This window comes from Cherax quadricarinatus, unplaced genomic scaffold (genome assembly GCF_038502225.1).
Source record: "Cherax quadricarinatus isolate ZL_2023a unplaced genomic scaffold, ASM3850222v1 Contig2228, whole genome shotgun sequence".
Taxonomy (NCBI): domain Eukaryota; kingdom Metazoa; phylum Arthropoda; class Malacostraca; order Decapoda; family Parastacidae; genus Cherax; species Cherax quadricarinatus.
Genome location: NW_027197254.1, coordinates 1 through 65,378, shown reverse-complemented (window position 1 = coordinate 65,378; position 65,378 = coordinate 1). Strand labels below are relative to the sequence as shown.

The 65,378-nt window shown below is 39.5% G+C and overlaps 1 protein-coding gene across 1 annotated transcript; it reads right to left on the bottom strand.

Annotated features, from left to right (window-relative positions):
- Positions 1 to 6,636: 6,636 nt before the first annotated feature.
- Positions 6,637 to 63,087, bottom strand: LOC128696498 (proto-oncogene vav; the record flags this gene model as incomplete). The annotated part of the gene is given in 7 exon segments (XM_070081291.1): positions 6,637 to 6,840; positions 10,930 to 11,100; positions 15,602 to 15,679; positions 39,795 to 39,915; positions 56,970 to 57,044; positions 62,570 to 62,628; positions 62,971 to 63,087. Coding segments are annotated over 7 exon segments (825 nt in total), but the record flags the coding sequence as incomplete, so codon positions are not given.
- Positions 63,088 to 65,378: the final 2,291 nt, after the last annotated feature.

Here is a 65,378-nt window from a genome sequence, read left to right as displayed (position 1 = left end):
ACATTACATCAGTGAATCCTTGGAGTTTGCTGCACTGTTTGCTCTAGCTGGTGCTTAATTTAACTGGTGCTCCCGCAAGGTACTAAGTGGTCCCAGATTTTTTTAATACTGCACACACCTAGTGTTAAGATCAATTCTATGCTGACCAGGCATCTCAGGCCAATCATGCCAAATTTGGAGGCAGGAAAAATAAAACGTATATAGAGTATATGTTTGGGCGCAAGTGAACGTATATATACGTTTGGACCGTTTATCTGGACCCAGTGATTTATTTTGTTTCAGTTGGTTTACTTGTTTCACAACCATTTCACTAGTGACTGTGATATTACATAATTTAACTTCTTCAGGCCCATTATAAAAGTTAATTACTGGGATATTGCTAGTGTCTTCCTGTGTGAAAACCGAGAGAAAATAATTATTGAAAATCAAGCACATTTCATTCTCCTTGGCAGTAAGATGCCCCGAGTTATTTTTAAGGGGACCTATTTTATCTCGAACTTGTTCTATAAACCTGGAAAAAACTTTTTGGGTTAGTTTTCGAATCCCTAGCGACTTTAATTTCGTAGTCCCGTTTAGCTTTTATTCCTTTTTAAAATCCCTCTTAATGTCAATATATTGATTCATAAGATGACCCTCACATCTTTTGATGCACCTATAAATTCCTTTCTTCTGCCCTAGAAGATATTTGAGCCTATTACTCAACCATTCTGGGTCATTTCCATTCAATCTAATTTCTTTATACGGGATAAACGTTCTTTGGGCAGTTTGTGTAGTGTTTAGAAAGCTGTCATATTGATAGATCTCTTCGTTACCCCAGTCAACAGATAAGTGTTCTCTAAGCCCATTGTAATCTGATAAGCAAAAATCTGGGACCGTTACTATGTTGTTCCTACTATCATAATTCCATTCAATGCTGAAGGTAATCAATTTGCGGTCGCTTGTGCCAAGTTCCTCTGTAATTTCTAAATTATTAACAAGGGTTTTCTTGTTTGCCAGAACCAAGTCAAGCAGGTTATTTCCCCTTGTAGATTCTGTCACAAACCGCTTCAAAAAACAATCCTGAACTACTTCTAGAAAGTTGTTAAGATTCTAAATTCCCAGTCGAAAAATTCCAATCAATCTGACTAAAGTTAAAGTCCCTTAGAATTACTACATTATCGTGCCTTGTGGCCTTAACAATTTCCTCCCATGATCCCTATCTAAGTTTGGGGGGACGGTATATCACACCTAAAGTCAATTTTTCATGGCCCTATGAAATTTCTATCCAGACTGTGTTATTTCAGACTTCATACCAGTTTTTATGCAACAATTTAAAAGATCTCAGATATAGAGTGCCACCCCACCTCCATTACCGATACTTCTATCTACCTGAAACAGTTTAAAACCCTGAATGTGACATTTAGCAGGCATGTCCTGATTCTTCATATTAAACCATGTCTCAGTTATGGCAAAAACATCAATGTTACCTGCATTTGCAACTGATCTCAATTTGTCCATCTTATTTCTCACACTACATGTATTAGATAAAATATGTTTAAAAAACCTCCCTTCTCTTTTCTCTTCCTGATTTCTGTTCCTCCACTATACCTGTTACTGTCCTTGTCACCTAGTGTCACTATCTCATTCTGCCTATTTCTGGTTTTCCTAAAACTCACACTATCGCTATACTGATAATTCACTGATTTTCCGCAAAAACTCATACTACTATCTATTTCTAGTTTAAAGACCTAAGAGCTCCCTCCACTGCCTTGGCCAGTGCTCCCACCCCAAACCTAGATAAGTGAACCCCACCCCTGGCATACATGTCATTTCTACCATAGAAGAGGTCCCAGTTATCAATGAATGTTACTGAATTTTCCTTACAGTGTCTGTCCAGCCAGCAATTGACACCAATTGCCCTGGACAACCATTCATTTCCAACTCCTCTCCTGGTCAAAATGCCACATATCACAGGGTTCCCACCCTTCTTCCTAATTATCTCTATTGCTGTCCTATACCTGCTAATCAGGTCTTCACTCATATGTCTGCCAACATCATTGCCTCCTGCACTGAGGCAGATAATAGGGTTGCTCCAGTTACCTTTCATGATATCATCTAGACGGCTAACAGTATCCCCCATGCCAGCCCCAGGAAAACATACCCTCTGCCTCCTCTTCCTGTCCCTAAGACAAAAAGCCCTATCCATAAACTTAACCTGATTGTCCCCAACTAAAACAATGTTCTTACCTTCACTGGCAGAGTTCGTGACATTCTCGATGGTCTTCATTGGGGTTTCAAGGGATGTCGACTCACTCTCGTCTGTCAAAGCCTCCTTGGTGCTCGTTGTGACATTCCCAGTACACAACCCACATTCATCGGGTAGCAGTGAAAATGGGTTGGAAGTTTCTACAACAGTCTTCTGGTTCTTCATTGTTTCTGCCACTCCAACAGTCTTCTTGATCTTCAGCTTCGTTCCATGTTGCTCGGGCACTGACCAGGTTCCCCTCTTGACCTGAGGACTCACAACAGGAGGATTACTACGAATCCTCTTGTTTTCCTCCGTCAAACATCGTATCTCGAGCTTAGCAACCCTAAGTTTTCTTTTAGCTGCTGGTAGAGTTGTTCAAGAGAGGACATCTTGGTTCAGATTCACAGAGAGCACACAGACTAGTCTTCAGGATATAGAATATAGGAAAGTAGTGGTTCAGTAATAGGGTAGTTGATGAGTGGAGTGGTCTACCTAGTAGGGTTATTGAAGCTAAAACCTTGGGTAGTTTCAAATTTAGGTTGGATAAATACATGGGTGTGAAGGGTTGGATTTGAGTGGGACTTGCACATGGGTAGCATTAAAAATTCTATTGGGCAAATATTTTGTTACTGAGATGGATTGTGAAAGACCTGCCTAGTATGGGCCAACAGGCCTGCTGCAGTGTTCTGCCTTTCTTATGCTGAGAAAATGGTATGGTGATACCAATTAGGACTGAAGAGGCCACTCATGACGAAACGTTTCTTTTAATGTCCTGAACTGTACATAAGTGTCTTTTTTCCACAACTTTCTTATGTTCTTATGTACATAAGAAAGGAGAAACACTGCAGTAGGCCTGTTGGCCCATACTGGGCAGGTCCTTCACAAATCCAACCCACTAACAAAATATTTGCCCAACCCACTTTAGTTCTACCCTAACAATAAGCTCATTGCTTCAGAATCAGCAGCAGTGAGTTCCTTGAGGAAGAATGCTCTCTTATTAAACAAGTATTTTTTGAACTTTACTATCCTCGTCACTTCATTAGAGACTGCAGACAATGGGCATTAAACATCTTTAACACACCCAGAGAAGACACTGCCAAGAAGAGATACATAGTCCTCCTCACCAACTCCATTGCCAAACACGATTCCAACATCTTTTCCAATACCTCATTCCAAGCATCTACCTCCACAGCCACCACCATCAAGGATATCACCAGTAATAGACAGGACAAGCTTCAATCCTCTGCAGGGGTATACACAATCCCTTGTAATGACTGCAGCAAATTATACGTTGGCGAAACATAAAGACCTCCAAACACGTATTTCAGAACACCAGTACGCAGGCAGATGTGACAATCCAAGGAATACCTGTGTTCAACACCGAAATTTAAACAACCATTTAATCAACTACAGAAACCCAAGACTTATCGCCAGAGAAGACAACACTCAATACCAAAGAATCCTGGAATCATCACTTATCTGTATATCCAACAACTTCAACCAAAACAATGCCTTCTATAACATAGCTGAACCCCTTGCCAAGAAACTTCTTCATTGCTATCCTACATAAGAATGGAGGAACACTGCATATACCACCTATCCAATCTCTTTTTAAAGCTATCCAAGGTTCTAGACTATCACCCTACTTGGAACATTGACACATGCAGCATTCTCCACCTGACTCCACCCTATAAATACTCATGTACCTTTAACCCAGGTAAAACTGTTTGCGACTTGATAAAGCCCACTGCGTGGATGAAACGTTGTCAATAAAGGATCACATTATACTGCTTAAGTGTCTATATTTCCATTGTGTCAGTATTTTATACCATTTATTTCCAGTACTGTGGCTTCTTCAGTATTAGTACAAGTGACTTCTTCAGTATTAGGACTAAAGAAGCCACTTGTAGCAAAACATTTCCTTTAATAAATGTCCTGAACTGTACATAAGTTTCTTTTTCCACATCACATAACTGCTACTACATAAAGGTTACAGGAAAGTGGGTGCGGGAGGGAAGAGGAGCGATTGATGGAATGATGATGTAAAGAGAGTAGTAAGGGAGAAAAAGTTAGCATATGAGAAGTTTTTACAAAGTAGAAGTGATGCAAGGAGGGAAGAGTATATGGAGAAAAAGAGAAAGGTTAAGAGAGTGGTGAAGCAATGTAAAAAGAGAGCAAATGAGAGAGTGGGTGAGATGTTATCATCAATTTTGTTGAAAATAAGAAAAAGTTTTGGAGTGAGATTAACAAGTTAAGGAAGCCTAGAGAACAAATGAATTTGTCAGTTAAAAATAGGAGAGGAGAGTTATTAAATGGAGAGTTAGAGGTATTGGGAAGATGGAGGGAACATTTTGAGGAATTGTTAAATGTTGATGAAGATAGGAAAGCTGTGATTTCGTGTATAGGGCAAGGAGGAATAACATCTTGTAGGAGTGAGGAAGAGCCAGTTGTGAGTGAAGGGGAAGTTCGTGAGGCAGCAGTTAAAATGAAAGGGGGTAAGGCAGCCGGGATTGATGGGATACAGAAAGAAATGTTAAAAGCAGGTGGGGATATAGTTTTGGAGTGGTTGGTGCAATTATTTAATAAATGTATGGAAGAGGGTAAGGTACCTAGGGATTGGCAGAGAGCATGCATAGTTCCTTTGTATAAAGGCAAAGGGGACAAAAGAGAGTGCAAAAATTATAGGGGGATAAGTCTGTTGAGTATACCTGGTAAAGTGTATGGTAGAGTTATTATTGAAAGAATTAAGAGTAAGACAGAGAATAGGATAGCAGATGAACAAGGAGGCTTTAGGAAAGGTAGGGAGTGTGTGGACCAGGTGTTTACAGTGAAACATAAGTGAACAGTATTTAGATAAGGCTAAAGAGGTTTTTGTGGTATTTATGGATTTGGAAAAGGCATATGACAGGGTGGATAGGGGTAGGGCAATGTGGCAGATGTTGCAGGTGTATGGTGTAGGAGGTAGGTTACTGAAAGCAAAGAGTTTTTACGAGGATAGTGAGGCTCAAGTTAGAGTATGTAGGAAAGAGGGAGATTATTTCCCAGTAAAAGTAGGCCTTAGACAAGGATGTGTTATGTCACCGTGGTTGTTTAATATATTTATAGATGGGGTTGTAAGAGAAGTAAATGCGAGGGTCTTGGCAAGAGGCATGGAGTTAAAAGATAAAGAATCACACAAAGTGGGAGTTGTCACAGTTGCTCTTTGCTGATGACACTGTGCTCTTGGTAGATTCTGAAGAGAAGTTGCAGAGGTTGGTGGATGAATTTGGTAGGGTATGCAAAAGAAGAAAATTAAAAGTGAATACAGGAAAGAGTAAGGTTATGAGGATAACAAAAAGATTAGGTGATGAAAGATTGGATATCAGATTGGAGGGAGAGAGTATGGAGGAGGTGAATGTATTCAGATATTTGGGAGTGGACGTGTCAGCGGATGGGTCTATGAAAGATGAGGTGAATCATAGAATTGATGAGGGGAAAAGGGTGAGCGGTGCACTTAGGAGTCTGTGGAGACAAAGAACTTTGTCCTTGGAGGCAAAGAGGGGAATGTATGAGAGTATAGTTTTACCAACGCTCTTATATGGGTGTGAAACATGGGTGATGAATGTTGCAGCAAGAAGGCTGGAGGCAGTGGAGATGTCATGTCTGAGGGCAATGTGTGGTGTGAATATAATGCAGAGAATTCGTAGTTTGGAAGTTAGGAGGAGGTGCGGGATTACCAAAACTGTTGTCCAGAAGGCTCAGGAAGGGTTGTTGAGGTGGTTCGGACATGTAGAGAGAATGGAGCGAAACAGAATGACTTCAAGAGTGTATCAGTCTGTAGTGGAAGGAAGGCGGGGTAGGGGTCGGCCTAGGAAAGGGAGGGAGGGAGTAAAGGAGGTTTTGTGTGCGAGGGGCTTGGACTTCCAGCGGGCATGCGTGAGCGTGTTTGACAGGAGTGAATGGAGACAAATGGTTTTTAATACTTGACGTGCTGTTGGAGTGTGAGCAAAGTAACATTTATGAAGGGATTCAGGGAAACCGGCAGGCCGGACTTGAGTCCTGGAGATGGGAAGTACAGTGCCTGCACTCTGAAGGAGGGGTGTTAATGTTGCAGTTTAAAAACTGTAGTGTAAAGCATCCTTCTGGCAAGACAGTGATGGTGTGAATGATGGTGAAAGTTTTTCTTTTTCGGGCCACCCTGCCTTGGTGGGAATCGGCCAGTGTGTTAATAAAAAATATTTTTACCACCACAGCAGGGTATCCCAAAGAAGGAAATACAGTACCAGTCTTACCAGAAATGCAAAGTCAATATGAATGACCTTTCTAAAGTGCACCATAATAGATAACAATACAATATTACAAAATGCCTCAGTACTATGAACCAGGGGCTCCAACCACATGCACACAAACAAAGAAAAAATATAACTTACATGAATTACACTTCTAATTCTTTCATTGTTATTCATGATATCTTCCAGTTCTTGTTGAGCAGTAGTGAGGTTAGCACAATATTCCCCATAAACGAGTAGCCTTTCCTGGTTGTCAATGAATACTTTAGAAACAGTTTTTGTATGGCTGTTGTTCTGTGCCTCTGTAAGCCCCTCATGTATCATACTGTGTATTCGGGCCATTTCCTGAAATGACAATGAAATATTAATCTACCCTTTATGATTAGGTTAACCATAAGAAAAATTAATCAAAGACAGTACTGTAAACCAAAATGTAAAATACAGTGGACCCTGACATTCAATGGCATCGACATTCGATAAATCCGACATTTGATGCATTTTAACGCAAAAATTTTGCCTCGACATTCGATCGAAAACCCACTATTCGATACGATTCATACGAGACGTGGCCACGTGTGGCCTGAAGTGCCCCGTGTGTGCCAGTGTTTACAAGCCAGCCAGTGTGCGCGCATCTAAGGATACATTCGGTACATTCCATATTATCCATATTATCACTGTTTTTAGTGCCTGCTTCTGCAAAATAAGTAACCATGGGCCCCAAGAAAGCTTCTAGTGCCAACCCTTCGAGAAAAAAGGTGCTAATGACTATTGAAATGAAGAAAGAGATAATTGCAAAGTACGAAAGTGGAGTGCATGTGTCGGAGCTGGCCAGGTTGTATAGTAAACCCCAATCAACCATCTCTACTATAGTGAGCAGGAAAACGGCAATCAAGGAAGCTGTTGTTGCAAAAGGTGCAACTTTGTTTTCGAAACAGATCGCTAGTGTTAGAAGATGTTGAGACTGTTATTGGTGTGGATAAATGAAAAACAGATAGCAGGAGATAGCATCTTTCAAGCGATCATTTGTGAAAAGGCTAGGCAGTTGCATGATGATTTGGTAAAGAAATTGCCTGCAACTAGTGGTGATGCGAGTGAATTTAAGGCTAGCAAAAGTTGGTTTGAAAGATTTAAGAATCGTAGTGGCATACACAGTGTGGTAAGGCATGGTGAGGCTGCCAGTTCAGACCACAAAAAGGCTGAAAAATATGTGCATGAATTCAAGGAGTAAATAGAGGCTGAAGGATTAAAACCTGAACAAGTGTCTAATTGTGACAAAGCAGACCTGTTTTGGAAGAAATTGCCAAGCAGGACTTACATTACTCAGGAGGAAAAGGCACTCCCAGGGCATAAGCCTATGAAAGACAGGCTTACTCTTCTGATGTGTGCCAATGCTAGTGGTGATTGCAAAGTGAAGCCTTTATTGGTGTATCACTCAGAAACTCCCAGAGCGTTCAGGCAAAAGAATATCCTCAAGGTTAATTTGTGTGCGCTGTGGAGGGTAAACACTAAGGCATGGGTCACTAGGGACTTTTTCTATGACTGGTTACACCATGCATTTCCCCCACTGTGAAAAATTACCTAATTGAAAAGAAATTAGACCTTAAGTGCCTCCTGGTATTAGACAATGCTCCTGGTCATCCTTCAGACATGGCAGAGCAACTTTCTGCGGACATGAGCTTCATTAAGGTCAAGTTTTTGCCTCCTAATACCACTCCTCTCCTGCAGCCCATGGACCAGCAGGTCATTTCCAACTTCAAGAAACTGTACACAAAAGCTATGTTTCAAAAGTGCTTTGTAGTGACCACAGAAACTCAACTGACTCTAAAAGAGTTTTGGAAGGATCACTTTAATATCCTCAATTGTATAAACCTTATAGGTAAGGCTTGGGAGGAAGTGACTAAGAGGACCTTGAACTCTGCTTGGAAAAAACTGTGGCCAGAATGTGTACACAAAAGGGATTTTGAAGGGTTTGAGGCTAACCCTGAGAATCCTATGCCAGTTGAGGAATCCATTGTTGCATTGGGGAAGTCCTTGGGGTTGGAGGTTAGTGGGGAGGATGTGGAAGAGTTGGTGGAGGAGGACAATGACGAACTAACCACTGATGAGCTGCTAGATCATCTTCAACAGCAAGAGGCCAGACCTGAGGAAACTGCTTCGGAAAAAGGGAGAGAGAAATTGAAGAAGTTGCCTACTTCAAAGATTAAGGAAATGTATGCAAAGTGGCTTGAAGTGTAAACCTTTTTTGATGAAAATCACCCTGACACAGCTACTGCAAGCCGTACTGGTGACTATTACACTGACAATGTTGTGAACCACTTTAGGAAAGTCATAAAGGAACGAGAGGTACAGGCCTCTATGGACATATATATTGTGCGACAGAAGTCCAGTGACTCTCAAGCTGGTCCTAGTGGCATTAACCCGTAAACGGTCCAAACGCATATATATGTTTTTTCAACATTTGAATGTAAAAAAAGTAGATCTTCTTTTTGTTTTTTTACATTTGAAAATGTGTAAAAAAAACTTTGATCTACTTTTTTTTGTTATATTTGAAAATATGTAAAAAAAAAACGTAGATCTACTTTTGTAGCACTACACATGTGAATGTAGATCTTCTTGGACCGTTTACGGGTTAAAAGAAGAAGGGAAGTAACCCCGGAAAAAGACTTGATACCTCAAGTCCTAATGGAAGGGGATTCCCCTTCTAAACACTAACACCATCCACACACTCCCCTCCTCCCATCCCATCAATCATCACCAGATCTTCATTACAGGTAAGTGTCAATTATTCTATTGTTATTAATCTATTGTTATTGTAATTATTCTATTGCAATAAACTTAATATTTCACGTGGTAACATTTTTTTTTTCATACTTTCGAGTGATTTGCACGGATTAATTTGATTTCCATTATTTCTTATGGGGAAAATTAATTCGACTTTCGATACTTTCAACATTCAATGAGCTCTCAGGAACGGATTAATATTGAATGTCGGGGGTCCACTGTATATATACATTGAAGAAAATAAATGGTACAAAATACCGACACAATGGAAACAAACACACATGCAGTTTAATGTGATCCTTTATTGACAACGTTTCACCCACACAGTGGGCTTTTTCAAGTCACAAACAGATCTACCTGGGGTGGAAGTTACATGAGTATTTATAGTCAGGTTCAGAATGTTGAGGTCAGGTGGAGAATGCTGCATCTGATGATCTACCAGGTGGGGCTATAGAGTCTAAAATCTTGGGTAGCTTGGAAGGGGTATTGGATAAGTTGTGAGCAGACCTTCTGCAGTGTTCTATGTTCTTATGTGGGATAACTTCTTCATCGCTATCCCACATAAGAACATAGAACACTGCAGAAGGTCTGCTCACAACTTATCCAATACCCGTTCCAAGCTACCCAAGATTTTAGACTCTATAACCCCACACGGTAGATCATCAGATGCAGCGTTCTCCACCTGACCTCAACATTCTGAACCTGACTAAATACTCACGTACCTTCCACCCCAGGTAGATCTGTTTGTGACTTGAAAAAGCCCACTGTGTGGGCGAAACATTGTCAATAAAGGATCACATTAAACTGCATATGTGTTTATGTTTCTATCCTTATATATATATATATTAATGGCATTATATACAGGCACGTATGTTAATAAGATACACTGTGGTTTATGATATGTTAGTGAGAAGTTTTGTCCACCAGGGATGAAATGTCTTCTCACTAAAGTGCCATACACTGCATGTTGTGTTTTATTAAGCATGTAAATTAATGCAGTAGACCCTCACTTAACAACCTCATCGGATAGTGATAAAATCAGATACCGATACGTTTTTGCGTCAAAATATTGGTTTGGCTAACGATAAAAAACTCAATTAGGGACATTTGTCCAGAACGTGTCCATGCGGCCTGAGCCGCCCAGGCCACCCGGCCACTCCAGTGTGCCATTGTTTACAAGCCAATGTGGACGATTCCACACATACGTATGATACATTTTGTATTATTCCATTGTTTTTAGTGCTTGTAACTGCTAAATAAGCCACCATGGTCACAAAGAAAGCTTCTAGTGCCAACCCTGTGGTAAAAAGGGTGAGAAATACTACTGAATTCAAGAAAGAGATAATTGCAAAGTACGAAAGTGGAGTGCGTGCCTCCGAGCTGGCCAGGTTGTTAATGTTGCAGTTTTATAACTGTAGTGTAAGTGCACCTTTGGCAAGACAATAATGGAGTTAATAATGATGAAAGTTTTTCTTTTTCGGGCCACCCTACCTTGGTGGGAAATGGCTGATGCATTAATAAAAATAAAAAAAATTGTAGTCTATGCAATGAACTTTCTACAGACATATTATAGGCATGAACTGGCAAAAAAAAAAAAATTCCTGAAAAAAAATTATATACAGTACTATCACATGATAAAACAACTTTAATTACCGGAATTTTACAAAATATTTTCTTCAGTTGTTCTTCGCTTATTAATTTTCCTAAAGGCTTGTAAAACTTGTTGCAAAGCATGTGAAGTGCATCAACATAGTTGCTCTCCGTTTCTACCAGTTCTTGAAGACAAAGATCACGCTTTTCCTTTGGCCAAGTTTTGGGTGCCTCCTGAAAACAAAGGGCGAGATAAAAAAATGTGACTGTGTAAACATGAAAAATAAAATGCATTTTTGTTAACTGTTTAAACATATAAATGACAAAAATTGACAGCAATTCATTGTTACAGGCTAATGATAAAAGTAACTGCAACTGAATAACTAACATTTACTGTAGATGAAAGATATACTAATGTTGGTTTCTAAATGTGAACAGAGGTTAATTAATAATTTAATTCTATATAATCTGGCAATAACATGTCAAATTCCAATTTAAAGAGTTAGAGAATATTTATAAAAGTTAACTAGCATTAAAAACAGTAAAAATTGTGCTGCTTATGTAAAGTAATAAGGAAAAAAAAGTTTACTAAAAGTGGAAGAAAATTTTGAGAAAATCATCTGCAATGAAGAGATATGATATATATACTAGAAATGCAAGTTCAATAGTCATAGAACTTTCATGAGAAATATTAAAAAAACTTACAATAGGAAGAATAATGGTTATGCACTTCAAAAAAAGGGGGGGGGATAAACTATGAAATGTAGGTGGAAGGACGGGCAAGACAGTGAGGAATGGATGAGCAACTCGGGTAAATTCAACTGGTGTGTGAGTGCAACACTACACAACCTGTGTGTGTGTGTGTGCGCGCGCGCAACACAACAAAACCTGTGTGTGTGCACGCACAACACTACACAATCTGTGTGTGTGTGTGCACAACACTACACAACCTGTGTGTGTGTGTGTGTGTGTGTGTGTGTGTGTGTGTGTGCGCGCGCGCGTGCGCACAACACTACACAACCTGTGTGTGCGCACAACACTACACAACCTGTGTGCGCGCACAACACTACACAACCTGTGTGTGTGTGCGCGCGCGCACGCACACGCGCAACATTAAACAACCTATACTCGCCTAGTTACCTAGCTGAGGTTGCAGGGGTCGAGTCCAAGCTCCTGGCCCCGGCTCTTCACTGGTCGCTACTAGGTCACTCTCCCTGAACTGTGAGCTTTATCATACCTCTGCTTAAAGCTATGTATGGATCCTGCCTCCACTACATCGCTTCCTAAACTATTCCACTTCCTGACTACTCTGTGGCTGAAGAAATACTTCCTAACATCCCTGTGATTCATCTGTGTCTTCAACTTCCAACTGTGTCCCCTTGTTGCTGTGTCCCATCTCTGGAATATCCTGTCTTTATCCACCTTGTCAATTCCTCTCAGTATTTTGTATGTCGTTACCATGTCCCCCCATCTCTCCTGTCCTCCAGTGTCGTCAGGTTGATTTCCCTTAACCTCTCCTCGTAGGACATACCTCTTAGCTCTGGGACTAGTCTTGTTGCAAACCTTTGCACTTTCTCTAGTTTCTTTACGTGCCTGGCTAGGTATGGGTTCCAGACTGGTGTTGCATACTCCAATATGGGCCTAACGTACACGGTGTACAGGGTCCTGAACGATTCCTTATTAGGTTGTCGGAATGCTGTTCTGAGGTTTGCTAGGCACCCATATGCTGCAGCAGTTATTTGGTTGATGTGAGCTTCAGGAGATGTGCCTGGTGTTATACTCACCCCAAGATCTTTTTCCTGGAGTGAGGGTTGTAGTCTCTGGTCCCCTAGACTGTATTCCATCTGCAGTCTTCTTTGCCCTTCCCCAATCTTTATGACTTTGCACTTGGTGGGGTTGAACTCCAGAAGCCAATTGCTGGACCAGGTCTGCAGCCTGTCCAGATCCCTTTGTTGTTCTGCCTGGTCTTCGATCGAATGAATTCTTCTCATCAACTTCACATCATCTGCAAACAGGGACACTTCGGAGTCTATTCCTTCAGTCATGTTGTTCACAAATACCAGAAACAGCACTGGTCCTAGGACTGATCCCTGTGGGGCCCCACTGGTCACAGGTGCCCACTCTGACACCTCGCCACGTACCATGACTCGCTGCTGTCTTCCTGACGAGTATTCCTTGATCCATTGTAGTGCCTTCCCTGTTATTCCTGCTTGGTCCTCCAGCTTTTGCACTAATCTCTTGTGCAGAACTGTGTCAAATGTGAGTGTGTGTGTGTGTGTGTGCAATGCTACACAACCTGTGTGTGTATGCACAACACTACACAACCTGTGTGTGTGTGTGTGTGTGCGCGCAACACTACACAACCTGTGTGTGTGTGTGTGTGCAACACTACACAACCTGTGTGTGTGTGTGTGTGTGCACAACACTGCACAACCTGTGTGTGTGTATGTGCGTGCGCAACACTGCACAACCTGTGTGTGTGCGCGCGCACGCAACACTGCACAACCTGTGTGTGTGTGTGCGCGCGCACGCACAACACTGCACAACCTGTGTGTGTGTGCGCGCACGCACAACACTACACAACCTGTGTGTGTGTGTGTGTGCGCGCACGCACAACACTACACAACCTGTGTGTGTGTGTGTGTGCGCACGCACAACACTACACAACCTGTGTGTGTGCGCGCACGCACAACACTACACAACCTGTGTGTGTGTGCGCACGCACAACACTACACAACCTGTGTGTGTGTGCGCACGCACAACACTACACAACCTGTGTGTGTGTGTGTGTGTGTGTGTGTGCGCAACACTACACAACCTGTGTGTGTGCGCGCGCAACACTACACAACCTCTGTGTGTGTGTGCGCAACACTACACAACCTCTGTGTGTGTGTGCGCACAACACTACACAACCTCTGTGTGTGTGCGCACAACACTACACAACCTCTGTGTATGTGCAACACTGAGATTAAGACACATGTGCAACATCTGGGTATCTTTATTGTAGACATTTCGCCACCGAGTGGCTTTATCAATACAAATTCTACAAGTTGTGTAGGAATGGTATATAATACCGACAAGATGAGATTAAGACACATGTGCAACATCTGGGTATCTTTATTGTAGACGTTTCGCCACCCAGTGGCTTTATCAATACAAATTCTAGGACATAACTTGAAGATAGTAGAACTATGTACAGAAGATGAGGTAATCAGTCCCTCAACCTAGGAGTAGGTGCGAAGAGCACCACAACCTGTGTGTGTGCAACACTACACAACCTGTGTGTGTGTGTGTGCATGCACAACACTACACATCCTGTGTGTGCGTGTGCAACACTACACAACCTGTGAGAGTGTGCGCACAACACTACACAACCTGTGTGTGCACACAACACTACACCATAAAGTGGTATATAACTGGTGGATGATGTAAAATTATCCATTTTCTCTACAAAACAAAATTTATGTATTTCTGCTGGTAGAGAGCCTTCTTAAGTATAACTTGCAACATATGCTTTCTTAATGATTTTTATAGAAAAAAAATTTGGCCAATGAAACACTAAGGACTACTCTTCCACTTCCTGGGGCTATTTTTTACCCAATACCCACTGATACATTTTCAGTACTCTTAGCCTACACGAAAAGGAGTTATGCTATTCGCGGATTTTATTCAATAGCGAGAGACTAACTATATAAAAAAAAGCAATCTAAGATACGCTTATGTATTTCCCAAGATAGATACCTAAAGTTACCCATCCAGTACATACAAAAAAATTAGAAAACTTTACTGACTATAAAGTTGGAAGTTTGAAAATAGGATTTTACTTAAATAGCTACAAAAGCCTCAAGAGAGAGGCACAGAGATAAACATGAGGGAGAGCAAATAAGTGTGGCTTTAGGAAGGAGTAATACACTGAGGAATTAATTTAGTAATACTGCAGTTGCTAATGGAATTCAGTCATAATAAAATATGACATTACAATAAGAAGAATGTTAAAATTTACTATGGACAATATAGCTGATAAGATGATGAATGATGTATGGAAAGATTTTATAAATGCCAAAGATGTACATAGAGAATTTAGAAAAAAAAAATAGTAAGTAGGTAAGAGCAACATTTAATAGAGTAGAACAAGCTATTTTTCTCAGAGTAACTAATTCAGCTCAAAGAAATAATTCAGTAATGTGTATCAGTGCTCAAATGCTGTGAAATAAAAGCAAAAAATGCATATAAATTATGCCATTATAAAAGATCTGAGCATATATTTCTGAAATGGTGTAACAAGAGACTTCACTAAAGGTTGAAAATGATCCTTGAAGTGAATTTAATAAACATGAGCTTGAATATTAATCTCTATTTAGCTTCAAGTTATTTATCTTAATTTATTTAAAACAATGCACAAATGTTAATACAAGCAATTACTAACAGCAAATTAAGTAATTTCACTACATTCAATAACAAGTTGCCAAGAATAACAAAGCACTTACCAAAGATGATGGCATATATGGCAGCAATATAAGTTTACCTTTCAGAGAAGGCACTAGCTGAAAGTGTTATGCTTAAAATTAAAATTTGTCAGGAGGGAGGAGGCATGAAGTAGAAGCATTGGCTATATTTCACAAAGAGACAAGTCTGCTCTTGAAAAGGCATTAATTACAATTTCTATTACATAAAAGTATTCAACTTCAGCATTTAACACAAAGCAGGAGCTTAAGTTTGGAGTCCATGGCAATACCTTATTATCTTCCAAAGAACTATATGGTAATTCGAAGTCAAAAGGCTCTTCGTATATGTTTTCTTCATAATACTCCCACTAAAAAGACATGCATTGGGGTTATTAAAGCAACTATCCATTGCATACAAAAAAATAAAAAATATGGTAAACCAGGTTTATTTAACGAAAATGGTTATTCAGCCTACTTTTTCGTATAGCACAAATTCAGTCAAATTTTTCTTACTAATTTTGAAGATTATTCCTATTTACACTGCTATAATAAACAATGTTCATCTTTTAAGAAGCCACTAAAGAATTCATAAGCTGAGCAAATAACATTAGTCAATGAAAATTTAAACTTGCAAAAAAAATAAAACTAATAATATTTGGATAATTTCACATGAAACTGACTGCTTCAGTGCAAGGTGAAGAATTCAATAACAAAACCATTATGTCATGAGATACTGTAATGTAAAAAACAAAATCCACACTCACATTAAGTTGATCATGATCACATTGCCCTACAAAACTGATAATTATTATGAATGGCTTCTTAATGATTAACTCTTACCTAGTTACATGCATTATTAAGAAGCAGAGTGAGCATGACTTACCCTACATAAAAATCCTTCTCATAAGATAAACTTAATTTTTAATTAAAAATCTAAATTTTAATTATTTAATTAATTTATTTAATTAATTAATGAAAATGTAAATCTAATTATGCAAGAGATGAGCTTTTGTAGCTTGGAAAACTTTTTTATTTTAACCAGCCTTCTTCCACCAAGGTATGAAGACCCAAAAAAGAAGAAACGCTTTCACCATCACTCGCTATATCACTGTCATACTGGAGGCACACCAACATCACAGCTCAGATGCCTCTCCAAAGTGCAATATCCCCACACCACCTTCAGAGTGCAGGCATTGTACTTCCCACATCCAGGACTCAAGTCTGGCTAGCCAGTTTTCCTGACTCCCTTCATAAATGTTACCTTGTTCACAAAATCTACTTGCCTCCATTCACTCCTACCTAACACTCACACATGCCTGTTGTATGTCCAACCCCCTCGCATAAACCTCTTTTACCCCCTCTTTTCAACCTATCCTAGGATGACCCCTACCCCATCTTCCCTCCATTACAGACTGATGCACCCTCCAAGTCATCCTATTCTGCTCCATCCTCTCTAAATGTCCAAGCCACCTCAATAGTTCCCTCCTCAACTCTCTGAATAATACTTTTAGAAACTTTTCACCTCCATCTCATCTCCAACTTACAAATTCTCTGCATAATATTCACACCACACACACTGCCTTCAGATGGAACATCTCTACTGGCTCCAGCCTCCTCCTCACTGCAACATTCACAACCTATGCTTCACACCCATATAAGTGATGGTACAACGATACTTTCATACATTCTCTTTTTTTTGTTTTCATGGATAACATTCTGTATCTCCACAGATGCCTCAATGCCCCACTCACTTTTTTCCCCCCTCATCAATTCTACTGTGTACCTCAGTTTCATAGACCCATCTGCCAACAAGTCCACTTCCAAATATCTGAACTCTCCACGCACTCTCTTTCCAATTTAATATTCAATCTCTCATTACCTAATTTTTAGCTACTTTCATCAACTTTGTTCTTTCCTTTGTTCACTTTTAATTTCCTTCTATCGCCCACCCTCCCAAATTCGTCCATGAACCCTTGCAACTTCTCCTCAGAATCTCCCAAAAACACCATGTGATAGGCAAAAAGCAACTGTGACAACTCCCACTCTATCAGATTCTTTATTTTTCAATCACACACCTTTCCCCAACACCCTAGCATTCACTTCTTTCACAATCTCATTTATAAATATGCTAGACCACCAAAGTAACATCACGCATCCCTGTCTAAGGCCTACTTTTATTTGAAAATATAATTTCAATCTCTCCTACATACCCTAACCTGAGCTTCACTACCCACATAAAAACTCTTAACTGCTTTAAGTAGCCTGCCACCTATTCCAGACACTTACAACTTCTGCCACACTGCTTCCCTATCCACCCTATCATATGCAGTTTCTAAATCCATAAATGCAGAGAAAACAGCCTTACCTTATCTAAATATTGTTCACTTATATACTTCAATGTAAACACTTGGTCTACACATCCCCTGCCCTTCCTCAAACATCCTTGCTCGTCTGCAATCTTGCTCTGTCTTACCCTTAACCCCTTGACTGTCGCAACCCCCAATCCTGAAGTGTCTCCTGGTGTCGCAAAATTTAAAAAAAAAATTATTCTTTCCTATGAAATGATAGAGAATCTTTTCCCGATTGTAATGACACCAAAAACACGAAATTTGATGGAAAACTGACAGGATTACGCTCTCGCAAAGTTAGCGACCTCGGCGTTATTTACAAATCGGCGATTTTGCGCACTTTGAGCCCTATTTTTGGCTAATACCATTGCTCCAGTCGATCAAACTCATAGCTATTTCTTTAGAACTCCATTTTTTCTATCGACTGAGTACAAGAAACTGCCCATTTACCAATTTCAACTACCCAATAACGTGGTCAGAAATTTGCAATTTGGCCAATTTCACAAAAATTAAAAAATATGACAATTTCAAAATAAGGTCCAGAATGAACAATGCAGACATTCCTGGCTCTAAAACAACATCAGTCACGTCTCCAAGCCACTCTGATATTACTCTTGCTTTCTATTTTGAATTTTTATTCAAACAAAAATTAGAAGATTTACTGCTATGCAGACTACTGCAATACTGTAATAATTGTATAAATAACATCAACCCATTCATGACTGCATATCAGAATGGCTAGTTGGGCATTTATTGGACAATGACATCATTTGTTTACTTCTGAACATCGGCAAAAATCAAACATTTTCCCTACTTTGAGGTCCATTTCCAGGTTCTTTTTTAGTAAAATCAATCAAAATCACCTCTTATTCTATAATATGTTTACCATTCTATCAAATGAGACCAAGAAAACGAGAATACAACCATAAATACTATACGAAAATAGACCACAAAGTCGGCATTTTAATTAAAAAAAAAAAAAAAAAAAAGAAAAAAGGTTGGAGTTTTTTTCCCTCATTATGCACTGCATGCTCCAGGATTTTTTTTATATGGTGCACACTGACCACACAGACCCATTCTCTCACATGTGGGCCTACCAGCTTTCTCCTGCTTGATTTGAAGCCGCTAGAATTTATAAGAACATAAGAACGAAGGAACACTGCAGCAGGCCTACTGGCCCATGCGAGGCAGGTCCAAGTCTCCTACCAGCTTAAGCCAATGCACCCAACCTAGTCAGGTCAGGTCACACTGACTTAAGGGAGGAACGCGGCAACCGACCTGGTAGCACAAGCTAATCAGGTCCAACTCACACCCACCCACACCCACTCATGTATTTATCCAACCTATTTTTAAAGCTACACAACATTCTGGCCTCTATAACTGTACTTGGGAGTTTGTTCCACTCATCCACAACTCTATTACCAAACCAGTACTTTCCTATATCCTTCCTGAATCTGAATTTTTCCATCTTAAAACCATTGCTGAGATTCCTGTCTAGGCTAGATATTTTCAGCACACTATTTACATTCCCTTTATTTATTCCTGTCTTCCATTTATACACCTCAATCATATCCCCCCCTAATTCTACGTCTTTCTAGCGAGTGAAGACTCAGGGCCCTTAGTCTATCCTCATAGGGGAGGTTTCTGATACATGGGATCAACTTTGTCATCCTCCTTTGTACATTTTCCAGAGCATTTATATCCATTCTGTAATACAGTGACCAAAACTGTGCAGCATAAACTAAATGAGGCCTAACCAAGGATGTATAGAGTTGAAGAACAACCTGAGGACTCCTATTATTTATGCTTCTTGATATGAAGCCAAGGATTCTATTAGCTTTATTGCGAACACTTATTATGAGTATATATACGTCAAACACGGTACCTCGTAAGACGTATATATACGACCTCGATAGTCAAAGGGTTAAGACTTTCAATAATAGCTCTACCACATACTTTTTCCCTGGTATACTCAACTGACTTATTCCCCTATAATTCTTACATTTTATTTTATCCCCTTTTCCTTTATACAAAGGAACTATGCACGCGCTCTACTCATCCCTATGTATCTTCCTCCTTTCATAGATTTATCGAGAAAATACACCCACCATACCAAAATTTAATCCCATCTGCTTTTAACATTTGTCTTAATCTTATCAATCCCAGCTGTCACTATCTACTGCCTCACGGACCTCCCCATGCTCACATCTGGCTCTTCCTCAATCCTAAAAGATGTTATACCTCCCTGCCCAATGTATGAAATCACAGCTTCCCTCTCATCAACATTTAACAGTCAAAATATTCCTTCCATCTTTCCAATAATTTCACCTTCCCATCAAATAATTCCCCTCTTTTGTTTTTAACTTTTAAATCCATTCATTCCCTAGGTTTTCTCAATTTATTAATCCCACTTCAAAACTATTTATTTTTAGCAAAATTTGTTTACAAAAACCTCACCCCCAACTCTCCTTTGCTCTCATTTTACACTTCCTCACTACTCTTAACCTCTCTTTTACTCTCCATATACTCCACCCTCCTTATATCACTTCTGTTTTGTAAAAATACCTTTCATATTCTAGCTTTTTCTCCCTTACCACTCTCTCTACCTTATCATTCTATCCATCATTCCTCTTCCCTCTTGCACACACTTTCTTATATCCACAAACATCTGTTGCACACTAACACTGCATTCTTAGATCTACCCCATACCTTTCTGACATTACCTTTACAGCCTCTCCTTACTTAATGACAGGGTTCCATTCCTAAGAGTAGGTCTAAGTGAATTGATCATTAAGAGAGCAGCATACTATACTGGTAGTGGGTTTGTGTCAACCATCTTTAGATATTTTTAACGTCACCTTTGCACTATTTATAACATTTTTAGTGTATTTTTAAATGTTTATACAGTAGTGTACTGTATACTGTAATAAACAGAAAAAAGGAAATCAGCTCTAATATACATTACTTAGGTTTGCACACTGGTTGGAGAGCTGGTCATAAGTTCGAGTGGTCAGTAAACGAGCACATTGCTGAGGAGAGGCTGTACTCTCATTAGCCCATCTTTCTCACAAGACTTCCTTATATGTTACCCTAACTACCCCCTTTATAAACTTTCACTTCTCTTACTCATTAATAACCTTCTTATACCCCATCTACCTGTTATTCTGTAGCTACAATTAGATGATATACCAGTTGATCCTCTAAAAACATGTACATCCAGAAGTCTACCCATCAACTTTTTATCTACTAATACATAATCTAACCAACTGTTGCCATTACGCCCTATATCTTATAATTTTTTATTTTATTAGCACACTGGCCGATTCCCACCAAGGCAGGGTGGCCCAAAAAAGAAAAACTTTCACCATCATTCACTCCATCACTGTCTTGCCAGAAGGGTGCTTTAACTACAGTTTTTAAACTGCAACATTAACACCCCTCCTTCAGAGTTCAGGCACTGTATTTCCCCTCTCCAGGACTCAAGTCCGGCCTGCTGGTTTCCCTGAATCCCTTCATAAATGTTACTTTGCTCACACTCCAGCAGCACGTCAAGTATTAAAAACCATTTGTCTCCATTCACTCCTATCAAACACACTCACGCATGCCTGCTGGAAGTCCAAGCCCCTCGCACACAAAACCTCCTTTACCCCGTCCCTCCAAGCTTTCCTAGGCCGACCCCCTACCCCGCCTTCCTTCCACTACAGACTGATAAACTCTTGAAGTCATTCTGTTTCGCTCCATTCTCTCTACATGTCCGAACCACCTCAACAACCCTTCCTCAGCCCTCTGGACAACAGTTTTGGTAATCCCGCACCTCCTCCTAACTTCCAAACTACGAATTTTCTGCATTATATTCACACCACACATTGCCCTCAGACATGACATCTCCACTGCCTCCAGCCTTCTCCTCGCTGCAACATTCATCACCCATGCTTCACACCCATGAACATTAAAATGGTATAAAATACCGACAGGTTGTTAGGTAAGACACATGTGCAACAGTTAGGTATCTTTATTTTGAAACGTTTCGCCTACACAGTAGGCTTCTTCAGTCGAGTACAGAAAAGTTAATAGAAGCAGAAGAGACTTGAAGGCGATGTAATCAGTCCATCACCCTTGAAGTTTTGAGGTAGTCAGTCCCTCAGTCTGGAGAAGAGTATTGTTCCAAAGTCTGAAACAATATGGAGTTGAAGTGATAGGATGGAGCCTTATATAGCGCCAGGAGGTGAGACGTAGGTCACTAGTAGAGGTAAGAACATAGACGTTGGGAGGTCAGGTCCCTCTCAAATCCAGCCATTCTCACTAGTAGAGGTTGTCAAAGTTGATTTCAGGTCTGTACCAAGATACCCTTGTGTTACAGTGTCTGACAGAGTGAACATTAAAATGGTACAAAATACCGACAGGTTGTTAGGTATCTTTATTTTGAAACGTTTTGCCTACACAGTAGGTTTCTTCAGACGAGTACAGAAAAGTTGATAGAAGCAGAAGAGACTTGAAGGCGATGTAATTAGTCCATCACCCTTGAAGTTTTGAGGTGGTCAGTCCCTCAGTCTGGAGAAGAGTATTGTTCCATAGTCTGAAACTGTTGCATATGTGTCTTACCTAACAACCTGTCGGTATTTTATACCATTTTAATGTTCACTCTGTCAGACACTGCAACACACGGGTATCTTGGTACAGACCTGAAATCGACTTCGACAACCTCTACTAGTGAGAATGGCTGGATTTGAGAGGGACCTGACCTCCCAAAGTCTACGTTCTTACCTCTACTAGTGACCTATGTCTCACCACCTGGTGCTATATAAGGCTCCATCCTATCACTTCAACTCCATATTGTTTCAGACTATGGAACAATACTCTTCTCCAGACTGAGGGATTGACCACCTCAAAACTTCAAGGGTGGACTGATTACATCGCCTTCAAGTCTCTTCTGCTTCTATCAACTTTTCTGTACTCGACTGAAGAAGCCTACTGTGTAGGCGAAACGTTTTGAAATAAAGATACCTAACTGTTGCATAAGTGTCTTACCTAACAACTTCACACCCATATAAGAGCGTTGGTAAAACTATACTCTCATACATTCCCCTCTTTGCCTCCAAGGACAAAGTTCTTTGTCTCCACAGACTCCTAAGTTCACTCCTAAGTCCCCCTATAATTTTTACACTCTCTTTTGTCCCCTTTGCCTTTATACAAAGGAACTATGCATGCTCTCTGCCAATCCCTAGGTACCTTACCCTCTTCCATACATTTATTAAATAATTGCACCAACCACTCCAAAACTATATCCCCACCTGCTTTTAACATTTCTATCTTTATCCCATCAATCCCGGCTGCCTTACCCCCTTTCATTTTACCTACTGCCTCACGAACTTCCCCCACACTCACAACTGGCTCTTCTTCACTCCTAAAAGATGTTATTCCTCCTTGCCCTACACATGAAATCACAGCTTCCCTATCTTCATCAACATTTAACAATTCCTCAAAATATTCCCTCCATCTTCCCAATACCTCTAACTCTCCATTTAATAACTCTCCTCTCCTAATTTTAACTGACAAATCCATTTGTTCTCTAGGCTTTCTTAACTTGTTAATCTCACTCCAAAACTTTTTCTTATTTTCAACAAAATTTGTTGATAACATCTCACCCACTCTCTCATTTGCTCTCTTTTTACATTGCTTCACCACTCTCTTAACCTCTCTCTTTTTCTCCATATACTCTTCCCTCCTTGCATCACTTCTACTTTGTAAAAACTTCTCATATGCTAACTTTTTCTCCCTTAGTACTCTCTTCACATCATCATTCCACCAATCGCTCCTCTTCCCTCCCTCATCCACTTTCCTGTAAACACAAACTTCTGCTGAACACTCTAACACTACATTTTTAAACTTACCCCATACCTCTTCGACCCCATTGCCTATGCTCTTGTTAGCCCATCTATCCTCCAATAACTGTTTATCTTACCCTAACTGCCTCCTCTTTTAGTTTATAAACCTTCACCTCTCTCTTCCCTGATGCTTCTATTCTCCTTGTATCCCATCTACCTTTTACTCTCAGTGTAGCTACAACTAAAAAGTGATCTGATATATCTGTGGCCCCTCTATATACATGTACATCCTTAAGTCTACTCAACAGTCTTTTATCTACCAATACGTAATCCAACAAACTACTGTCATTTCGCCCAACATCATATCTTGTATACTTATTTATCCTCTTTTTCTTAAAATATGTATTACCTATAACTAAACCCCTTTCTATACAAAGTTCAATCAAAGGGCTCCCATTATCATTTACACCTGGCACCCCAAACTTACCTACCACACCCTCTCTAAAAGTTTCTCCTACTTTAGCATTCAGGTCCCCTACCACAATTACTCTCTCACTTGGTTCAAAGGCTCCTATACATTCACTTAACATCTCCCAAAATCTCTCTCTCTCCTCTGCATTCCTCTCTTCTCCAGGTGCATACACGCTTATTATGACCCACTTCTCGCATCCAACCTTTACTTTAATCCACATAATTCTTGAATTTACACATTCATACTCTCTTTTCTCCTTCCATAACTGATCATTCAACATTATCATATGCCTTTTCTAAATCCATAAATGCAATAAAAACTTCCCTACCTTTATCTAAATACTGTTCACATATATGCTTCAATGTAAACACTTGATCTACACATCCCCAACCCACTCTGAAACCTCCTTGCTCATCCGCAATCCTACATTCTGTCTTACCTCTAATTCTTTCAATTATAACCCTACCGTACACTTTTCCTGGTATACTCAGTAAACTTATTCCTCTATAATTTTTACAGTCTCTTTTGTCCCCTTTCCCTTTATATAAAGGGACTATACATGCTCTCCGCCAATCCCTAGGTACCTTCCCCTCTTTCATACATTTATTAAACAAAAGTACCAACCACTCCAACACTATATCCCCCCTGCTTTTAACATTTCTGTCATGATCCCATCAGTTCCAGCTGCTTTACCCCCTTTCATTTTACGTAATGCCTCACGTACCTCCCCCACACTTACATTCTGCTCTTCATCACTCCTAAAAGATGGTATACCTCCCTGACCAGTGCATGAAATTACTGCCTATGTTTCTTCCTTAACATTTAAAAGTTGCAGATGTATACACGCTTATTATGACCCACTTGTCGCATCCAACCTTTACTTTAATCCACATAATCCTTAAATTTACACATTCATATTCTTTTCTCCTTCCATAACTGATCCTTCAACATTATTGCTACCCCTTCCTTAGCTCTAACTCTCTCAGATACTCCAGATTTAATCCCATTTATTTCCCCCCACCGAAACTCCCCTACCCCCTTCAGCTTTGTTTCACTTAGGGCCAGGAGATCCAACTCCTTTTCATTCATAACATCAGCAATCATCCGTTTCTTGTCATCTGCACTACATCCATGCACATTCAAGCATCCCAGTTTTATAAAGTTTTCCTTCTTCTCTTTTTTAGTAAATGTTTACAGGAAAAGGGGTTATTAGCCCATTGCTCCCGGCATTTTAGTCGCCTCATGCGACACGCATGGCTTACGGAGGAAAGATTCTTTTCCACTTCCCCATGGACAATAGAAGAAATAAAGAACAACAAGAGCTATTTAGAAAAAGGAGAAAAACCTAGATGTATGTATATATATATATATGCATGTGCGTGTCTGTGAAGTGTGACCAAAGTGCAAGTAGGAGTAGCAAGATATCCCTGTTATCTATCGTGTTTATGAGACAGAAAAAGACACCAGCAATCCTACCATCATGAATAACAGTTACACCTTTCTATACAAAGCTCAATTAAAGGGCCCCTATTATCACTAACCCTAGCACCCAAAACTTACTTACTATGCCTTCTACAACACTTTCTCCCACTTTTGCATTAAAGTCTCCCACAACAATTACTTTCTCACTTGGTTCATAACTCTCTAAACATTCTACACTCCTCTCTTCCCCAGGTGCATAAACACTTAACATAACAAACAAAACAAAAGTTTATTTCTTTGCAAAGGTTACAATGCATGTTCACATTTCATAATTTGATTGGTACAAAGAAAGGTAGTAGGTTGGTAGACAGCAACCGCCCAGGGAGGTACTACCGTCCTACCAAGTGAGTGTAAAACGAAAGCCTGTAATTGTTTTACATGATGGTAGGATTGCTGGTGTCCTTTTTTCTGTCTCATAAACATGCAAGATTTCAGGTACGTCTTGCTACTTCTACTTACACTTAGGTCACACTACACATACATGTACAAGCATATATATGTATATATACACATCCCTCTGGGTTTTCTTCTATTTTCTTTCTAGTTCTTGTTCTTGTTTATTTCCTCTTATCTCCATGGGGAAGTGGAACAGAATTTTCCTCCGTAAGCCATGCGTGTTGTAAGAGGCGACTAAAATGCCGGGAGCAAGGGGCTAGTAACCCCTTCTCCCATATAAATTACTAAATTTAAAAAGAGAAACTTTCGTTTTTCTTTTTGGGCCACCCTGCCTTGGTGGGATATGGCCGGTTTGTTGAAAAAAAAAACAAAAAAACAAAAAGCCACTATCATGCTGAGGCATTTCGGGCTGACTTACCCTAATAATTTTTGCATCCCATCCTTATTTAAATCCACATAATCCTTGAATTTATACATTACCATATTCAGCATTACCACTACTCCTTCCTTAGCTGTAATTCTCTCAGATACACCTGACCTAATCCCATTAATTTCTCATCAATGAGACACTCCTAACCCTTCAGCTTTGTTTTATTTTGAGCTAGGACATCCAGCTTCTTTCCATTCAAAACACTCACAATCAACTCTTATCATTTGTATTATATCCCTGGTAAGTTTCTATTATCTGTCTTATGACAGATAAATAGAACTTGCTGAATTTTGGCTCTCTTCCAGCTTTCACTTGGAACAAATTTTAAGCATTTAGTACCACCACATCTGAGATGAAAAAACAATTTCATGTAGTACCTGAAACTTGTTTACTGACAATCAACTGTTCCAATAAGCATGATGCATATCTGATTTTTCAACTAAACACAGTGTTTACATAACCAATAACTGCAGGTGGTTCTTCAATAGGTTCTGTATGTCTGTTCACCCTTCCAGTTTGTTTCATTTCATGCCTGTGTATAGCTGTCAATATTGTTATATCCCTCTTATCATGCTTTGTGGTGGAATTCCACTGCTATTATAAAATTGTAATTATTATTATAATCAAAACTAAGCACTAAATCCACCAGGGTCATACAGCATGAAATTTTAATAAATTTGGAGTGAATAAAGCATCTTTCTGCCAGTTCCATACCATGTTTGCTGGCAAACAAGCTGGTAGTGGAACAAGTCATTTTTTTTGTTTACCTGTGTTATTTAGTGCTAGTTAGGTGTACTAGTACATCAGTCATTACCTATGTAGTTAACCAAGATGCACTGTGTGGACCTGCTTGGCCTTAATTTTTTTTTCAAAGTCACGTAGAGGTTGTAGAAGACCCAAAGAGTTGTGCTGAAGTCAAAAATATTGACAGGTGACGTATTTGAAGGCTGGAAAAATTGTGTATCAGTACACCATACTCAGTTAGGTTAAGAGCTGATGCATCTTATTGCTAAGATAGTGTCCATTAAGTCTTGTTTGTATGCCAGCAAATTTGTTACCTCTGATATACCTTTAATGAGTTGCAAAAGTTTTTCTACTCCCAGAGTCCAGCCTTGTCTGGTGCTTGCCTGGTCAACTAGGCTGTTGCTGCTGATCTTATAATCAATGGAATCTGTGCCATAACAAGAGACTGACTCGTCTGATTGTCTTCAAATTTTCACTACCAGTGAGGTTTCATTAACACATGTCCCAAGCTGCTATTGGGTGGCATAAGTCTTTATTTATTTTACTGAATAGTGATAATCATTTCTGCTAGGGGCTAGGACATCCAACAGGCTTGTGTGAGCATCTTAGACATGAGTGAGTGAAGACAAGTGGATTTTATGATCTGCTGTTCGAGTGTGAGCAAGGTAACATTTTTGAAGGGAAACCGATTAGCTGCATTCAAGTCCTAGAGATAGGGAGTGCACAGTGCCTACACTCTGAAGGAGAGGTGGGGATGTCACAATTTTGAGGGCTATCTGAACTGTAATGTCAGTGCCATCCTGGCAGGACAGTGACAATGAATGAGAGTGAAATAATTTTCTTCTTTGTTAGATTATCCTGCCTCGGAAAGTGGTTAAAAATTATTTTTATTCATTAACTAAATAATGCTGCTTCTTGATTTATTTGTTCAGTAACTAAAGAATGCTTCTTTTCCTCAAGTTAAAAATATCTATGATGATGAATCATAAAAGGAAGATGATACCCCATAAGCTTAGTCTGAATAGGAGCAGACTTGAAATTTTACCAAAAATGTTAAAAAAAACTTGGAATTATTCGAATCGGATTAATTACAGTGGAACCTCAATTTTGGAACATAATCCGATCCAGAAGCCAGTACTAATTCGAAAAGTTTGAAAAGCGAAGCAATATTTCCCATAAGAAATAATGGAAATACAATTAATCCGTTCCAGAAACCCAAAAATATTCACAAAAAAATACATTTTATAGATTAATTATAGTTCTACATTCTTTTTTTTTTTACAAGTCGGCTGTCTCCCACCGAGGCAGGATGACCCACAAAGAAAGAAAATCCCCAAAAAGAAAAATACTTTCATCATTCAACACTTTCACCTCACTCACACATAATCACTGTTTTTGAATACAACAGTTTAGAAGCATATAAGTATAAAGATACATAACATATCCCTCCAAACTGCCAATATCCCAAACCCCTCCTTTAGAGTGCAGGCATTGTACTTCCCATTTCCAGGACTCAAGTCCGGCTATATAAAAATAACCGGTTTCCCTGAATCCCTTCACTAAATATTACCCTGCTCAAACTCCAACAGCTCGTCAGGTCCCAAATACCATTCGTCTCCCTTCACTCCTATCGAACACGCTCACGCACAACAAAGTGTACAATTATGTACTTCTAAATTTAAATAAACATTTAAAACGTTTAAATAAACCTTTATTGAAGATTGGTGATGGCATCTGGAAGATAGGGAGGAGGAGAGAGGGAGTTGGGGTTAGTGTTTGGAAGGGGAATCCCCCTCCATAAGGACTTTAGGTATCAAGCCCTCTCTGGGGTTACTTCCCTTCTCTGTCTTTTAATGCCACTAGGATCAGCTTGAGTCACTGGACCCCTGGCTCACAAAATAACTGTCCACAGTCATCTGTTTCTGGCACCTCTTTAATCCTTTGACTGTTTTGGTCATATATATATGTCTTATGCGCCACTGTTTTGGACGTATTTAAACGTGTAAATTCTAGCGGCTTCAAATCAAGCAGGAGAAAGCTGGTAGGTCCACATGTAAGAGAATGGGTCTGTGTGGTCAGTGTGCACCACATAAAAAAATCCTGCAGTACGCAGTGCATGAGGAAAAAAACTGACAGTTTTTTTGGATTAAAACGCCGACTTTGAGGTGTATTTTCGTATAGTATTTATCGTTGTATTCTTGCTTTCATGGTCTCGCCTGATAAAATGGAAAACATTTTACAGAAATAAAGATGATTTTGATTAGTTTCATGATGAAAACGACCTTGAAATTTAGCGGAAATGTTCGATTTTTACCAATGTTCAGGAGTAAGCAAATCACACCACACATCCAATACACGTCAACTGGGGACTAACATTCTTTCAGTAGTACATGGATATTATTTATACCATTTTTACAATAATGCAGTAGTCTGTGTAACAGTAAATTTTGTATTTTTTGTATGAATAAAAAATCAAAATAGAAAGCAATAGTAATATAAGAGGGGCCTTGAGACGTGACTAATGAACAGAGGATATGTTATTTTAGTGCCAAGAATGTCTACACTGTTTATTTTGGACACTATTTTGAAATTGGCATCTTCTTTAAGATGCAAAATTGGCCAAATTCCCAATTTCTGACCACTTTATTGGGTAGTTCAAATCGGTAAATGGGTGGTTTCTTGTACTCAACTGATAGAAAAAATGGAATTCTAAAGAAATAGCTATGAGTTGGGTCAATTGGAACAACGGAACTGGTCAAAAACAGGGCTCAAAGTCGGCGAAACCGCCGATGCATATGTCGCCGAGACCGCTAACTTCGCAGGAGCGTAATTCCGTGAGTTTTCGACCAAATTTCGTACTTTTGGTGTCATTACCATTGGGAAAAGAATCTCTATCATTTATTTTTTTTTTTTTTTTCAAAAAATTTTGCGACAGAATGACAGTTTCAAAAAGGGGCTTGTGACAGTCAAAGGGTTAAGATTTCCCTAAAATGGGACATAGTTCTCTCACTGAACTTGTTGCAAAGATGGCCTGTTTCAGCTTGCTCAGGGTGGTACTTCTCCACAAACATTTGGACATCATTCCACGTGGCACAAATCTCCTTAATCTTTGAATTGGCATGCAACTTCCTTGCTTTTACACAAATAATCGTCTCTGAAACACTATCACCTGCCATCTCTCTATCCTTGATCCACACCAGCAACAACTTCTGAACCTGATTGATTGTCTGTGGTCTTTTTTGGTTAACATATTAACACCTTTCGCAACATCAGCTTCCTTGATTTGTTCTTTCTTTGCCAGGATAGAAGCAATGGTCGACTTGTTTTTCCCCATACATCCTGGCAAGCTCAAGTTTCACATCACTCATACTTCTGTATTATTTCCTTCTTCACATCTAGGGTGTTTCTCACTTTCTTTACCACAGGCATACCACTAGCAAGTTTCTTTGGGCCCATGGTAATTTATTTCACAGTCCCACAAGCACTAAACACAATGAATTAATCATAAAATGTTTGAATGAGACTGCGAGACTGCAGGTTAGTGTTCACTCAACCATCAACAAAGTCAGACTGGCTCAAGGCACCTGCGCGGGGACGCAAACAGAGCTGGCAGACAGGTCTAGTACCCGGCGGTTCGAAAAAAGGGGAGAGTTGGATAATGGGGACAAAGTTGGTTCAAAAAAAGCGGTCGATTTTCGAAGAGTTCGATAAGCGATACGTTCGAAATTTGAGGTTCCACTGGACTGGAGAATGCCTTTTCTGATTGGTATTAAACTTTCACCACAGATGGTGGTTAAAATAAAGCTCATCACCAAGCTTTGTAAATATTAATAAGCAAATTTTATCAAGTAAATTGTTTTCCATGTAATAACTAGAGAATGCCTCTTCTGACGACTGTCTTCAAAGATTAAATGTTGGTGTCTCTTAATTGGGACTATTATTGCATTGAGCTGTGGGGATGCCAATTTGCCAATTTCCTCACAATTAATTTTTTTAAATTAAAATCAAATGTTTTTTCTTATAGGATAGTAGATAATTTTAATTACAGTGGACCCTCCCTTTTCATTGGGCTCTGTTTTTGTGAATTTCAATTATGTCCGACTTTTCTCATAAAAAATATTGGCTCAATTTTCGTTACTTTCCTCTGTTCTCGTCGATGGTACGGTACCTGTCTGAGTGCCACGCACATACAAAACCTCCCATTCTGAGGTAGTGTCCCTTTATTTCTCGGTGAGTAAACATTATCCTGCGAGGTCATAGGAACATTTCGTAATAATTCATTGTTTTTTGCACTTGTTTATTCGGTGTGACTGCTAAATAATCCACCAAGGGCCCAAAGAAAGCTGCTAGTGCCAGCCCTTTGGTAAAGGTAAGAAACACGATAGAATTAAAGAAAGAAATCATTGGAAAATATGAAAGTGGCTTGTGTGTGGCTGACATCGTGAGGATGTACTCCAAGCCTGCATCAACCATCAGCTCCATTGTGGCAAAAGAAAAACAAAATCAAGGAAGCTGATGTAGCAAAAGGGGTAAAAGTAATAACAATACAGAGGTCACGAACATTTGAAGATGTTGAGAAATTGTTGTTGATGTGGATCAACGAGAAACAATTCGCGGGAGATAGTCCTGTGCAGTCGATAATTTGTGAAAAGGCCAGGCAGTTGTCTGCCGATCTCAAAGAAAATGCCTGGAATGAGTGCTGATGTTAGTGAATTTAAGACCAGCAAAGGCCGATTCGAAAAATTCAAGAAGCGTAGTGGCATACACAGTGTTGTAAAGCATGGTGGGGCAGCAAGTTTAGATAAACATGCAGCTGAAAAATTCATGCATGAATTCAAGGAGTACATAGAGGCTGAAGGATTCGTCCCCCAACAAGTGTTCAATTGTGACGAAACAGGCCTCTTTTGGAAGAAAATGCCAAAGAGGACCTACATTACACAGGAGAAAAAGGCACTGCCAGGACACAAGCCTATGAAAGACAGGCCAATTCTCTTGTTCCGTGGAAATTATAGTGGGGATTTCAAAGTGAAGCCTTTACTGGTGTATCACTCAAAATCCGTGTTTTCAAGAAAAGCAGTGTCACCTGGGTAAATTGTGTGTGATGTGGAAGGCTAACAATAAGGCATGGGTCATGAGGAGAATTTTCCTTAATTGGTTCAATGAAGTGTTTCTCCAGAGTGTGAAGAAATACCTCCTGGAAAAAAAACTGCTCATCATCTGAATTTGGATGACCAATTGTGTGAGGACTTTAGTTTTGTCACAGTGAAGTTCTTGCCCCCTAATACCACTCCTCTCATCCAGCCCATGGATCAGCAGATCATTTCAAACTTCAAAAAACTCTACACCATAGCAATGTTTCAAAGGTGCTTTGATGTGACCTTGGACACTGAATTGACCCTAAGAGAGTTCTGGAAGGATCACTTCAATATCCTCAATTGCATAACTCTTATAGATAAGGCTTGGCAGGGAGTGACTTCCAGGACTTTGAACTCTGCTTGGAGAAAATTGTGGCCAGAATGTGTCCTCAACAAGAATTTTGAAGGTTTTAAGGCTGACCCCGTCGACCCTACACCTGTTGTGGAATCTATTGTGGCACTGGTCAATTCCATGGGGTTGGATGTGAGTGGCCAGGATGTGGAAGAGTTGATGGAAGACCACAGTGAAGAGCTGACCACTGAAGAGCTGCAAAACCTTCATCTGCAACAGCAACAGAACACAGCTGAGGAAATTGCTTCAGATGAGGAGGAAGAGAGATGGAAGAAGGTGCCTTCTTCAGAGATTAAGAAGATTTGTGCAATGTGGAGTAGGGTGCAAACATATGTGGACGAACATCACCCTAACAAAGCTGTTGCAAGCCGTGTCGGCAACATGTACAATGGCAATGCTGTGTCCCATTTTAGGCAAATCTTAGAGAGATGCAAGAAACAGAGCTCTCTGGCAACATGTACAATGGCAATGCTGTGTCCCATTTTAGGCAAATCTTAGAGAGATGCAAGAAACAGAGCTCTCTGGAACAACATTTTGTGCAACAGGGGTCCAGTGACTCAAGCTGGTCCTAGTGCCATTAAAAAACAAAGAAGGGAAGTAACCCCGGATAAGGACTTGGTACCTGAAGTCTTTATGGAAGGGGATTCCCGAGCCAAACAAGTCCTCCCTCTCCCCTCCTCCCTGTCTTCCATACACCAACAAGAGTCTTCAGTAAAGGTAAGTGTCATGTTAAATGTTCATTTATACATGTTATTAGTACATACTTCATAATATATTTGTCATTCTTTTCTGTATGTATTATTATTATTATAATAAAAAAGAAGCACTAAACCACAAGGGCTATACAGCGCTGCAGGGCAGGGAAAGAAGCGAGGGTATCGGGCGGCAGAAGGGGGAAGGGATGATTAGTAGATTACAGAAAACAGCGGGGCAGGGGATAGTGCGGGGGTAGAGGGTAGTAAGAGATTGAGGTAGAAAGGGCTGAAGGTATCATCATCAGAGTTTGTGGAGTAAGTCAGTTGTTGTCAAAAAGTCAATGAGAGAGTCCGGATGAAAAGTGGGTCCATCAGCGAGAAGGGAAGGTAGAGAGAGAGCAGCAGAGAGAAGACTACGTTGGAGGTAAATTCCGCGTGCTCGTTGATAAAGTGGGCAGTCTAACAGAATGTGGCTGACCGATACTGGAACCTGACAATTCTCACAGAGAGGAGCAGGGCGCCTCTCCATGAGATACCCAGGAGTAAGACGAGTGTGGCCAATGCGAAGGCGGGAGAGAGTAGTCTCCCAACCTCCACACTGATGACAAGAAGACAGCCAGTAACCTATACTCGGTTTAATAGAACAAAGTTTGTTATTGAGCAGAGCAGACCAATGTTGTTGCCAACGAGTGTGAAGGTGGGTAGCTATAACAGCAAAATAGTCCGTGAATGGAACACGTCTATATGAAACTGGAAGGTCATGTACTGCTGACCGTGCAGCAGTGTCTGCCTGTACATCAAAATGACCAGGGACCCAACAAAAAACATCTTTATGTTTGGTAGAGATACGGCGTAACCAAAGTTGGATACGGAGAACTAGTGGGTGAGGTGCATCAAATTTTTGTATAGCCTGTAAAGCACTAAGGGAGTCTGAAACAACCACAGATGATGATACAGGCAAAGATGGAATACGGATAAGTGCTGCAAAAATGGCATACAATTCAGCAGTAAAAATGCTAGCTGAAGACAGTAAATGCCCTCGCACAACGCTGTCCAGAAACACTGCTGCGAATCCGACACTGTCAGAAGACTTAGAGCCATCTGTGTACACTGTGATGGCATGAGAATGAGAGTGGAAGTGGTCAATAAAAAGAGAGCGGGAAGCTATCGTAGGCAGTTGGGCTTTTGAGCAAGGGAGTGAGAAAGAACTGACTCGAACAGCTGGAACTTCCCAGGGGGGGGTAGGGAAAACTGAGATGCTACATGAACATATCAAGGTGGCAATTGAAGGGAAGACAAGAGCGAATGTAGGTGAAGAGAAAAGGGACGGAGCAAACAGGAGCGACGAACAAATAAAGAATGTCTACTAATATTGGTGACTATTCTATAAATGGAAGGACTGCGGAGATCATGAGAGCGTACATAGTAGCGAAGGCAATGGGCATCATGGAGATCGGACAAGGATGGAACATTCACTTCTGCATAGAGGCTCTCAACAGGGGAAGAGCAAAAAGCACCAAGGCATAAAAGTATTCCCTGATGATGGATGGAATTAAGGCTAGAGAGAGTAGCAGGAGAGGCTGCCGAATAGAGCTGGTCATCATAATCGAGTTTCGATAAAATGAGGGCTGAATGTAGGCGAAGGAGAGTTCAACGATCAGCTCCCCATGAAAGATGAGCAAGGGTTTTAAGAAGGTTCAGCCGGCTGTGACAAGTTGCCTTCAGAGAAGTAATGTGAGGTTTGCAGGATAACCTACGGTCAAAGTGAAGGCCTAGAAACCTGACTGTATCACGTTTAGGGATATGTGAGCCATAAAGGTACAAAGGATGATCGGAAATGACAGAACGTCTAGTGAAAGTAAATTGGTGAGTTTTGGTACTGGAAAATTTAAACCCATGCGTGGTGGCCCAATTAGAAACAAGGTCGACCACATGCTGGAGAGAAACTGTAATGAGGTGACAGTCAGCGCCTGCACAAGCAATAGCGAAGTCATCAACAGAGTGACGACCAAATATTGGATGGAAGACTAGAGGCCAAATCATTTATAGCAAGGAAAAAAAGTTTTGTGCTCAGAACACATCCCTGGGGGACACCTTCACCTTGGACAAAGTCCGGGGAGAGCACATTATTACCCTAAACACGGAAATGTCTGTCAGTTAAAAAGTTCTTAAGGAAGGATGGTAGATTGCCTGGGAAAGAAAACAAAAACAAAAAAAAAGAATACAAAAGGGGGGACTGGGAAGGGATAGTTTCTAGGAGGAATGAAAGGGCCAGAAATCTCCCTCTGCACCCAAGAGAATCTCAGCACCGCAAGTAGCGCAGATGCGGCATGGAACCCGTGCCATACCCTACCCTTTATGACAGTAAACCAGCAATCCGGGATAGCAACCTCACATCTGCCGAGCTGCCTCGGTGGACAAAAGAGAGGGCGGCCAGATATCCGCCACAAAGCATATCTCCTTTGGCCACCACCCGCGGAATCCGAAAGGCAGCCTCCAGAGATACACCAGTCGCCCAAAAGACACCCAAAGCTACCCCCCGGGAGACTGGAGAGGGATTGGGGCATCCCCAGGCGATCCAGATTCCACGGTAAACTACACCACTGCCAAGAACCTCAACAGAATGGTATGGACCCCGGTATCCTTTCCCCTACCCAGGAACTAGTGTGCTTGTGGAAAAATCCCAAAGGCCAAAAAGAGGAAGGGCAAAAGGGAGGGGGTGGGGAGGAGGAGGAGGAAAGGAAAAAGGGGAGGATGGGATAGAGAAGGGGGAATTGGGAGGTAATTAGGTTCAGTCTGAGGAAGGAGACCAACAGGTCTAATTCCTCAGACCAAGAGCCTCTTCATCACACTAAGGAGCCCCCCTTGAAGAGGTTTTTCTGTATGTAAATCTATATTTAATCTCTAAAAAAAATTTATTTTTTGTTAATACTTTTGGGAATCTGGAACGGATTAATCGGATTTACATTATTGCTTATAGGGAAAAATGGTTTCAGTTTTCATCAATTTCACATTTTGTCAGACTCTCTGGAACAGATTAATGACAAAAAGGGAGGGTCCACTGTAAATGTAAACGAGACAAGATTACTGGCAAAAATCTAAATTCCCCTTTTTATGGCATTTTAAAGTTTAACAAGGAGAGCTTTTCCTATTTTCAGAACATTCTCAACACTATTTTGTTGACTTCCTCACAAATTTTCATTTATTACTTGAGAATCACTTATTCAGTTAGCATTACATTTTCAAATTTGGTGTAATGAATCTTGGGAAAGATTCAGGGGACTATTTGCTTGCATGGGTGCCCTATGCTTCAAACCTTTCATCACTCATGAATTCTACTTAGAGGAAGTTTGGTATTGTTAAAGGAATGTGAATATGCCATTTTGCCACTTTTATTCTCAAAATGGTATAGCATTATTTTTCACTGCATTGTTGTGCCTTAATGCTGGTAAGGGACTCTTGATCCAAGGAATTAGACTTATCCTTCAGTAAGCTGGGATCAAATTTGAATGCTTCTAGCTCCACAGGCACTGTATGACCCCTATGGGTTTAGCACAGTATAATAAATACGAACAGTATCAATCTCCAATAGGTAATGTACTGCATGAAATGGATGAAAATTTTCACAAGTTTAGGCCGTGAAGGTACAAATATTCTTGGATTCTGTTCAATAACTGGAAAATGTATCTTCTGGTCAGTATTAAGCTTAAAGTGCTTATGTGTGTTCCACACAGGAAGCAATTTCTTGATGTTAGTTTAAGTTATAATGTGCCAATTTTATTAATCAAATCAGTTTCTTTGAAATAACTGGAGAATCTCTCTTCTGATCAGAAATAAATCAGTTTTCGACTTAATGTTGATTTAAGCTAGGATAACCAAATTATGTACTTTTAAATGCTTATAACACCTGTGTGACTTTCGTTTTTCCTTTTGGACCACCCCACCTCGGTGGGATATGGCCGGCAAGTTGGAAGAAAGGACAACATCTGTGTGCCCTCAAAACCATAGTTCAAATTTTATGTTATATACTCCGAATTTACAAAAGCTTACTTACTTTCTTAAAAGCTGGTCAATCTTACTTAGAGAAAAGTTTGGATTGATTTTGGCCCAATTTACTTTTTTGGAAGAAATTTTAAAAAATTTAAATACTGTTTTTCATGCAATAATTTCTGAGTGTCACACCTGATTACCTTCACCCTTTCAATGTTTACAAGTTGATGATGCAATTCCCAAGGAGCTTCAAGCTTAATGTGTTTATACATTTTAGGATATTGATCTCTTTTGAAAGGTTTGAATTAGTTTGATATTAGCTTCCATATGATGACTTGTGAAGTGAATGCCTTTTGTGATTACCTTCAAATCTTCAATACTAATATAACTGTACTACCAATCTATTCCACATTCTGCACTATTGCAATCATGTGCACTGAAGCAAGGAGGATTAGGGTTATGCAATATGGGGATATCTTTCTCAGATCATACAGAGACCAAAATATATCTAATGTATGTTTCTCTTACCCTTGGTGCAGCTATGAAGTATTAGTCACCAACAACCTCACTGGACAGAGATCAGAATATGATCACTGAAGGAAGGATCAAGTTTCTACCACTGTGTGCTGAATGACCCACATGTATTTAAAGCTTCATGAAAAAAACTTTATTTTCCCAGATTTCCAACATTTGTAAATGTTGAATTAATGAGGCTGCAGGGAAAAATGAACAATTCACGGAAACTATTCATGCAACAGAAAAATTTATAACATGAAAGGCTGTCAGTTGCAAATATTTCTGATTAATTAGGTTCAATTGCTTTTCTGTAATGCCTTACATCATTTCTCTTCCATATAATATAGGTTTCCTCTCTGCCATCACTCACTCACTCTCTCGCACTTGCTCTCTCTTGCACTCTCGCTCTCTCTTGCACTCTCTCTCTCTCTTGCACTCTCTCTCTCTCTTGCACTCTCTCTCTCTCTTGCACTCTCTCTCTCTCTTGCACTCTCTCTCTCTCTTGCACTCTCTCTCTCTCTCGCACTCTCTCTCTCGCACTCTCTCTCTCGCACTCTCTCTCTCGCACTCTCTCTCTCGCACTCTCTCTCTCGCACTCTCTCTCTCGCTCTCTCGCTCTCGCTCTCTCTCTCTCGCTCTCTCACGCTCTCTCGCACTCTCTCTCGCACTCTCTCTCTCGCACTCTCTCTCTCGCACTCTCTCTCTCTCGCACTCTCTCTCTCTCTCTTGCACTCTCTCTCTCGCACTCTCTCTCTCGCACTCTCTCTCTCGCACTCTCTCTCTCGCACTCTCTCTCTCGCACTCTCTCTCTCGCACTCTCTCTCTCGCACTCTCTCTCTCGCACTCTCTCTCTCGCACTCTCTCGCACTCTCTCTCTCGCACTCTCTCTCTCTCGCTCTCTCTCTCTCGCGCGCACTCTCTCTCTCGTGCACACACACTCACTCTTTCACGCTCTCTCTTTCACGCTCTCTCTTTCACGCTCTCTCTTTCACGCTCTCTCTTTCACGCTCTCTCTTTCACGCTCTCTCTTTCACGCTCTCTCTTTCACGCTCTCTCTTTCACGCTCTCTCTTTCACGCTCTCTCTTTCACACTCTCTCTTTCACACTCTCTCTTTCACACTCTCTCTTTCACACTCTCTCTTTCACACTCTCTCTTTCACACTCTCTCTTTCACACTCTCTCTTTCACACTCTCTCTTTCACACTCTCTCTTTCACACTCTCTCTTTCACCACACACACTCACTTTTTTTCTCACACTCTCACACTCACACTCTCTCACACACTCACAAACTCTCTCACACACACACACACACACACACACACACACTCATTCTCTCACACACACTCACACTCTTTCTCACACTCTCACTCACACTCTCACTCACTCACTCACACTCACTCACACTCTCTCACTCACACTCTCTCACTCTCACTCACTCACACTCACACTCACACTCACTCACACTCACTCACACTCACTCACACTCACTCACACTCACTCACACTCACTCACACTCACTCACACTCACTCACTCACACTCACTCACACTCACTCACACTCACACTCACTCACTCACACTCACTCACACTCACTCACACTCACTCACACTCACACTCACTCACACTCACTCACACTCACACTCACTCACACTCACTCACACTCACTCTCACTCACTCACTCACACTCACTCACACTCACTCACACTCACTCACACTCTCACTCACTCACACTCACTCACACTCTCTCTCACACTCTCAGTTGTAGGTTCCTTTTCATCTGTGATAATCTAATCTTTATGAACTAATCTGGAACACTGTGAAAGTAAATATGATTAAGATGAGGGCTGAGTTTTATATAATCTGACACCAAGATGGAAATAAATTAAGTACATGCTATTAGTTACTATAAGTGAAATTCCTCTTAACTTCGAATTTCCTCATTTTCAAAACCACATTATCCTCTCATATGCATTAGTCAATACTTGAACTCAGGATGCTCTCGTTTCTTCCAGTGTTCATCAGTCTTTTGCTGTTCCCTAATATTTTCCTCTCTCTATTTTCCAAGCCCTATTTATACTTCATGTTACCTTCAACCTACCTGCCGAGGGTGTGGAATGCAGAGTTTGAGTTCTGCGTATATTTTCTCGACTTTGAATGGATGGTCGTCATCTTCTTCAAATGCCCTCATGTTCTGGTTCATGAGATCACCTTCTGGTCCACTGCACGTCAGAATAAAACATGAATATTTGCAAACACATCTAAGTTAAAACAGGCACTCTAATCATATGCTAGAAGTACTTGGGTTACTAAGTGCTTACAAATATGTATTTAAAATACCATCTTTCTTTCTTTCATTACCCATATATAAAACTTCTAACATAGATAAGTGAATAACACTCTAAAATGATCGCATCATACATGCATATATTAAGCAAGCCAACCCACATTTGCCATAAACAAAATTTACCTGCTTCCAATCTCTTCCTTTCTATTTTTACCTTATTCAACCACTTAACCAAAAGTTTGAGTGTGGGGGATGCATTATACAACTACAGTTTTTACCTTCTATATTACAGTGTTTTATTCCTGCATTAGCAAAATTAGATTACAATAAAGCTTACCAAAACAATATGTATGACCAGGACAAAATGAATTTTTTTTTTAACATGTCGTGTTTCCCACTGACGCAGGGTGACCCAAAAAAGAAAGAACCCCCTCCCCTCCAAAAAAAAACTTTCATCATTCAACACTTTCACCATCAATCATACATAATCACTGTCTTTGTAGAGATGCTCAGATACAACAGGTTAGATGTCCCTCCAAACTGCCAATATCCTCAACCCCTCCTTTAAAGTGCAAGCATCGTACTTCCCATTTCAAGGACTCAAGCCTGGCTAACTGGTTACCCTGAATCCTTTCACTAAATATTACCCTGCTCATACTCCAACAGCTCGTCAGGTCCAGAAAACCATTCCTCTCCATTCACTCCTAACACGCTCATGCACGCTTGCTGAAGTCCAAGCCCCTCACCTACAAAACCTCCTTTACCCCCTCCCTCCAACCTTTTCGGGGATGACCCCTACCCCGCCTTCCTTCCCCAACAGATTTATACGCTCTCCAAGTCATTCTATTTTGTTCCATTCTCCCTAAATGACCAAACCACCTTAACAGCACCTCTTCAGCCCTCTGACTAACAATTTTAGTAACTCCACACTTCTTCCTTATTTCCACACAACGAATTCTCTGCATAATATTTACACCACACATTGCCCATAGACAGGACATCTCCACTGCCTCCAGCCACCTCCTCGCTGCAGCATTTACAATCCATGCTTCACAGCCATATAAGAGCGTTGGTACCACTATACTCAAATACATTCCCTTCTTTGCTTCCATAGATAATGTTCTTTGTCTCAAGATCCCACAATGCACTACTCACCTTTTTTCCTTCATCAATTCTATGGTTAACCTCATCCTTCGTAAATCCATCCGCTGACAAGTAAAACATTCACTTCTTCCATACTCCCTCCCTCCAATGTGATATCCAATTTCTCTATCTAAATTATTTGATACCCTCATCACCTTACTCTTTTCTATGTTTACTTTCAACTTTCTACCTTTACACATCCTCCCAAACTTGTTCACTAACCTTCACAACTTTTCTTTAGAATCCCCCAAAAGCACAGTAACAGCTATTATTCAAAGGATATCTCCACAGAATGTTAGTTTGGAAAAAATGAGGGCAAAGAGTGAGGAAAAGGAAGAGAAACCAAGCAAGATTTTTTTTTTGTTTTTCACTGGGTTTCCATGATGGTACAGTACTCAATAAAGATCCACTTTTGTAAAAACATTTTAAAACAAAGGTTTCCCCTGCTCAAGAGTGTTTCTCAGCAATGGCTTACAGTGCTCGTCACGGCATTATGCCAGGCGAGTGCCCCTGCATAATGCCGTGATGAAAATCAAAGGCCTACCATACAGGCGGGTCTTTTTTTGTCAGTGCATTATGCCGGATAGCAGCCATTAGCATGACATTACAGCCTGCTGCCACACTCCACAGTGACTCCTCAGTGCTCACGTGGCTGCCGTGGTGAGAGGAAGTGCTGCACTTTTCTCTCATCCACCCCATTTTTTGTCCTGTGTTCCCTTTGGCTTTGGGGCTATACATGTTTGATTATGGGTAAGTCTTTAACACCTGAAACTATAGCTCAACTCATAGGGCTTCACAAAGCTGACCACCAGACGAAAGAAATAGTGGAGAATGTTGGTGTGCGTGAGTGTTCAGTGAGGAACTGGGTGCAGCGTTTCAAGGCTGGTGGCGGTGTCGAGATACCGTCTGCCAAACTTCGGCCCGGCCCCACGAAGAAGACATCTGTTCATACCTTAAATGTGTTAAAGAAGCAGTTATAGAGTACACCTAAGATAACTGCTAGAGAATTGAAAGAAAAGAACCCACATCTTCTCTCAGAGGTGTCAGAACTGGGCTACAGTAGTCACCGCCTGGTTAAGAAACCAATCCTCTCCAAGCCACAGAAGAAACATGCTGGATTATGCAAAGAAATATCTTCATCAGAATTCTCAACAGTAGCCTGAAGTACTTTGGCGTGATGAAGCAACCTTCACTGTCACCTGTAATCATGGTGAACATGTGTACCGGCCCAGAGATAGTGACCCGTTAGATAGTGTCTGCACTTTAACCCTTTCAGGGTCCGTCCCGTTGATCTACGGCTTTACGTTCAGGGTCCAAACCATAGATCTACATCATGAGCTCAGCTCACTCTGATAAACTGTGAGTGGTACATTTGGGCCTAGATATGAGAGAATACATCTATGTGGTATGTGTGCACCACATAAAACAAATCCTGCAGCACACTGTGTGTATAATGAGAAAAAAAAACGAGACCATGATTTTCGATTAAAACAGCGACTCTGCAGTGTTTTTTCATATGTTTTTTTATAGTTGTATTTGCGATTTCTTGGCCTCATTTGATAGAATGGAAGACATATTACAGAAATAGAGATGATTTTGATTGGTTTTAGCACTGGAAATGGCTTGAAATTGAGCTCAAAGTAGCGGAAATGTTAAATTTTTGCTGATGTTCAAGAGTAAACAAACGACCTCACATGTGTAATACACGCCAGCTGGTGGGTCTAATATACATTCACAAATGTGGTGATGATATTTATACAATTATTACAATATTGCATAACAATAAATCTTCTATTTTTTGGTGTGAATAAAAATTCATTATGTGAATAAAAAATGAAAATGGAATCTATTTGTAAAGCCTCAAAACGTAACTAATGAACAGAGGAAATGTTAGTTTAGTGCCAGGAATACCTACATTATTTATTCTGGACCCTATTTTGAAATTGGAATATTTTGAACTTTGTGTTAAATTGGCCAAATTACCAACTTCCGATCACTTTATTTTGTAGCTGAAACAGTTGACTTGGCGATTACTTGTGCTCAATCGATAGAATAGAATTAATACTAGTGAAATAGCTAAGAATTTGGTCGACTGGAATAATGTAATTGGCCTAAAATGGGAGTCAAAGTCGGCAAAATCGCTGATTCATAAATACTGCTGACACATCAAAATTCTCAAGAGCATAATTTCGTCAATTTTCCATCAAATTTCGTACTTTTTGTTTTATTACCTTCACAAAAAGATTCTCAAGCATTTCATAAGAAAAAATAACTAATTTTTTTTTTTTTTAAATTCTTGGACACTGGGCACCACTTCAGATTTTGGCAATGGACCCTGAAGGGGTTAAAGGAGGGGTTTCGGATATTTGCTGTTTTGAGTACCATCTGAACTGTCATATTTGTGTGCCTCTGCAAAGACAAGTGATTATGTGTGAATGATGATGAGGGTGTTTTTCTTTTTGGGTCATCCTGCCTTGGTGGGAGATGGCCAGTGTGCTGGAAACAAAAAAATGAACCCTAGCCATGGCTAGATATAAATTTTAGCAAAATATGCTAAGAAACATGCGAAATCAAATGATCACCACCAGCAACTACAGAGTAAACAACTTCAGTGAGTGTGTACACTGTACATACATAACACTATCTTTGGTTGGAAATATAAACACATATGCAGTTTAATGTGATCCTTTATTGACAATGTTTCGCCCACACAGTGGGCTTTTTCAAGTCACAAACAGATCTACCTGGGGTGGAAGGTACGCGAGTATTTATAGTCAGGTTCAGAATGTTGAGGTCAGGTGGAGAATGCTGTATCTGATCATCTACCGAGTGGGCTTATAGAGTCTAGAATCTTATAGAGTCTATAACCCCACTCGGTAGATCATCAGATGCAGCATTCTCCACCTGACCTCAACATTCTGAACCTGACTATAAATACTCGCGTACCTTCCACCCCAGGTAGATCTGTTTGTGACTTGAAAAAGCCCACTGTGTGGGCAAAACGTTGTCAATAAAGGATCACATTAAACTGCAAATGTGTTTATATTTCCATTGTGTTGGTATTTTATACCATTCATTGCCACTATCTTTGGTTGTCCTCATAATTTAGTACAGAGTAAAAGAGGTGCCAGACCATCTGCTTGACATGCTGTGAAGATCAAGCTCTTCACAGCATGTCAAGACCAATATTGGAAAATGTAGCAGTAGTGTAGTGTTTGCCTTACAAAACATAGACAAACCAGATGAAGTACAAAAAATAGGCAAGCTACAGAGTGATTCTTAGAGCTAAAATACACGAGGAAACCACAAGGGGGTAAAAAAATAGATATGATAGCTGTGAAGAGTGCCAAGTATGTTACAATTTATTAGGTGTTCATCACACACCCATTTGTGTATACCCTCTAGACCAGCCAAACTGATAGTCAGGTTAGAGCTGTTTATCAGCAGCCCCAGCTGCTCTAAATTCAACAAAATCACTGTTACTATTCTTGAAACAAATGCTTCTCAAACTTTCTGATGTGGCAGACCAGCAATTTGTTTTTCAGTGTGCCAGGGACCAGTGTACGGTTGCCAAATTGGCTCAGGAAATTGTAATAACATGACTGCAAACAAATCACAGAACAAATGGGGCTCAAACTCACTCACCTATAACAGAAGTGTTTTAGGACTTGCCTACTATGGGTCCCAGCCCCACCTGTTCTATGATTAAAGTGAGAAGAAAGAGGAAATCATATATCCTTTTTTAAAAAGTCAGCTGTCACCCACCGAGGCAGGGTGACCTGAAAAAAAAATGTAGAGTTTTTCTTTTTACATTTAGTAATATATAAAGCAGGGATCACTAGCCCCTTGCTCCAAGCATTTTAGTCGCCTCTTATGACACGCATGGCTTATGGAGGAAGGATTCTTCTCCACTTTCCCATGGAGATGTATCAAAAATACTAAAACAATTGAATTCAGTTAAAAAATTTACAAAAGCAAATGTTAATACTACTTATTTAATGAGCATTTTTTAAAATACCTAACTTTTACTAATGAAAAAGTCGAGCCTGCTTCTCGTTCACTGCATCTGCAGGGGACCAGTGACACTGTGTACCATTACAGTGGACCCCCGGATTACGATGTCATTGGATTACATAAAATTCGGATTAAGTAAAGTTCTTGCGTCAAAATATTGGCTTGGTTAATGACAAAAAACTCGGTTAAAGTCATTCGTCCAGAAAGTGTCCACACAGCCTGAGCGGCCCGGCTAAAGCTCCCGCTTCACACACGGAGGGCCCGGGTTCGATTCCCGGTGGGGTGGAAACATTTCGGCATGTTTCCTTACACCTGTTGTCCTGTTCACCTAGCAGCAAATAGGTACCTGGGTGTTAGTCGACTGGTGTGGGTCGCATCCTGGGGGACAAGATTAAGGACCCCAATGGAAATAAGTTAGAGTCTCCTCGATGACGCACTGACTTTCTTGGGTTATCCTGGGTGGCTAACCCTCCGGGATTAAAAATCCGAACGAAATTTTATCTTATCTTACAGCCAGTGTGCCACTGTTTAAAGCCAGTGAGGACGATTTCATGTGTACTTGCAATACAATTTGTATTATTCCATTGTTTTTAGTGCTTGTAACTGCTAAATAAGCCACCATGGGCCCAAAGAAAACTTCTAGTGCCAGCCCTGTGGTAAAGAGGGTGAGAAATACTATTGAATTCAAGAAAGAGATCATCGCAAAATACGAAAGTGGAGTGTGTCTCCATGCTGGCCAGGTTGTATAACAAACCCCATACAACCATCGCTACTATCTTGGCCAAGAAAAAAGCAATCAAGGAAGCTGTTGTTGCAAAAGGTGCAAATATGCTTACAAAACAGAGATCGCAAATACTCGAAGATGTGGAGAGGCTTGTTGGTGTGGATCAACGAGAGACAATTACCAGGAGATAGTGTTTTGCAGCCAATTATATGTGAAAAGGCAAGGCAGTTGCATAATGATTTTATTAAGAAAATGCCTAGAACTAGTGCTGATATTGATGAATTTAAGGCCAGCAAAGGCTGGTTTGTGAGATTTAAGAATCGTAGTGGCATACACAGTGTGATAAGGCATGGCGAGGCTTCCAGTTCTGACAAAATATAGCAGCTGAAATGTATGTGCAGGAATTCAAGGGGTACAGAGAGGCTGAACAATTAAAAGCCCAGCAAGTGTTCATTTGTGATGAAACAGGCCTGTTTTGGAAGAAAATGCCAAACAGGACCTACATTACTCAGGAGGAAAAGGCACTCCCAGGACACAAGCCTATGAAAGACAGGTTAACTCTCATGTTTTGTAGTAATGAAAGTAGGGATTGCAAAATGAAGCCTTTACCCGTGTTATCACTCAAACTCCCATAGTGTGTGATGTGGAGAGCAAACAGTAAGGCATGGGTCACTGGGGACATTTTCCTAGATTGGTTCCATGACGTGTTTGGCCCCAGTGTGAAAAAATACCTCCTGGAAAATAAATTGGAACTCAAGTGCCTCCTGCTCATCCTCCAGACTTGGAAGAGCGAATCGTGCTGGAGTTTAGTTTCATCAAAGTCAAGTTTTTGCCTCCTAACACCACTCCTCTCCTCCAGCCCATGGACCAGCAGGTCATTTCAAATTTCAAAAAACTGTACACCAAAGCAGTGTTTCAAAAGTGCTTTGAAGTGACCTCAGACACTGAAGTGACCCTAAGAGAGTTCTGGAAAGATCACTTCAGTATCATCAGTTGCATAAACCTTATTAGGTAAGGCTTGGGAGGAGTGACCTGCAGGACTCTGAACTCTGCTTGGAGAAAATTGTGGCCAGGATGTGTACAAGAGGGGGATTTTGAAGGGTTTGGGGCTGATCCTGACAAGCCTGTGCCAGTTGTGGACTCTACTGTGGCATTGGGGAAGTCCATGGGGTTGGAGGTTAGGTGGTGAGGATGTGGATGAGTTGGTAGAGGATGATGATGAAGAGCTAACCACTACAGAGTTGCAAGAGCTTGAGGTGCAACACGAACAGACCACAGCTCAGGAATTTAATTCAGAGGAGGAGGAAGAGAGATGGAGGAAGCTGCCTTCTTCAAAGATTAAGGACATTTGTGCAAAGTGGACTGAAGTTGAAACCTTTATGGATGAACATCACCCTGACACAGCTGTTGCAGGAAATGCTGGCAACATCTACAATGACAATGTTGTATCCCATTTAGGGAAATCTTAAAGAGACGCCAGAAACAGAGCTCTCTGGACAGATTTTTGGTGCGACAGGGGTCCAGTGACTCAAGTTGATCCTAGTGCCATTAAAAAACAAAGAAAGGAAGTAACCCCTGAAAAGGACTTGCTACCTGAAGTCTTTATGGAAGGGGATTCCCCTTCCAAACAATTGTAAATTCCTCCATCCTCTCCCCTCCTTCCGTCTCATCACTCATCAATACATCTTCAATAAAGGTGTCATTTTATTATTTATTTATTTATTTATTTATTCTGCATGTCTCATTGTTTTCTGTGTAAGGAAATGTATATTTCATGTAAAAAAATTATTTTGTTTAATACTGCAAGGTGTATGGAGCGGATTAACTGGATTTCCATTATTTCTTATGGGGAAAATTAATTCGGATTACGACAGATTCGGTATGAGACACGCTCTCTGGAACGGATTAATGTCGTAATCCAGGGGTCTATTGTACTTGGGGATTTGTGGACCATTAGTAGCCCACTGACCACTCTGAGAAGCATTACATTAACCCTTTGACTGTCGCAACCCCCAATCCTGAGGTGTCTCCTGGTGTCGCAAAATTTAAAAAAAAAAATTATTTTTTCTTATGAAATGATAGAGAATCTTTTCCCGATTGTAATGACACCAAAAAAACGAAATTTGATGGAAAACTGACGGAATTATGCTCTCGCGAAGTTAGCGATTTCGCCCACTTTGACCCCTATTTTCGGCTAATTCCATTGTTCCAGTCGACCAAACTCATAGCTATTTCTTTAGAACTCCATTTTTTCTATCGATTGAGTACAAGAAACTGCCCATTTACCAATATCAACTACCTAATAATGTGGTCAGAAATTTGCAATTTGGCCAATTTCACGAAAACTAAAAAATATGACAATTTCAAAATAAGGTCCAGAATGAACAATGCAAACATTCCTGGCTCTAAAATAACATTTTCTTTGCTCATCAGTCATGTCTCCAGGCCCCTCTGATATTACTCTTGCTTTCTATTTTGAATTTTTATTCAAACAAAAAATAGAAGACTTACTATTATGCAGACTACTGCAATACTGTAATAATTGTATAAATAACATCAACCCATTCATGACTGCATATTAGAATGGCTAGTTGGACATTTATTGGACAATGGCTTCATTTGTTTACTTTTGAACATTGGGAAAAATCAAACATTTCCCCTACTTTGAGCTCCATTTCTAGGTTCTTTTTATAGTAAAATCAATCAAAATCACCTCTATTTCTATAATATGTTTTCCATTCTATCAAATGAGACCAAGAAAACGAGAATACAACTATAAATACTATACGAAAATAGACCACAAAGTCTGCATTTTAATTAAAAAAAACGGTCGGAGTTTTTTTTTCTCATTATGCACTGCGTGCTCCAGGATTTTTTTTATATGGTGCACACTGACCACACAGACCCATTCTCTCACATGTGGGCCTACCAGCTTTCTCCTGCTTGATTTGAAGCCGCTAGAATTAATGAGTATATATACGTCAAACACGGTACCTCGAAAGACGTATATATACGGCCGCGACAGTTAAAGGGTTAAACTAGCAAAATAACCCAGGTAAACTGAGGAAGTGGTATTTTCAAAATTCAAGTGCTAAATTACTGTTGGTTACAAGAAGCTGCATTCTGGGCATATATTTTTTGCTGGTAGGTAGGAAGAACTACAGCCTATCTCTACAGAAAGTATCTAAAGAAAAGCTAACAGGTGATGGAGAAGTGAAAATTTCCTTATAAATAGCTGAGGGAAGAACTGTGTGTATAAAGAAAATAACATGAAAAATGATCTTTATAGATAATCGATCTAAATTCTGCACAGCACACTTTACAAGCTTGATAGTTACATTACAGATGTGAAGATACCTTACAAGCTTGATAGTTAACTTATAGGTGTGTAGTTACTAGAGGTATAGTTACCATATAGACTCGATAGTTACCTGACAGGTGTATAGTCACTATACAGGCTTCACAGCTACCTTATATTATTACCTTCAATTTCTTTTAAAGAATGTTAAACAGTTATTACTTGGATAATATTTTATGGTAATTCTTCTTTTATCAATGCTACATACAGTAAAGAGTATGTTTTGGCTTCAATACTCCCATACTTATTAATTACTTATACATCTTACAGCTTGATTATAATTGAAAAAAAAAAATAAACATACTTCCTACCCCACACTCAAATTATGAATGACTGTATTACCATAAAACTAAAGCATCAGGAAAGGAATGAGACTGAAATATTTAGCAGTAATTAAATACTGAACTAGTCTTTCTGTGCAATACCACTACTTATGATAAATATATATTCCCTTACGTATATACATTCCTATACATGAGCAATTAAGCTTTATACACTTTCATCTTGTAAAGCAATCCTACTTCATTAAAACAATACCATCACACATGTATATAGAACTTTATACTCAAATTATTGAAACAAGAATAAGCAAGAACCAAGAAGATACAAGCAAGAACAGAAACAGTACAGTTACAGAAATAAGTAAATTGTGAATGTTAATAAATTCATATTCCACAATATTCAAAAGACAAGTGTTGAATACAACAAGCTATACAATCAATCCATCTTCAACACTATACAGTAGTACAACCAAAAGATACTCTGCAACTGACAATTCATGCAGTCCCCAAAATACACTACTTACAAAGGTACAGGACACTAAGCAATCACATACAATATAAAGTACAAGGCCTATCATAATAATCTAGTACCTCCTTAGATTTGAGAGTCACATAACAGAGGGATTCATAAACAGCCTCTTCAGAGGTAGGTCGTCTTCGTGGTAGAAGACCCAAGGGTGTATGCTCGGACACAAAGTGTAGCCTGTCATTCCCATTTGTAGCCATGGTAGGTAGGCTGGGGGTCTCCACATTGTGGCTGGTTAATAAGGATTTGAATCAGGACAACTTACAACATTTGAAACCAATGACCCCACAGAGCCAAGCAGTTAATTGGAAGTAGCACAACCACAGAATAAACACAAGACAAATTACTAATAAACTACAGCATCCATCCAAAAAATAAGACTTCTAAATATCCACAAAAAAAAAAAAAAAAAAACTCTCAGGTGATGTACTGTGTAATGTATGAAGTATATTTACATATTCTAAAATTATGACGATGAAAAGTAACATAGTAAAAATTTGCAATTCTGCTTTTAAATCCATTCACTGAAATTTTTTTTTTTTTTTTTTATTATCACACCGGCCGATTCCCACCAAGGCAGGGTGGCCCGAAAAAGAAAAACTTTCACCATCATTCACTCCATCACTGTCTTGCCAGAAGGGTGCTTTACACTACAGTTTTTAAACTGCAACATTAACACCCCTCCTTCAGAGTGCAGGCACTGTACTTCCCATCTCCAGGACTCAAGTCCGGCCTGCCGGTTTCCCTGAATCCCTTCATAAATGTTACTTTGCTCACACTCCAACAGCACGTCAAGTATTAAAAACCATTTGTCTCCATTCACTCCTATCAAACACGCTCACGCATGCCTGCTGGAAGTCCAAGCCCCTCGCACACAAAACCTCCTTTACCCCCTCCCTCCAACCCTTCCTAGGCCGACCCCTACCCCGCCTTCCTTCCACTACAGACTGATACACTCTTGAAGTCATTCTGTTTCGCTCCATTCTCTCTACATGTCCGAACCACCTCAACAACCCTTCCTCAGCCCTCTGGACAACAGTTTTGGTAATCCCGCACCTCCTCCTAACTTCCAAACTACGAATTCTCTGCATTATATTCACACCACACATTGCCCTCAGACATGACATCTCCACTGCCTCCAGCCTTCTCCTCGCTGCAACATTCATCACCCACGCTTCACACCCATATAAGAGCGTTGGTAAAACTATACTCTCATACATTCCCCTCTTTGCCTCCAAGGACAAAGTTCTTTGTCTCCACAGACTCCTAAGTGCACCACTCACTCTTTTTCCCTCATCAATTCTATGATTCACCTCATCTTTCATAGACCCATCCGCTGACACGTCCACTCCCAAATATCTGAATACATTCACCTCCTCCATACTCTCTCCCTCCAATCTGATATTCAATCTTTCATCACCTAATCTTTTTGTTATCCTCATAACCTTACTCTTTCCTGTATTCACCTTTAATTTTCTTCTTTTGCACACCCTACCAAATTCATCCACCAATCTCTGCAACTTCTCTTCAGAATCTCCCAAGAGCACAGTGTCATCAGCAAAGAGCAGCTGTGACAACTCCCACTTTGTGTGTGATTCTTTATCTTTTAACTCCACGCCTCTTGCCAAGACCCTCGCATTTACTTCTCTTACAACCCCATCTATAAATATATTAAACAACCACGGTGACATCACACATCCTTGTCTAAGGCCTACTTTTACTGGGAAAAAATTTCCCTCTTTCCTACATACTCTAACTTGAGCCTCACTATCCTCGTAAAAACTCTTCACTGCTTTCAGTAACCTACCTCCTACACCATACACTTGCAACATCTGCCACATTGCCCCCCTATCCACCCTGTCATACGCCTTTTCCAAATCCATAAATGCCACAAAGACCTCTTTAGCCTTATCTAAATACTGTTCACTTATATGTTTCACTGTAAACACCTGGTCCACACACCCCCTACCTTTCCTAAAGCCTCCTTGTTCATCTGCTATCCTATTCTCCGTCTTACTCTTAATTCTTTCAATTATAACTCTACCATACACTTTACCAGGTACACTCAACAGACTTATCCCCCTATAATTTTTGCACTCTCTTTTTTCCCCTTTGCCTTTATACAAAGGAACTATGCATGCTCTCTGCCAATCCCTAGGTACCTTACCCTCTTCCATACATTTATTAAACAATTGCACCAACCACTCCAAAACTATATCCCCACCTGCTTTTAACATTTCTATCTTTATCCCATCAATCCCGGCTGCCTTACCCCCTTTCATTTTACCTACTGCCTCACGAACTTCCCTCACACTCACAACTGGCTCTTCCTCACTCCTACAAGATGTTATTCCTCCTTGCCCTATACACGAAATCACAGCTTCCCTATCTTCATCAACATTTAACAATTCCTCAAAATATTCCTTCCATCTTCCCAATACCTCTAACTCTCCATTTAATAACTCTCCTCTCCTATTTTTAACTGACAAATCCATTTGTTCTCTAGGCTTTCTTAACTTGTTAATCTCACTCCAAAACTTTTTCTTATTTTCAACAAAATTTGTTGATAACATCTCACCCACTCTCTCATTTGCTCTCTTTTTACATTGCTTCACCACTCTCTTAACCTCTCTCTTTTTCTCCATATACTCTTCCCTCCTTGCATCACTTCTACTTTGTAAAAACTTCTCATATGCTAACTTTTTCTCCCTTACTACTCTCTTTACATCATCATTCCACCAATCGCTCCTCTTCCCTCCTGCACCCACTTTCCTGTAACCACAAACTTCTGCTGAACACTCTAACACTACATTTTTAAACCTACCCCATACCTCTTCGACCCCATTGCCTATGCTCTCATTAGCCCATCTATCCTCCAATAGCTGTTTATATCTTACCCTAACTGCCTCCTCTTTTAGTTTATAAACCTTCACCTCTCTCTTCCCTGACTTATCCCCCTATAATTTTTGCACTCTCTTTTATCCCCTTTGCCTTTATACAAAGGAACTATGCATGCTCTCTGCCAATCCCTAGGTACCTTACCCTCTTCCATACATTTATTAAATAATTGCACCAACCACTCCAAAACTACATCCCCACCTGCTTTTAACATTTCTATCTTTATCCCATCAATCCCGGCTGCCTTACCCCCTTTCATTTTACCTACTGCCTCACGAACTTCCCCCACACTCACAACTGGCTCTTCCTCACTCCTACAAGATGTTATTCCTCCTTGCCCTATACACGAAATCACAGCTTCCCTATCTTCATCAACATTTAACAATTTCTCAAAATATTCCTTCCATCTTCCCAATACCTCTAACTCTCCATTTAATAACTCTCCTCTCCTATTTTTAACAGACAAATCCATTTGTTCTCTAGGCTTTCTTAACTTGTTAATCTCACTCCAAAACTTTTTCTTATTTTCAACAAAATTTGTTGATAACATCTCACCCACTCTCTCATTTGCTCTCTTTTTACATTGCTTCACCACTCTCTTAACTTCTCTCTTTTTCTCCATATACTCTTCCCTCCTTGCATCACTTCTACTTTGTAAAAACTTCTCATATGCTAACTTTTTCTCCCTTACTACTCTCTTTACATCATCATTCCACCAATCGCTCCTCTTCCCTCCTGCACCCACTTTCCTGTAACCACAAACTTCTGCTGAACACTCTAACACTACATTTTTAAACCTACCCCATACCTCTTCGACCCCATTGCCTATGCTCTCATTAGCCCATCTATCCTCTAATAGCTGTTTATATCTTACCCTAACTGCCTCCTCTTTTAGTTTATAAACCTTTACCTCTCTCTTCCCTGATGCTTCTATTCTCCTTGTATCCCATCTACCTTTTACTCTCAGTGTAGCTACAACTAGAAAGTGATCTGATATATCTGTGGCCCCTCTATAAACATGTACATCCTGAAGTCTACTCAACAGTCTTTTATCTACCAATACATAATCCAACAAACTACTGTCATTTCGCCCTACATCATATCGTGTATACTTATTTATCCTCTTTTTCTTAAAATATGTATTACCTATAACTAAACCCCTTTCTATACAAAGTTCAATCAAAGGGCTCCCATTATCATTTACACCTGGCACCCCAAACTTACCTACCACACCCTCTCTAAAAGTTTCTCCTACTTTAGCATTCAAGTCCCCTACCACAATTACTCTCTCACTTGGTTCAAAGGCTCCTATACATTCACTTAACATCTCCCAAAATCTCTCTCTCTCCTCTGCATTCCTCTCTTCTCCAGGTGCATACACGCTTATTATGACCCACTTCTCGCATCCAACCTTTACTTTAATCCACATAATTCTTGAATTTACACATTCATATTCTCTTTTCTCCTTCCATAACTGATCATTTAACATTACTGCTACCCCTTCCTTTGCTCTAACTCTCTCAGATACTCCAGATTTAATCCCATTTATTTCCCCCCACTGAAACTCTCCTACCCCCTTCAGCTTTGTTTCGCTTAGGGCCAGGACATCCAACTTCTTTTCATTCATAACATCAGCAATCATCTGTTTCTTGTCATCCGCACTACATCCACGCACATTTAAGCAACCCAGTTTTATAAAGTTTTTCTTCTTCTCTTTTTTAGTAATTGTATACAGGAGAAGGGGTTACTAGCCCATTGCTCCCGGCATTTTAGTCGCCTCATACGACACGCATGGCTTACGGAGGAAAGATTCTTTTCCACTTCCCCATGGACAATAGAAGAAATAAAAAAGAACAAGAGCTATTTAGAAAAAGGAGAAAAACCTAGATGTATGTATATATATATATGCATGTGCGTGTCTATGAAGTGTGACCAAAGTGTAAGTAGGAGTAGCAAGATATCCCTGTTATCTTAGCGTGTTTATGAGACAGAAAAAGGAAAAGAAAAAGAAACCAGCAATCCTACCATCATGCAGAAGATTTTCCTAAGCTTAAATCCATTCACTGAAAGGCAGAAGATAAAAGACGAGTTTAAAGGAAATAAAAAAAAAAAACTGTTGAAATTTTTATAAACCATAGTTTTTTACACTCTTTATACAAAAAATAATACACTATTTAAATACTGCTCACGTGCAACAGTAGGAAGACAAATAAATCTCCAAGTCAAGATGTATAAAAAAAACAGTAAGGTACAGTTATCACTAAATATATATATAGTACTGTATATATATATATTTTTTTTTCAACAAACAAGCCGTATCCCACCAAGGCAGGGTGGCCCAAAAAGAAAGACGAAAGTCTCTCTTTTTAAATTTAGTAATTTATACAAGAGAAGGGGTTACTAGCCCCTTGCCCCCAGCAGTTTAGTCGCCTCTTACAACACGCATGGCTTACTGTGGTGATTTAGTTTAAGTTGATGAGAACAAGGATAAATGTGGTTATCATAAAGTGTGTCAGTATATATACACCATGTATTGATAGAGAGAAAGTTGTCATGTGTTATGTCCTCCCTAGAAAGTTAGGCAAGGAAGTAAATAAGGCATATAAATAAATAAGATCAGCATAGACATGCAAGAAATATTTGCCTCTGGCATGGTGTGGTGCCCTTCTTACTCAGTAAACTGTTGATGCTTGTGAGTAGGTGCTAGCCTCTACTGTGTGTAGTGCAATTACTTGTTAAACTTCCAGTTAAATAATTAGAGCTATGCTCAACAATGGTCCTCAATACACTGGAAGTAAATGGCATTATACCAACAATAGTGAAGAAAACACACACTGACAAACAAGGATTTACTGGGATAATGTTTCAACCTGTTAAGATTTGAGTTAACAAGAGCTCTAATGGACTGACACTTTGCCCCAATAAATGCTTCTCCTGCAAAGGTCTTCTTCAGGAAGGTGCTTGACCCAAAGTGACTTCGCAAATTTCAATCTAAGCTTTTATTGAGTGTGCAAAAATGTGTGGAAGCACATGTGCAGGTGTGCATGTGCATGTGCATGTGCATGGGTGAATGTGAGAGTCCAAGAGTGAGTGTGAATGATCTATGTGAAGTACAGTGTATTTACCAAGTATACTACAGCAAGAGGACTCCTTAAAAAAATACCGAGAAACATTTTCCATACTGCAAGAATTTTCAATTCTAATCAATATTTGTACTGAGAATCCAATTCATTAAAAGAATACTCAAAAAATTATACATATTCATTTAAGTACACTTTTTCTACACAAGATTTAATGCAAGCAACACCAAAGCACAGGCTGATACAGCTATCTGGTAATGAATTTAGTCCTAGATAGGACTATAATTTTAAGAAAGTGGAGATGGATGCAGTGCCAACTTCATTAACCAAGGCTAAAAATCTCAAACTGTATCTCTGGAACTAAGACAAATGGCAGTTGACTACTCAAGGGAAATGGACAATTACATTCACTTCAAATACAGTATTTTATGTTATAAGATTCAAGGATTAAATCATTTTCAATAAAAGTGTCTTACACGATTTAATGTATATATGTGTGTGCGTGTCCATTTTTCTACATACTTGGCACCACTGAATGAAGGTTAGTGTTTTTATTTTTCAGGAGAAGAGGGTAATGGGGAAAGGGGAAGAATGAAAAAATATTAAGACATATAGGAAGGGATATTTTAAGTTTATCTCTCTCAGGTATTGAGTGATTATTTAAGAATAGTTTAAATATTCAAATTCATTTGTATCAAAAATATTATAGTGTATTCCACAGTGCTATAAAAAGATAGTAAACTAAATTCTGCACCTAGAATCTTAGTTGACAAAACTTCACCAGAGGACCATACCATGGTTGCTACAAAATATATGCAACATATCACATCACTACTTAGAGAAGACTAGTTAATAGTCGAGAAGTCTAGCATAGAATTAGTTCCTAGTATGTCAATATGAAGAATTACTATACCATTAATATGGCTCACCCTGAAAAAAGTGAATGGAAATCACTGAATACTCACTTGACCATATCCGTGGAAAGAGTTTCATATATCTTATTATCATAGTTGTCTTGCCCTCTCTCCTGAGGAAACCCTCTGAAAATAATTATAGTAATTATGGCATTTATATTTGTAGAGTATAAAAGGAAATATTCTAAGAATTCTAATAAATGAATGCATGTAATTTTTTAATCTTAAAATCTTTACTGTAATTGATATGCAGCAATTTGTTGCCTCAAAGGCAAAGTTTTTTTTTTTTTTTCAACAAGTCGGCCGTCTCCCACCGAGGCAGGGTGACCCAAAAAAGAAAGAAAATCCCCAAAAAGAAAATACTTTCATCATCATTCAACACTTTCACCACACTCACACATTATCACTGTTTTTGCAGAGGTGCTCAGAATACAACAGTTTAGAAGCATATATGTATAAAGATACACAACATATCCCTCCAAACTGCCATATCTGAAAAAAAAAAAAATGCATGAACCTGACATGCTAGACTATCAATAAAGCTCCAATTGTGGTTGTTTAAAAAAAAAAAAAAAGTACATCTTGGGCAATTAATTCTTTTTAATAAGATAGTTTTTTATGTAATAAAAATGTAAAAAAAAAATGAGATGTACAGTTAGTACTTGGGAGAACTTTTTTTTATTGTCTGGATGACTATCAAGGTCCTCAGTTTCTACTAAGAACAAAAGTAAATTAAGTGGAGTAGGACACTCACAACTGTCATAAAGAATTGCTTAAAATTCTTTATAAGAAAAATGCTAATAACAGCAGCCATCTTTAAATGTCTGCCATGACTACACTAGGAATTCAAAGGAATAAGTCACAATACCATGGCTGGAATACTTGACAACTAACCCACAATCTGAAGAGGAAACTTGGGATGTTTAGGTCTTTCCTGAGCCATGATCAAGTCATGACTGACTTGTAATGGTACAGTGATGACAGTGTTGATGAGGAGGAAGACAATGGAAATGTGAGGTTTTCAGTGTTAAGCAGAAATTTTGTTCTTCTTAGTTTTCTATATTTTCATTAGTAGAACTTCACAGTTCCTCTGACTCAGACAAACTTATTCTCAGTCACCACCATCAATCACAGCAGTGTACACCTCATCATCACAAAAAGGCAAGCAAAATTACTGTAAATTACATACAGTACTATAAATAAAAATATAGTACAGAACTGTACTGAAGTACAACAGATTACAGTACCTTCATTCTTAGTGTCTAGCTGTCTTCTGAACCAGTAAATCAAGTCTGCTAGTTCAGAAGACAATCAGACGATCATGAAATATTAATTTCACGATTTGGAGGTTTTGGACAAGTGGCAATATCATACACCCCATCTCCACTATTAGGCCATTGATTAGAGGGGGTTCACTGTATATAAATAGTAGTCTCAAATAACAAGTGGTTATATTCCTGAAAAATCAGGAGTTTTACAAAAAATTGTGTTATACAAACCTAGGAATATATGGGAAAAATAGGAGTACAACCTCTCCTCACCTAACGACGGAGTTCTGTTCCTAAGACCACATCGTTAAACAAATTTGTTGTTAAGCGAGGAGCATACTATGATGGTAGTGAGTTTATGTCAACCATCTTTGATATTGTTTTAATGTCATCTTTGTGCCATTTATAGCATTTCTGGTATATTTTTACATGTTTATACAGTAGTGTACTGTATACTGAAATAACAGAATAGAGGAAATCAGCTCTAATATACATGATTATGAATGCATACTGGTCAGAGAGCCTGTCGTAAGTCCGAGGCATCGGTAAACAAGTAAGTTGCTAAGTGAGGAGAGACTGCATTGAAAAATCAATCCTTGGATGTGCGATACATAGGATTCTACTATTATTTTTTATTATTAACACACCGGCCAATTCCCACCAAGGCAGGGTGGCCCAAAAAAGAAAAAGTTTCATCATCATTCACTCCATCACTGTCTTGCCAGATGGGTGCTTTACACTAGTTATAAAGCTGCAACATTAACACCCCTCCTTCAGAGTGCAGACACTGTACTTCCTATCTCCAGGACTGAAGTCTGGCTTGCCGGTTTCCCCTGAATCCCTTCATAAATGTTACTTTGCTCACACTCCAACAGCATGTCAAGTATTAAAAACCATTTGTCTCCATTCACTCCTATCAAATATGCTCACGCACGCTTGCTGGAAGTCCAAACCCCTCGCACACAAAACCAACCCTTCCTAGGCCGACCCCTACCCCGCCTTCCCTCCATTACAGATTTATACTCTAAGTCATTCTGTTTTGTTCCAATTCTCTCTACATGTCCGAACCACCTCAGCAACCCCTCCTCAGCCCTCTGGATAATAATTTTGGTAATCCCACACTTTCTCCTAATTTCCAAACTACGAATTCTCTGCATTATATTCATACCACACACTGCCCTCAGACATGACATCTCCACCGCCTCCAGCCTCCTCCTCGTCGCAACAGTTATCACCCATGCTTCACATCCATACACGAGTGTTGGTACAACTATACTCCCATACATTCCCCTCTTTGCTTCCACGGACAAGGTTCTTTGCCTCCACAGACTCCTAAGTGCACCACTCACCCTTTTCCCCTCATCAATTCTATGAACCAACTCATCCTTCATATACTCATCTGCTGACACATCCACTCCCAAATATATAAATACATTCACCTCCTCCATACTCTCTCCCTCCAATCTGATATCCAATCTTTCATCACACAATCTTTTTGTTATCCTCATAACCTTACTACATGTCTTAAATTTTCAGTAAAAAAAAAAAAAAATAAAAACATGAAAACAACAAGCTTGAAGTTACAGTGCAACCTCTCATTAATGGACTAATAGGGAGGTTAATACTGATTGTCCACAACTCCCAAATTATGAAATTAATATTTCATGATCATCCAGTTGTCTTCTGAGGTAGTGGACTTGGTCCACTGATGCAGAAGACAATCAGACGCATAAAATACGGGTACTGTAACCATTAGTACCACAGTACAGTAATTTTTTAGAACTCTACGCAATTCACAGTAATTTTACTTACCTTTTTGTTGTGGAGAGATGAGGTGTAAATTGCTGCGATAGATAGTGGTGACTCAGAACCACTTTTATTCTGAGTCAGAGGAGCAGTAAAGTTCTACATGTACTAGTGAAAATAATGTAGATGGCTGAGATGTTGAAAGATAAACAGGTTAAAAGAATGTATCCATCTTCAACTATATACCACCACACAGATGCTGGTTACTTATGAAACATTCTCTAAGAATTTGTAAGTGCAGATAATGATCCTTCGCTTCACTTTATAATAATATTAATATCTTTATTTCTACAAGTACATGTACATGGTATACAGGCCTAGCTTACATTAATGACACTAATATACAGAAAACTGCTAATTATGCAGAAAATTTCAGGCAAACTAGGTCAGTTTTGTCCCAGGATGAGATCCACACCAGTCAACTAACACCCAATTACCAATTTTACTGATGAGTGAACATTGACAACCGGTGTAAGGAAACAAGCCCAATGTTTCTACCTTTGCTGGGAATTGAACCCTGACCCTTAGTGTGGGAAGAGAAAGCTTTTGCCACCAGGCAAGTCAGTGTACTTGATGAGAGCATTAATTGTGTCTCGTACAACTGACAACTTTGCTGATGTCCCAAATCTCTTTGTTATTGACATCACCACCACCACTACCCTGTTCTATGTCAAGAGACTGCTCAGCAATTTCTTCATCATTAAATATTTGCCTGTACCAGACAAATGGAGTTAGCAGACTTGGCTGGACACTATCACTAAGGATAAAATGCAAAATTACAGATTCTTGTCCATTTTTTCTGATAATTAGAATATCTGACTAATTTTTTGTCCAAAATTGAAGAAATTGAAGAAATCTTCGCTGTATTACCTGGACAGGATTTCGGGGATCAACATCCCCCATGGTCCAGTCTGTGACTACAAATTTTGTATAAAATTTTATGTCTACTGTAATCTTTGTATGGCTCACAAAAAATAAAATATTTGATTTCAATTACAGTGGACCCTCGACTAACGCTATTAATCCGTTCCTGAGAGCTCATCGTTAGTCAGAATAATCGTTAGTCAAGTTAATTTTCCCCATAAGAAATAATGGAAATCAAATTAATCCGTGCAAGACACCCAAAAGTATTGAAAAAAAAAAATTTTTAACACATGAAATATTAATTTTAATACACACAAACTGAAGAAGACATGCACAGTTACATGACACTTACCTTTATTGAAGATCTGGTGATGATTGATGGGATGGGAAGAGGGGAGTGTGTTGATGGTCTTAGTGTTTAGAAGGGGAATCCCCTTCCATTAGGACTTGAGGTGACAAGTCCTTTTTCGGGGTTACTTCCCTTCTTCTTTTAATGCCACTAGGACCAGCTTGAGAGTCACTGGACCTCTGTCGCACAACATATCTGCCCATAGAGGCCTGTACCTCCCGTTCCTTTATGACATTCCTAAAGTGTTTCACAACATTGTCAGTGTCACCATTAAACACTTGTTCAGGTTTCAGTCCTTCACTGTCTATGTACTCCTTGAATTCCTGCACATATTTTTCAGCTGCTTTTTGGTCCAAACTGGCAGCCTCACCAGCCTCACACTATGTATGCCACTACGATTCTTAAATCTCTCAAACCAACCTTTGCTGGCCTTAAATTCACTCACATCACCACTAGTTGCTGGCATTTTTCTAATTAAATCGTCATGCAACTTCCTAGCCTTTTCACATATGATCGCTTGAGAGATGCTATCTCCTGCTATCTGTTTTTCGTTTATCCATACCAATAACAGTCTCTCAACATCTTCTATCACTTGCGATCTCAGTTTCGAAAACATAGTTGCACCTTTGGCAAGAACAGCTTCCTTGATTGCCGTTTTCTTGGCCACAATAGTAGCGATGGTTGATTGGGGTTTTGTGTACAGCCTGGCCAGCTCGCAGACATTCACTCCACTTTCATACTTAGCAATGATCTCTTTCTTCATATCCATAGTAATTCTCACCCTTTTTGCTGTAGGGTTGGCACTAGAAGCTTTCTTGGGGCCCATGGTGACTTATTTTGCAGGTGCAATCATAAAAAGGCTGTGATAATATGAAATGTTCTGATTGTATGCTTGGAAGCGACCTCGGTGGCTGGCTGGCTTGTAAACACTGGCCAGAAGTGGACGCGTCTCAGACGGAACGAATAGTGTTGGTAGAGTTTTTTAGCGCTAATCGAGGCAAAATTTTTGCGATAAAATGTATCGCTAGTTAGATTTATCGTTAATCGATGCCATCGCTGGTCGAGGGTCCACTGTATAATTTTATGTAGATTGCTTATTATAGGAAATGAACAATTTGGGTAGGGTTGCAGAACAGTTTCACAATAGCTGTAAGAGTTACAATGCTATAACATTTTCCAGCTCTTGGTTGCAAATACCTTGCAAAAAAAAAAAAAATTATGAGCAATCTTTAACCAGATAATGGCCAGATCTACTGGCTCATGAATTATTTAACATCCTCTACAAATCATGGGTTACATGTGAATTCTATCACTGAAAGAAAATGGCATCAAGTAAAAAAATAAGAAATGAATTCAATACTCACTCAACTTGTAAATGCTGAGCCTTTGGAGTTTTACTAAGCTTGGATAATGTTGCAAGAACCTGAGAGTACATATATGAAGAATATTAGTTGAAGAATGGCCCTACTACCACCAAACATCAAACTTTTATCACAAAGATAATAAATAATCAAAAATATCAATTCACATAATTATACAATACTATCTGTTGTATGTGATACACTATGTACAGCTCTGCAAAGATAACCTGTGTGGAAAAAGACAATTAAGCAGGAACAAGTTTTAATACAATCATAATGCTCTAAGCAGAACTTATTGAGTCATGACATTATAAAGCTCTGCTTAGAGCAAAACATTCATATAAAAGCTTGTTCTGCATACTTGCATCTTGTCTTATGTTATATATCCTCCAAAGACAACTTACCTTTCCAAAATCAGAAAATTCAAAGAGCATCTGTGGCTCAAAGAGTTCATCTTTATGCAAGTTGAACTTCTTCTCACAAGTTTGTAAGAAGATACCTATGTTCTTCATGCACAAAAACTGTGGAATAGAGATAAAATATCAGCAAGTTATACTACATAAGAGAGATTAATAGATATAGTGGCAATAACTTCCATAGTCTATTTTACTATCCCCCTTTAGAGTACAATATGAAAACTATACTCTTTGGAAACTGCACTTGTTAATCAAAATAATATTTGGAGCAAAATATGGTAGAAACTATATAACTGCTTCACTAAACCAGTGTAATACAACTTTTGAGTTACTGTATGAAAAAACTCCAGGAACTTTTTCCTGCCAAACTAAGAGAGTATCCCACATGCTTAAAGCAACCCAAGTACAGTGGAACCTCGGCTTATGAATGCCCCACCATGCGAATTTTTCAGGATACGAAGAGTCACTATCGATTTTTTGCTTCTGGATACGAACGAAATTTCAGGATGCAAAATTCCCCCTCAAGGAAGGCTCCTTGGTGAGGGGCTCTTGATCAAGGGAACTGGATCTGTGCTCCACTTCCCTAAATTAACAATAGTAATAATAATAATAATAATAAATAATAATAATAATAATAATAATAATAATAATAATAATAATTATTATTATAATACATACATATTAATAATAATACACTGCAGCAGGCCTTTTGGCCCATACTAGGCATTTCCTTCACAATCCATCCCACTAACAGAATATCTGCATAACTCAATTTTCAATGCTACCCAAGCAATAACCTTTGAAGATAAATTATGTAATATCACAGTCACTAGCGAAATGGTTATCAAACAGATAGACTGTTTGAAGCAAAATAAATTGCCTGGTCCTGGAGCTTTTTTCAAGGGTTCTTAAGGAATGCAAAATGGAACTCTGTGAACCTCTAACTAATATTTTTCATTTATCTCTTCAAACAGATGTAGTGCCTGATATGTGGAAGATGGCTAATGTAATTCCTATTTTTAAAGCAGGGGACAAGCCATTACCGTCAAATTACAGCCCAATAAGCCTAACCTCAATTGTAGGCAAGTTTCTAGTCAATTATAGCTGATAATATAAGAAGCCATCTCGATGGATGGATTAACCCTTTGAAGGTTTCGGACGTACTAGTACGGCTTACGACCCAGAGTTTTTGACGTACTAGTACGCCTAAATTCTAGCGCCCTCAAATCTAGTGGGAGAAAGCTGGTAGGCCTCCATATGAAAGAATGGGTCTATGTGGTCAGTGTGCACGGTATAAAAAAAATCCTGCAGCACACAGTGCATAATGAGAAAAAAAAACTTTGACCGTTTTTTTGGAATAAAACAGCGACTTTGCACTGTATTTTCGTATGGTATTTATTGTTGTATTCTAGTTTTCGTGGTCTCATGTTATAGAATGGAAGGCATATCATAGAAATTGAGATGATTTTGACTGGTTTTACAATGAAAAGTACCTTGAAATTGAGCTCAAAGTAGCAGAAATGTTCGATTTTTACCAAAGTTCAAAAGTAAACAAATCATGCCAAGCGTCCAATACACATCAACTGGTGAGTCTAATATTCTTTTGCAAGTGCGCCAATATGATTCATACCATTTTTTACACTAATGCAGTAGTCTGCATAACAGTAAATCTTCTATTTTTTGTGAGAATAAAAATTCAAAGTGGAAAGCAAAAGAATGTATGAGGGGCCTTGAGACGTGACTAATGAACAGAGGAAATGTCATTTTAGTGCCAGGAATGTATTTCTTGTTTGTTCTGGACCCTATTCGGAAATTGGCATCTTTTGAAATTTGTGTGAAATTGGCAAAATTGCTAAATTCTGACCACTGAACTGGATAGTTGAAATTGGTAAATGGGTGGTTTCTTGCACTCATTCAATAGAAAATATGAAGTTCTAGCGAAATATTCATGTTTTTTGTCGACTAGTACAGTGGAACTGGCTGAAAATGGGGCTCAAAGTGGGCAAAATCTCTGATCCGTAAACATCGCCGAGACCGCTAACTTCGCGAGAGCATAATTCCCTAAGTTTTCCATCAAATTTCATATTTTTGGTGTCATTGTGATCAGGAAAAGATTATCTATCTTTTCATAAGAAAAAAAATTTTTTTTTTTTAAATTTGGCCGACCCTGAGAACGAGTCTCGGAGAGGGCCTGTCGACCCTCAAAGGGTTAATTATGAAAAACGAGGGTCCACTGTATATGCAATCAGATCTCAGTAAATAAGTGATATCACAATATGAAAAATAACCACTATATATAAAAAAAAAAAAGTTTCCAAGCACTTGTGTGATTTCTCACATTATCAAGGAACTGTAAAAATAAAAGGACAGCAGAAGGCTTATAAGGCTGAGATATC